This window comes from Carcharhinus amblyrhynchos, unplaced genomic scaffold (assembly GCF_965287045.1).
Source record: "Carcharhinus amblyrhynchos unplaced genomic scaffold, sCarAmb.v2.hapA scaffold_827, whole genome shotgun sequence".
Taxonomy (NCBI): domain Eukaryota; kingdom Metazoa; phylum Chordata; class Chondrichthyes; order Carcharhiniformes; family Carcharhinidae; genus Carcharhinus; species Carcharhinus amblyrhynchos.
The window spans coordinates 2160-63796 of NW_027650567.1; the positions used below are offsets into that span (position 1 = coordinate 2160).

Here is a 61637-nt window from a genome sequence, read left to right on the forward strand (position 1 = left end):
CAGTTTTGTATCCATCTTACCAGCTTAACTTGGATCCCTATGACTTCACTTTCTGTATCAGCCTGCCATGTGGAACCTTACCAAAGGCTTTACTAAAATCCATGTGAACAACATCCACTGCCCTGCCCTGAGCAATTTTTCTTGTCACTTCCTCAAAGAATTCAATCAGATTTGTGAGACACAACTGCCCCTTCACAAAACCATGCTGCCTATCACTAATCAGCCTATTCTCTTCCAGATATGAACACATCTTGTCCCCAAGAATCTTCTCCAATAATTTCCCCACAACTGATGCAAACTCACAGGCCTGTAATTTCCCAGATTATCTCTTCTGCCCTTCTTAAACAGAGGAACAATGTTAGCTTCTCTCAATCCTCTGGTGCCTCGCCTGAGACTAAAGAGGATACAAAGATTTTGGTCAAGGCCTCAGCAATTTCTTCTCTCGCCTCTCTCAATATTCTGGGATAGACCCTCTCTGGCCCTGGGGACTTGTCCACCTTAATGTTTTTCAAAACCTCTAACACCTCCTCCCTTTTTATCTCAACATCTCCTAGAATGTCAACATCTCCTGTCTACACTCCTCATCCACCACATCCTTCTTCTTTGTGAATACTGATGCAAAGTATTCGTCAAGGACCTCACCCACCTCATCTGACTCCACACACAAATTCCCTCCACCACCCCTGAACTTCCCTCCTCTTCCTTATATACCCATAAAAAATCTTGGGATTCTCCTTAATCCTGCCTGCCAAGGACATTTCATGGCCTTTTTGTCCTCCTAAAACCCTGTTTAAGCTCTTTCCTGCTGTCTTTGTAATCCTCAACAGCCTTATCCGTTTTCAATTTCCTGACATTTGTCTGCCCTCTCCTTTTTCACTCAGCTCACAATCTCTTCTGTCATCCATGGTTCTTGAATCTTGCCATCTTTATCCTTCATTTTTACAGGGACATAGATGTCCTAAATTGTTAACAACTGACTTTTAAAAGACTCCCACATATTGGATGTGGATTTATCCACAAACAGCCACCCCCAGTCTACATTCCCTAGCTCCTGCCTAATACTGTTGTAGTTTGCCTTCCCCCAGTTTCACTTTGGGACTACTTCTATTCTTTTCTACAAGTATTTTGAAACTTATAGGATTATGAAACTTACAGAATTGTGATCACTGTTCCCAAAACGGTCGCGCACTGAGACATCAATCACCTGTCAAGGCTCGTTTCCCAGAATCAGATCTAACATAGCTCATCCTGAGTTGGACAGTCTATATATAGCCTCAAGAATCAATTTTGGCCACACTGAACAAACTCTGCCCCATCAAAACCCCTAGCACTACAGAAATCCCAGTCTACATTGGGGAAGTTAAAATTGCCCATTACAACAACCCTGCTTTTACATCTGCCCACAATCTGCAGACACATCAGCTCCTCACCACACTGAGGGAGAATTTAACACGGTCAACACACCCTGACCAGCACAGCTTTCGTACTGTGGGAGAAAACCGGAGCACCCGGAGGAAACCCACGCAGACATGGGGAGAATGTGCAGTCTCCACACAGTGACCCGAGCTGGGAATTGAACCCGGGACCCTGGCGCTGTGAAGCAGCAGCGCTAACCCACTGTGCCACCCTTGTCCTTCTAGATGGTAGAGATGGCGGGTTTGCAAGCTGCTGTCAAAGAAGCCATAGCGCGTCGCTGAAGTGTAGAGACAGTCCACATGCCTGCCGCTGTATGTTGGTGTTAGAGGGAGTGAATGGTGGTCAGTATGTGGATGGAGCGGGGCTGCTTTATCCTGGACAGTGCTGTCAGTGACTCAGTGGGATGTGGGGCCAGAGAAACAATTCCCGATGGGCCGGGAGCTGGGACCATTAGGGGAGCTGTATCACCTCTGATGAACAGTGGAGGCTGCCGTTAACACAAGACCTTCGCTGTCACTGGGCCATGGGAAGCCCCCTCCCTAACGAAACAGTTACATTGGAGGGCAGAGGGAGCACCGTGCTGTGGGAGGGTCAGCGACGAGGGGATCGCTCCCTCTCCCTCTCTCGCTTGGGTGGGGGGGCTCTCCCTACCTCCCTCTCCCTACGATGTGGGGGGCGGGGGCTGTCCCTCTTCTCTTCCCCCCAACTCCCTAGGTGGGGGTCCTTCATCTCTCTCTTTCCCACTCCCCACGGGGGTCTCTCTCTTTCCCACTCCCCACAGGGGTCTCTCTCTCTCTCTCCCCTCTACGGGGGTCTCTCTCTCTCTCCCCCCTCTACGGGGGTCTCTCTCCCCCCTCTACGGGGGTCTCTCTCTCTCTCCCCCCTCTACGGGGGTCTCTCTCTCTTTCCCACTCCCCACGGGGGTCTCTCTCTCTCCCCCCTCTACGGGGGTCTCTCTCTCTCTCCCCCCTCTACGGGGGTCTCTCTCTCTCTCCCCCCTCTACGGGGGTCTCTCTCTCTCTCCCCCCTCTACGGGGGTCTCTCTCTCTCTCCCCCCTCTACGGGGGTCTCTCTCTCTCCCCCCCCTCTACGGGGGTCTCTCTCTCTCTCTCCCCCCTCTACGGGGTCTCTCTCTCTCTCCCCCCTCTACGGGGGTCTCTCTCTCTCTCCCCCCTCTACGGGGGTCTCTCTCTCTCTCCCCCCTCTACGGGGGTCTCTCTCTCTCTCCCCCCTCTACGGGGGTCTCTCTCTCTCTCCCCCCTCTACGGGGGTCTCTCTCTCTCTCCCCCCTCTACGGGGGTCTCTCTCTCTCTCCCCCCTCTACGGGGGTCTCTCTCTCTCTCCCCCCTCTACGGGGGTCTCTCTCTCTCTCCCCCCTCTACGGGGGTCTCTCTCTCTCTCCCCCCTCTACGGGGGTCTCTCTCTCTCTCCCCCCTCTACGGGGTCTCTCTCTCTCTCCCCCCTCTACGGGGGTCTCTCTCTCTCTCCCCCCTCTACGGGGGTCTCTCTCTCTCTCCCCCCTCCACGGGGTCTCTCTCTCTCTCTCCCCCCTCTACGGGGGTCTCTCTCTCTCTCCCCCCTCTACGGGGGTCTCTCTCTCTCTCCCCCCTCTACGGGGGTCTCTCTCCCCCCTCTACGGGGGTCTCTCTCTCTCTCCCCCCTCTACGGGGGTCTCTCTCTCTCTCCCCCCTCTACGGGGGTCTCTCTCCCCCCTCTACGGGGGTCTCTCTCCCCCCTCTACGGGGGTCTCTCTCTCTCTCCCCCCTCTACGGGGGTCTCTCTCTCTCTCCCCCCTCTACGGGGGTCTCTCTCTCTCTCCCCCCTCTACGGGGGTCTCTCTCTCTCTCCCCCCTCTACGGGGGTCTCTCTCTCTCTCCCCCCTCTACGGGGGTCTCTCTCTCTCTCCCCCTCTACGGGGGTCTCTCTCTCTCTCCCCCCTCTACGGGGGTCTCTCTCTCTCTCCCCCCTCTACGGGGGTCTCTCTCTCTCTCCCCCCTCTACGGGGGTCTCTCTCTCTCTCTCCCCTCTACGGGGGTCTCTCTCTCTCTCCCCCCTCTACGGGGGTCTCTCTCTCTCTCCCCCCTCTACGGGGGTCTCTCTCTCTCTCCCCCCTCTACGGGGGTCTCTCTCTCTCTCCCCCCCTCTACGGGGGTCTCTCTCTCTCCCCCCCCCTCTACGGGGGTCTCTCTCTCTCCCCCCCCTCTACGGGGTCTCTCTCTCTCCCCCCCCCTCTACGGGGGTCTCTCTCTCTCCCCCCCCTCTACGGGGGTCTCTCTCTCTCTTCCCCCTCTACGGGGGTCTCTCTCTCTCTCCCCCCTCTACGGGGGTCTCTCTCTCTCTCTCCTTCACAGGGGTCTCTCTCTCTCTCCCCCCTCCACGGGGGTCTCTCTCTCTCTCTCTCTCTCCTCCACGGGGGTCTCTCTCTCTCTCCTCCAAGGGGGTCTCTCTCTCCCTCCTCCACGGGGGTCTTTCTCTCTCTCTCTCTCCTCTACGGTGGTGTGTCTCTCTCTCCCTTTCCGGGGGTGTGTGTGTCTCTCTCTCTCCTCCACGGGGGTCTCTCTTTCTCTCTCTCCTCTAAGGGGGTCCTCACTCTCTATGGGGGTCTCTCTCTCTCTCTATGGGGGTCTCTCTCTCTCTCTCTATGGGGGTCTCTCTCTCTCTCTCTATGGGGGTCTCTCTCTCTCTCTCTATGGGGGTCTCTCTCTCTCTCTATGGGGGTCTCTCTCTCTCTCTCTATGGGGGTCTCTCTCTATGGGGGTCTCTCTCTATGGGGGTCTCTCTCTATGGGGGTCTCTCTCTATGGGGGTCTCTCTCTATGGGGGTCTCTCTCTATGGGGGTCTCTCTCTATGGGGGTCTCTCTCTCTCTCTATGGGGGTCTCTCTCTCTCTCTCTATGGGGGTCTCTCTCTCTCTCTCTATGGGGGTCTCTCTCTCTCTCTATGGGGGTCTCTCTCTATGGGGGTCTCTCTCTATGGGGGTCTCTCTCTCTCTCTATGGGGGTCTCTCTCTCTCTCTATGGGGGTCTCTCTCTCTCTCTATGGGGGTCTCTCTCTCTCTCTATGGGGGTCTCTCTCTCTCTATGGGGGTCTCTCTCTCTCTCTATGGGGGTCTCTCTCTCTCTCTATGGGGGTCTCTCTCTCTCTCTCTATGGGGGTCTCTCTCTCTCTATGGGGGTCTCTCTCTCTCTATGGGGGTCTCTCTCTCTATGGGGGTCTCTCTCTCTCTCTATGGGGGTCTCTCTCTCTCTCTATGGGGTCTCTCTCTCTCTCTATGGGGTCTCTCTCTCTCTCTCTCTCTATGGGGGTCTCTCTCTCTCTATGGGGGTCTCTCTCTCTCTCTATGGGGTCTCTCTCTCTCTCTATGGGGGTCTCTCTCTCTCTCTCTCTATGGGGGTCTCTCTCTCTCTCTCTATGGGGTCTCTCTCTCTCTCTCTATGGGGTCTCTCTCTCTCTCTCTATGGGGGTCTCTCTCTCTCTCTCTATGGGGGTCTCTCTCTCTCTCTATGGGGGTCTCTCTCTCTCTCTCTATGGGGGTCTCTCTCTCTCTCTATGGGGGTCTCTCTCTCTCTCTCTATGGGGGTCCTCACTCTCTCTCTATGGGGGTCTCTCTCTCTCTCTCTATGGGGGTCCTCACTCTCTCTCTATGGGGGGTCTCTCTCTCTCTCTCCATTACCTGCACTTTCACTCTGACCACCTCCCACTCCTCCGGCGCCGCCATTCTCTCTCTCTGTGTACATCCAACCCAGGCCCCGCCCACGCCGGAGGTGACGTCACCGGGACGACACCAGCAGCGGAAGTGATCTCATTCTGACTCCGCCCACACAGGCTGGCCACGTCCAGGGGGCACAAACTGACCGGAAGTCTGTCCCCAAATGGCCGCACGTACAGGAAGTGAGCTCACAGTGTCCGAAAATCAGTGAAAGGACACCGCGCCCCCGGCCGGATGAGACTTCATTCCGGAGGGACACGGACCGGAAGTGATCACACAGAGGGCCTCCACCGACCGGAAGCTGCTGGAGGAGCGAAAATAAATTGCCGCAGATGCTGCAACCTGACACCAAAGGGCAAAAGCTGCAGGAGGAAGCCCCGCACAGACCGGAAATGATCGTCCCTCGCCCACAGGCTGACTTCCGGCGGGTTTGGGTGCCATGGTGACCGTATTCACGGGGGTTGGGGCGGGGTTTGTGAGGGGCGGGGCTTGATGGGTGCGCAGTTTCCGAGGGGCGGGGGCTTGAGGGGCGTGGTTTCTGAGGGGCGGGGCTTGAGAGGGCGTGGTTTCTGAGGGGCGTGGTTGCCGTGGTCCATTCAAAAGTCTGACAGCAGCAGGGAAGAAGCTGTTCTTGAGTCGGTCGGTATGGGACCTCAGAGTTTTGTATCTTTTTCCTGATGGAAGAAGGTGGAAGAGAGAATGTCCGGGGTGTGTGGGGTCCTTAATTATACCGGCTGCTTTTCCCCGAGGCAGCGGGAAGTGTAGACAGAGTCAATGGATGGGAGGCTGGTTTGTGTGATGGATTGGGGGCTACATTCACCACCCTTTTGTAGTTCCTTGCGGTCTTGGGCAGAGCAGGAGCCCAGACCGAGCTGTGATACAACCAGAAAGAATGCTTTCTATGGGGCATCTGTAAAAGTTGGTGAGAGTCGTGGCGGACATGCCAAATTTCCTAAGTCTCCTGAGAAAGTAGAGGTGTTGGGGTTTTCTGAACTATAGCATCAGCATAGGGGGGACCAGGACAGGTGGAGAAGGTAGTGAAGAAAGCATATTGTATGCTTGCCTTTATAGGACAGGGTATAGAGTATAAAAACTGGAGTCTGATGTTGCAGCTGTATAGAACATTGGTTAGGTCACATCGGGAGTACTGCGTCCAGTTCTGGTCACCACACTACCAGAAGGACGTGGAGGCTTTGGAGAGAGTGCAGAGAAGGTTTACCAGGATGTTGCCTGGTATGGAGGGTCTTAGCTATGGAAGAGAGATTGGGTAAACTGGGGTTGTTCTCCCTGGAAAGACGGAGAATGAGGGGAGACCTAATAGAGGTGTATAAAATTGAGGGGTATGGATAAGGTGAACAGTGGGAAGCTTTTTACATAAGAACATAAGAAATAGGAGCAGGAGTAGGCCATCCAGCCCTTCGAGCCTGCCCCGCCATTCAATAAGATCATGGCTGATCTGTTGTGGCTCAGTTCCACATTTCCGCCCTCTCTCCATAACCCTTAATCCCCTCTCTTATCAAAAACCCATCAACCCGCATCTTAAAAATATTTAGCGAGGCAGCCTCCACCGCTTCAACGGGCAGAGAATTCCAGAGATTCACCACCCTTTGAGTGAAGAAGTTCCTCCTCAACTCCGTTCTAAACCACCCCCCCTTTATCTTGAGGCTGTGCCCCCTAGTCCTACTATCCTTTCTGAGCGGGAAGAGTCTCTCCACCTCTATCCTATCCATCCCATTCATCATTTTATACGTCTCAATGAGATCTCCCCTCATTCTTCTAAACTCTAACGAGTACAAGCCTAGTTTATTCAGCCTCTCCTCATAGCTCAACCCCCTCAACTCCGGTATCAGCCTAGTAAACGTCCTCTGCACTCCCTCCAAGGCCAAAATATCCTTGCGTAAGTGCGGCGACCAAAACTGCACACAGTACTCCAGCTGCGGCACGAGGAGTCACAGGTTCAAGGCGAAGGGGGCGAAGTTTAACTCAAATATCAGAGGGACGTATTTTATACAGAGGGTGGTGGGGGCCTGGAATGCACTGCCAAGCAGGGTGGTGGAGGCGGACACTCTGGGATCGTTTAAGACTTATCTGGATAGTCACATGAGCAGACTGGGAATGGAGGGAAACAAAAGAATGGTCTAGTTGGACCAATGAACGGCGCAGACCTGGAGGGCCGAAGGGCCTGTTTCCTGTGCAGTAGTATTCTTTGTACACTGTCCCCATCAAACACTCCCAGGACAGGTACAGCACGGGGTTAGATACAGAGTAAAGCTCCCTCTACACTGTCCCCCCATCAAACACTCCCAGGTCAGGTACAGCACGGGGTTAAATACAGAGTAAAGCTCCCTCTACACTGTCCCCCATCAAACACTCCCAGGACAGGGACAGCACAGGGTTAGATACAAAGTAAAGCTCCCTCTACATTGTCCCCATCAAACACTCCCAGGTCAGGTACAGCACGGGGTTAAATACAGAGTAAAGCTCCCTGTACACTGTCCCCATCAAACACTCCCAGGACAGGTACAGCACGGGGTTAGATACAGAGTAAAGCTCCCTCTACATTGTCCCCATCAAACACTCCCAGGACAGGTACAGCACGGGGTTAGATACAGAGTAAAGCTCCCTCTACATTGTCCCCATCAAACACTCCCAGGACAGGTACAGCACGGGGTTAGATACAGAGTAAAGCTCCCTCTACACTGTCCCCCCATCAAACACTCCCAGGACAGGTACAGCACGGGGTTAGATACAGAGTGAAGTTCCCTCTACACTGTCCCCCATCAAACACTCCCAGGTCAGGTGCAGCATGAGGTTAGATACAGAGTAAAGCTCCCTCTACACTGTCCCCCATCAAACACTCCCAGGACAGGTACAGCACGGGGTTAGATACAGAGTAAAGCTCCCTCTACACTGTCCCCCCATCAAACACTCCCAGGACAGGTACAGCACGGGGTTAGATACAGAGTACAGCTCCCTCTACACTGTCCCCCATCAAACACTCCCAGGACAGGTACAGCACGGGGTTAGATACAGAGTAAAGCTCCCTCTACACTGTCCCCCCATCAAACGCTCCCAGGACAGGTACAGCACGGGGTTAGATACAGAGTAAAGCTCCCTCTACACTGTCCCCATCAAACACTCCCAGGACAGGTACAGCACGGGGTTAGATACAGAGTAAAGCTCCCTCTACACTGTCCCCCCCATCAAACACTCCCAGGACAGGTACAGCACGGGGTTAGATACAGAGTAAAGCTCCCTCTACACTGTCCCCATCAAACACTCCCAGGACAGGTACAGCACGGGGTTAGATACAGAGTAAAGCTCCCTCTACACTGTCCCCCCATCAAACACTCCCAGGACAGGTACAGCACGGGGTTAGATACAGAGTAAAGCTCCCTCTACACTGTCCCCCATCAAACATTCCCAGGACAGGTACAGCACGGGGTTAGATACAGAGTAAAGCTCCCTCTACACTGTCCCCCATCAAACACTCCCAGGACAGGTACAGCACGGGGTTAGATACAGAGTAAAGCTCCCTCTACACTGTCCCCCATCAAACACTCCCAGGACAGGTACAGCACGGGGTTAGATACAGAGTAAAGCTCCCTCTACACTGTCCCCCATCAAACACTCCCAGGACAGGTACAGCACGGGGTTAGATACAGAGTAAAGCTCTCTCTACACTGTCCCCATCAAACACTCCCAGGACAGGTACAGCACGGGGTTAGATACAGAGTAAAGCTCCCTCTACACTGTACCCTATCAAACACTCCCAGGTCAGGTGCAGCATCGGGTTAGATACAGAGTGAAGCTCCCTGTATGCTGTCCGAGGTAGGTGATGGCCGAGTGGTATTACCTCGAGACTGTTAATACAGAAACTTAGCTAACGTTCTGGGGACCCGGGTTCAAATCCCACCATGGCAGACGGTGGAATTTGACTGAATAATAAATATCTGGAATTAGGAATCCACGATGTATAAGAGTTGGGTCATTATTGTCCAAGTCCTTGGTCAGGCCAAGCTTGGGGTACTGTGTACAGTTTTGGTCCCACTGTTATTGGAAAGACACTGATAAACAGGACAGAGTGCGGAGAAGATTTCCGAGGATGTGGCCAGGACCACTGGGGCCTGAGTTATAGCGAGAGGTTGGCCAGGCTGGGGCTTTATTCCTTGCAGTGTAGGAGAATGAGGGGTGACATTACTGAGGTGGATTAACTCACGAGGGACAGAGATAGGATGAACGCACAGAGTCTTTTTCCCAGGGAAGGGGAATGGAAAACTAGAGGGCAGTGGTTAAAGGTGAGAGGGGAAAGATTTCAAAGGGACACGAGGGGTGACCTCTTCACACAGAGGGTGGTGCGGATATGGAATGGGCTGCCAGAGAAAGTGGTTGAAGCAGGTTCAATAACAACATTTAAAAAGCATTTGGATAAGTACATGGATGGGAAAGGGTTAGAGGGGTACAGACCAAACACGGGGAATTGGGACTAGCTGGAGGGACAGCATGGAGCAGTGGGGCTGAAGGGCCTGTTTCCCTGCTGTATTGCTCTGGGATTCGATAACAATGAAACCATTGTGGGAAAAACCCATCTGGTTCCTTTAGGGAAGGAAATCTGCCGTCCTTACCCCGGTCTGGCCTACATGTGACTCTAGAGCCACTTCAATGTGGGTGACTCTCAACTGCCCTCCAAGGGGTAACTAGGGATGGGCAATAAATACCGGCCCAGCCAGCGACACCCAGGTCCCAGGGATGGATAAAATCTGAATGTGAAAATCTGACTGCTTGTTCTCAGTCTTCAAAGATGAACGTTGAATTTAGTGATTGTGAGGTTCCAATACAGCCACCCCGACCCCTGAACCCAATCTCCGTTCATACCAGAGTGGACAGAGGACAGAGTCTGTGAACTGGACCGCACAAGGAGAGGCCATACCCCCCATCGCGACTGTGCCACCCCTTTGAAAGATGTGATTTGATTTGATCCCACTTCTCTACACCCCCTCCCTGCCAACACGCGTTCCCCTGTTCCAGTACTTATCTAGGAGGAGGGGAAACTTACACTGTGGTTGGCACAGTGAGTTAGCGCTGCTGTCTCTCAGCACCAGGGACCCCAGTTCCATTCCTGGGGGCACAGTGAGTTAGCGCTGCTGTCTCTCAGCACCAGGGACCCCAGTTCCATTCCTGGGGGCACAGTGAGTTAGTGCTGCTGTCTCTCAGCGCCAGGGACCCCAGTTCCATTCCCGGGAGCACAGTGAGTTAGTGCTGCTGTCTCTCAGCGCCAGGGACCCCAGTTCCATTCCTGGGGGCACAGTGAGTTAGTGCTGCTGTCTCTCAGCGCCAGGGACCCCAGTTCCATTCCTGGGGGCACAGTGAGTTAGTGCTGCTGTCTCTCAGCGCCAGGGACCCCAGTTCCATTCCTGGGGGCACAGTGGCTCAGTGATTAACATGGCTGTCTCTCAGCAGCACAGACCCCGGTTCTATTCCCGGGGGCACGGTGGCAGAGTGGTTAGCACTGCTGTCTCTCAGCACCAGGGACATGGGTTCGATTCCCAGCTTGGGTCACTGTCTGTGTAGAGTCTGCACATTCTCCCCGTGTCTGCGTGGGTTTCCTCCCACAGTCTGAAAGACATGCTGGTTAGGGTGCATTGGGCTGTGTTAAATTCTCCCTCAGTGTAACCCGAACAGGCACCAGAGTGTGGGCAACTGGGGGATTTTCACAGTGACTTCATTGCAGTGTTAATGTAAGCCTATTTGTGACACCAATAGATAAATTTTGGAGGGTGAAATTCCTCCCATTGTCCTTTCAGGAATCACCTTCCAGACCACAATGCATGTTTGGAACACCAAACCACTGAGTTTTGTTTCAGGGCTCTGGTATCTCCAGAAGGGAGAGGGTGGGACGGCTCCGAACGAGAGGCTGCAGCCTGTGGGGAGACACAGCAGTGACAGAGAGAGAGAGACAAAGCGTGAGACTGCAGTCGAGAGTCAGAAACCATTCCAATGATATATTGATATGTACATCATACACAGCAGAGCGCTGGCCACCCCCTACCCCCACGGGGAGATGGAGGAGGGGGGAACGCTCCCACACAGAACCGGGTTATAAATAATGGGAGCGGGTTCCGGAGCGTGGCAGCCAATGTCCATCCGGAGAGGGCACGGGAGGTGAGGCAGAGGTCACCGAGGTGGCTGGAGTGCAGCTGGAAGGAGGAGGAAGAGGAGGAGACGTTCCCAGGTCACAGGTCAAAGGCATCCTGGCCTTAACTACTCGTTGCGTACAGCTTGGTCCAAGCACGAGCTGAAACGGAAGGCGACACAGGTTAACTAATCACTCCGTCACACGCAGACTGATATCCCCCGCTTCCCCTGCCAACTGCTTACCCCCTCACCCTGTCCCGAGGGGCTGCTTCACAACAGCACAGAGTTCCTGCAACCAGTCACTCAAACAGAGGGCAGAATCATCTCATGGGATAGAGTAAGCTCCCTCTACACTGTCCCCCCCATCAAACACTCCCAGGACAGGTACAGCACGGGGTTAGATACAGAGTAAAGCTCCCTCTACACTGTCCCCATCAAACACTCCCAGGACAGCTACAGCACGGGGTTAGATACAGAGTAAAGGTCCCTCTACACTGTCCCCCCATCAAACACTCCCAGGACAGGTACAGCACGGGGTTAGATACAGAGTAAAGCTCCCTCTACACTGTCCCCCCATCAAACACTCCCAGGACAGGTACAGCACGGGGTTAGATACAGAGTAAAGCTCCCTCTACACTGTCCCCATCAAACACTCCCAGGACAGGTACAGCACGGGGTTAGATACAGAGTAAAGCTCCCTCTACACTGTCCCCATCAAACACTCCCAGGACAGGTACAGTACGGGGTTAGATACAGAGTAAAGCTCCCTCTACACTGTCCCCCCATCAAACACTCCCAGGACAGGTACAGCACGGGGTTAGATACAGAGTAAAGCTCCCTCTACACTGTCCCCTTCAAACACTCCCAGGACAGGTACAGCACGGGGTTAGATACAGAGTAAAGCTCCCTCTACTCTGTCCCCCATCAAACACTCCCAGGACAGGTACAGCACGGGGTTAGATACAGAGTAAAGCTCCCTCTACTCTGTCCCCCATCAAACACTCCCAGGACAGGTACAGCACGGGGTTAGATACAGAGTAAAGCTCCCTCTACTCTGTCCCCCATCAAACACTCCCAGGACAGGTACAGTACGGGGTTAGATACAGAGTAAAGCTCCCTCTACTCTGTCCCCCATCAAACACTCCCAGGACAGGTACAGCACGGGGTTAGATACAGAGTAAAGCTCCCTCTACACTGTCCCCCCATCAAACACTCCCAGGACAGGTACAGCACGGGGTTAGATACAGAGTAAAGCTCCCTCTACACTGTCCCCATCAAACACTCCCAGGACAGGTACAGTACGGGGTTAGATACAGAGTAAAGCTCCCTCTACACTGTCCCCATCAAACACTCCCAGGACAGGTACAGTACGGGGTTAGATACAGAGTAAAGCTCCCTCTACACTGTCCCCATCAAACACTCCCAGGACAGGTACAGCACGGGGTTAGATACAGAGTAAAGCTCCCTCTACTCTGTCCCCCATCAAACACTCCCAGGACAGGTACAGCACGGGGTTAGATACAGAGTAAAGCTCCCTCTACTCTGTCCCCCATCAAACACTCCCAGGACAGGTACAGCACGGGGTTAGATACAGAGTAAAGCTCCCTCTACTCTGTCCCCCATCAAACACTCCCAGGACAGGTACAGTACGGGGTTAGATACAGAGTAAAGCTCCCTCTACTCTGTCCCCCATCAAACACTCCCAGGACAGGTACAGTACGGGGTTAGATACAGAGTAAAGCTCCCTCTACACTGTCCCCCCATCAAACACTCCCAGGACAGGTACAGCACGGGGTTAGATACAGAGTAAAGCTCCCTCTACACTGTCCCCATCAAACACTCCCTGGACAGGTACAGTACGGGGTTAGATACAGAGTAAAGCTCTCTCTACACTGTCCCCCCCATCAAACACTCCCAGGACAGGTACAGCACGGGGTTAGATACAGAGTAAAGCTCCCTCTACACTGTCCCCATCAAACACTCCCAGGACAGGTACAGTACGGGGTTAGATACAGAGTAAAGCTCTCTCTACACTGTCCCCCCCATCAAACACTCCCAGGACAGGTACAGCACGGGGTTAGATACAGAGTAAAGCTCCCTCTACACTGTCCCCATCAAACACTCCCAGGACAGGTACAGTACGGGGTTAGATACAGAGTAAAGCTCTCTCTACACTGTCCCCCCCATGAAACACTCCCAGGACAGGTACAGCACGGGGTTAGATACAGAGTAAAGCTCCCTCTACACTGTCCCCCATCAAACACTCCCAGGACAGGTACAGTACGGGGTTAGATACAGAGTAAAGCTCTCTCTACACTGTCCCCCCCATCAAACACTCCCAGGACAGGTACAGCACGGGGTTAGATACAGAGTAAAGCTCCCTCTACACTGTCCCCCATCAAACACTCCCAGGACAGGTACAGTACGGGGTTAGATACAGAGTAAAGCTCTCTCTACACTGTCCCCCCCATCAAACACTCCCAGGACAGGTACAGCACGGGGTTAGATACAGAGTAAAGCTCCCTCTACACTGTCCCCCATCAAACACTCCCAGGACAGGTACAGTACGGGGTTAGATACAGAGTAAAGCTCCCTCTACACTGTCCCCCATCAAACACTCCCAGGACAGGGACAGCACGGGGTTAGATACAGAGTAAAGCTCCCTCTACACTGTCCCCATCAAAAACTCCCAGGACAGGTACAGTATGGGGTTAGATACAGAGTAAAGCTCTCTCTACACTGTCCCCCCCATCAAACACTCCCAGGACAGGTACAGTACGGGGTTAGATACAGAGTAAAGCTCTCTCTACAATGTCCCCCCCATCAAACACTCCCAGGACAGGTACAGCACGGGGTTAGATACAGAGTAAAGCTCCCTCTACACTGTCCCCCATCAAACACTCCCAGGACAGGTACAGCACGGGGTTAGATACAGAGTAAAGCTCCCTCTACACTGTCCCCCATCAAAAACTCCCAGGACAGGTACAGCACGGGGTTAGATACAGAGTAAAGCTCCCTCTACACTGTCCCCCCATCAAACACTCCCAGGACAGGTACAGCACGGGGTTAGATACAGAGTAAAGCTCCCTCTACACTGTCCCCCCATCAAACACTCCCAGGACAGGTACAGCACGGGGTTAGATACAGAGTAAAGCTCCCTCTACACTGTCCCCCCATCAAACACTCCCAGGACAGGGACAGCACGGGGTTAGATACAGAGTAAAGCTCCCTCTACACTGTCCCCCCATCAAACACTCCCAGGACAGGTACAGCACGGGGTTAGATACAGAGTAAAGCTCCCTCTACACTGTCCCCCCATCAAACACTCCCAGGACAGGGACAGCACGGGGTTAGATACAGAGTAAAGCTCCCTCTACACTGTCCCCCCATCAAACACTCCCAGGACAGGTACAGCACGGGGTTAGATACAGAGTAAAGCTCCCTCTACACTGTCCCCATCAAACACTCCCAGGACAGGTACAGTACGGGGTTAGATACAGAGTAAAGCTCCCTCTACACTGTCCCCTTCAAACACTCCCAGGACAGGTACAGCACGGGGTTAGATACAGAGTAAAGCTCCCTCTACTCTGTCCCCCATCAAACACTCCCAGGACAGGTACAGCACGGGGTTAGATACAGAGTAAAGCTCCCTCTACTCTGTCCCCCATCAAACACTCCCAGGACAGGTACAGTACGGGGTTAGATACAGAGTAAAGCTCCCTCTACACTGTCCCCCATCAAACACTCCCAGGACAGGGACAGCACGGGGTTAGATACAGAGTAAAGCTCCCTCTACACTGTCCCCATCAAACACTCCCAGGACAGGTACAGTACGGGGTTAGATACAGAGTAAAGCTCTCTCTACACTGTCCCCCCCATCAAACACTCCCAGGACAGGTACAGTACGGGGTTAGATACAGAGTAAAGCTCTCTCTACAATGTCCCCCCCATCAAACACTCCCAGGACAGGTACAGCACGGGGTTAGATACAGAGTAAAGCTCCCTCTACACTGTCCCCCATCAAACACTCCCAGGACAGGTACAGCACGGGGTTAGATACAGAGTAAAGCTCCCTCTACACTGTCCCCCATCAAAAACTCCCAGGACAGGGACAGCACGGGGTTAGATACAGAGTAAAGCTCCCTCTACACTGTCCCCCCATCAAACACTCCCAGGACAGGTACAGCACGGGGTTAGATACAGAGTAAAGCTCCCTCCACACTGTCCCCCCATCAAACACTCCCAGGACAGGTACAGCACGAGGTTAGATACAGAGTAAAGCTCCCTCTACACTGTCCTCCATCAAACACTCCCAGGACAGGTACAGCACGAGGTTAGATACAGAGTAAAGCTCCCTCTACACTGTCCTCCATCAAACACTCCCAGGACAGGTACAGCACGGGGTTAGATACAGAGTAAAGCACCCTCTACACTGTCCCCCCATCAAACACTCCCAGGACAGGTACAGCACGGGGTTAGATACAGAGTAAAGCTCCCTCTACACTGTCCCCATCAAACACTCCCAGGACAGGTACAGCACGGGGTTAGATACAGAGTAAAGCTCCCTCTACACTGTCCCCCCCATGAAACACTCCCAGGACAGGTACAGCACGGGGTTAGATACAGAGTAAAGCTCCCTCTACACTGTCCCCCATCAAACACTCCCAGGACAGGTACAGTACGGGGTTAGATACAGAGTAAAGCTCTCTCTACACTGTCCCCCCCATCAAACACTCCCAGGACAGGTACAGCACGGGGTTAGATACAGAGTAAAGCTCCCTCTACACTGTCCCCCATCAAACACTCCCAGGACAGGTACAGTACGGGGTTAGATACAGAGTAAAGCTCTCTCTACACTGTCCCCCCCATCAAACACTCCCAGGACAGGTACAGCACGGGGTTAGATACAGAGTAAAGCTCCCTCTACACTGTCCCCCATCAAACACTCCCAGGACAGGTACAGTACGGGGTTAGATACAGAGTAAAGCTCCCTCTACACTGTCCCCCATCAAACACTCCCAGGACAGGGACAGCACGGGGTTAGATACAGAGTAAAGCTCCCTCTACACTGTCCCCATCAAAAACTCCCAGGACAGGTACAGTATGGGGTTAGATACAGAGTAAAGCTCTCTCTACACTGTCCCCCCCATCAAACACTCCCAGGACAGGTACAGTACGGGGTTAGATACAGAGTAAAGCTCTCTCTACAATGTCCCCCCCATCAAACACTCCCAGGACAGGTACAGCACGGGGTTAGATACAGAGTAAAGCTCCCTCTACACTGTCCCCCATCAAACACTCCCAGGACAGGTACAGCACGGGGTTAGATACAGAGTAAAGCTCCCTCTACACTGTCCCCCATCAAAAACTCCCAGGACAGGTACAGCACGGGGTTAGATACAGAGTAAAGCTCCCTCTACACTGTCCCCCCATCAAACACTCCCAGGACAGGTACAGCACGGGGTTAGATACAGAGTAAAGCTCCCTCTACACTGTCCCCCCATCAAACACTCCCAGGACAGGTACAGCACGGGGTTAGATACAGAGTAAAGCTCCCTCTACACTGTCCCCCCATCAAACACTCCCAGGACAGGGACAGCACGGGGTTAGATACAGAGTAAAGCTCCCTCTACACTGTCCCCCCATCAAACACTCCCAGGACAGGTACAGCACGGGGTTAGATACAGAGTAAAGCTCCCTCTACACTGTCCCCCCATCAAACACTCCCAGGACAGGGACAGCACGGGGTTAGATACAGAGTAAAGCTCCCTCTACACTGTCCCCCCATCAAACACTCCCAGGACAGGTACAGCACGGGGTTAGATACAGAGTAAAGCTCCCTCTACACTGTCCCCATCAAACACTCCCAGGACAGGTACAGTACGGGGTTAGATACAGAGTAAAGCTCCCTCTACACTGTCCCCTTCAAACACTCCCAGGACAGGTACAGCACGGGGTTAGATACAGAGTAAAGCTCCCTCTACTCTGTCCCCCATCAAACACTCCCAGGACAGGTACAGCACGGGGTTAGATACAGAGTAAAGCTCCCTCTACTCTGTCCCCCATCAAACACTCCCAGGACAGGTACAGTACGGGGTTAGATACAGAGTAAAGCTCCCTCTACACTGTCCCCCATCAAACACTCCCAGGACAGGGACAGCACGGGGTTAGATACAGAGTAAAGCTCCCTCTACACTGTCCCCATCAAACACTCCCAGGACAGGTACAGTACGGGGTTAGATACAGAGTAAAGCTCTCTCTACACTGTCCCCCCCATCAAACACTCCCAGGACAGGTACAGTACGGGGTTAGATACAGAGTAAAGCTCTCTCTACAATGTCCCCCCCATCAAACACTCCCAGGACAGGTACAGCACGGGGTTAGATACAGAGTAAAGCTCCCTCTACACTGTCCCCCATCAAACACTCCCAGGACAGGTACAGCACGGGGTTAGATACAGAGTAAAGCTCCCTCTACACTGTCCCCCATCAAAAACTCCCAGGACAGGGACAGCACGGGGTTAGATACAGAGTAAAGCTCCCTCTACACTGTCCCCCCATCAAACACTCCCAGGACAGGTACAGCACGGGGTTAGATACAGAGTAAAGCTCCCTCCACACTGTCCCCCCATCAAACACTCCCAGGACAGGTACAGCACGAGGTTAGATACAGAGTAAAGCTCCCTCTACACTGTCCTCCATCAAACACTCCCAGGACAGGTACAGCACGAGGTTAGATACAGAGTAAAGCTCCCTCTACACTGTCCTCCATCAAACACTCCCAGGACAGGTACAGCACGGGGTTAGATACAGAGTAAAGCACCCTCTACACTGTCCCCCCATCAAACACTCCCAGGACAGGTACAGCACGGGGTTAGATACAGAGTAAAGCTCCCTCTACACTGTCCCCATCAAACACTCCCAGGACAGGTACAGCACGGGGTTAGATACAGAGTAAAGCTCCCTCTACACTGTCCCCCATCAAACACTCCCAGGACAGGTACAGCACGGGGTTAAATACAGAGTAAAGCTCCCTCTACACTGTCCCCATCAAACACTCCCAGGACAGGTACAGCACGGGGTTAGATACAGAGTAAAGCTCCCTCTACACTGTCCCCCCATCAAACACTCCCAGGAGAGGTACAGTACGGGGTTAGATACAGAGTGATGTGTCGGTTTCGGGAGGGGATTCTATAGCTCGGGTCCCCTCTTGGCCGCCATTGGTGGAACGATTGAAACGAGGCGCGGTTCAGCAGCCAATGGGAATACCCACCAATCTCAATTGCCTGTGATTCGCTGTTTTTCCACTGTTCTGCCACGTCATTGGCCAGGGGGTCATCGGGGTTCGGAGCACTTAGCAACGCCTGAATGGAGAGAAGGACCGTCCGGATCTGGAGAGCTGGAGACCACTTGTCTGTAATCAGAGAGAGCGAGAATGTGAGACTTAGAGACCCCAAGGCGGGCAGACAGGGGAGCGGGGGGAGGAGGCGGGGAGGGGAGCGCGGGGAGGGGAGCGCGGGGAGGGGAGCGGGGGGAGGGGAGCGGGGGCAGGGGAGCGGGGGCAGGGGAGCGGGGGAGGGGAGCGGGGGGAGGGGAGCGGGGGGAGGGGAGCGGGGGGAGGGGAGCGGGGGGAGGGGAGCGGGGGGAGGGGAGCGGGGGGAGGGGAGCGGGGGGAGGGGGAGCGGGGGGAGGGGAGCGGGGGGAGGGGAGCGGGGGAGGGGAGCGGGGGGAGGGAGCGGGGGGAGGGGAGCGGGGGGAGGGGAGCGGGGGAGGGGAGCGGGGGGAGGGGGAGCGGGGGGAGGGGAGCGGGGGGAGGGGAGCGGGGGAGGGGAGCGGGGGGAGGGGAGCGGGGGAGGGGAGCGGGGGAGGGAGCGGGGGGAGGGGGGAGCGGGGGAGGAGCGGGGAGGGGAGCGGGGGGAGGAGGCGGGGGAGGGGAGCGGGGGGAGGAGGCGGGGAGGGCGGGGGAGGAGGCGGGGGGAGGAGGCGGGGGGAGGAGGCGGGGGGAGGAGGCGGGGGGAGGAGGCGGGGGGAGGAGGCGGGGGAGGAGGCGGGGGGAGGAGGCGGGGGGAGGAGGCGGGGGAGAGGAGGAGGGGGGGAGGAGGAGGGGGGGAGGAGGAGGGGGGGAGGAGGAGGGGGGAGGAGGGGGGGGAGGAGGGGGGGGAGGAGGGGGGGGGGAGGGGGGGGGGGGAGGGGGGGGAGGGGGGGGGAGGGGGGAGGGAGGAAGGGAGGGGAGGAAGGGGGGGGGAGGGGATGAAGGGGGGGACAGGTTTGGGGGGGACGCAGACGGACGGGTTTGGGGGGACGCAGACGGAGGGGTTTGGGGGGGACGGGTTTGGGGGGGACGCAGACGGAGGGGTTTGGGGGGACGGGTTTGGGGGGACGCAGACGGAGGGGTTTGGGGGGACGCAGACGGAGGGGTTTGTGGGGGATGCAGACGGAGGGGTTTGGTGGGGGGCTTACGGAGGGTGAACAGCCTCCGGTACCTTTCAGAATGTCCAGGCAGATGCGTCCGAGCTTGTCCACGTTGGGGGTGGTAGATCTTGGTAACAAAGCGGACTTTGGGCGCTGCCATGGGGTATTCCTCGGGCAGGAAAGCTCCAGTTTGAAATTGCCGCCCTCAAAGGGTGAGTCCTGTGGCCCGGCAATCACCACGTGGAAATATCGAGCGTTCGCCTCGTCTGGCTCAGCACGGATCCCTGGCACTGGCTCAGCCATCAGTCGCTGTGTCTCCTGTACCGGGACGAGGGGGGGGATTAGAGAGCGGCCTATCAGACTCCTATTTACTGACTACAGCTCAGCCTTCAACACTACCATTCCCACAAAACCTTCTCCAAACTCCGTGTCCTGGGCCTCAGCACCTCCCTCTGTGACTGGATCCTGAACTTCCGAACCCACAGAGCACAATCAGTAAGGATCGGCAAGAATACCTCCTCCACGATCATCCTCAACACCGGTGCCCCACACGGCTGTGTTCTCAGCCCCCTCACTATACTCCTTATACACCTCTGACTGTGCGGCCAAATTCCCCTCCAACTCAATCTTCAAGTTTGTTGATGACACCACCGTAGTGGGTCGGATCTCAAACGATGACGAGACAGAGTACAGGAATGAGATCGAGAATCTGGTGAACCGGGGCAGCAACAATAATCTCTCCCTCAATGTCAACAAAACTGAGATTGTCATCGACTTCAGGAAGTGTAAAGAACATGCCCCTGTCTACATCAACGGGGACGGAGTGGAAAGGGTCGAGAGCTTCAGGTTTTTTAGGTTCCCAGGTCACCAATAACTTGTCCTGATCCCCCCCATGCTGACACTATAGTTAAGAAAGCCCCACCAATGTCTCTACTTTCTCAGAAGACTAAGGAAATTGACACGTCAGCTACGACTCTCACCAACTTTTACAGATGCCCCATAGAAAGCATTCTTTCTGGTTGTATCACAGCTTGGTCTGGGCTCCTGCTCTGCCCAAGACCACAAGGGCCATGAACGTAACCCAGTCCTTCATGCAAACCAGCCTCCCATCCATTGACTCTGTCTACACTTCCCGCTGCCTCGGGGAAAAGTAGCCAGTATAATTAAGGACCCCACACACCCCGGACATTCTCTCTTCCACCTTCTTCCGTCGGGAAAAAGATACAAAACTCTGAGGTCCCGTACCGACCGACTCAAGAACAGCTTCTTCCCTGCTGCTGTCAGACTTTTGAGTGGACCCACCTCACATTAAGTTGATTTTTCTCTACACCCTCGCTGTGACTGTAACACTGCATTCTGCACTCTCTCCTTTCCTTCTCTATGAACAGTATGCTTTGTCTGTATAGCACACAAGAAACAATACTTTTCACTGTATCCCAACACATGGGACAATAATAAATCAAATCAGTATGGCAAGGGCAGCAGTGACTCAAGGGAGGCAGCCCTCGCCCTGTACCCAGCTATACCCGGACAGACAGCGGCAATACCAGAACACCACAGAGACAAGTTCCCCACACTACACAAATTCACCCCCCCTTCCCCCAACACATATTCAACACCTCCCTCCAAACTAGTCCCACCTCTCTCACACAATCCACACAACTCCATAGCACCATCATCTATCAGAGCAGAACTGGACCATTTGGCCCATCTAGTCTCATCTGCCATTCAGTAAATTTATTTATTGTCACAAGTAAGGCTTACATTAACACCGCAATGAAAATACTGTGAAATTCCCCAAGTCGCCACACTCCGGCACCTGTTCGGGTCAATGCTCCCTCACCAGCAGGTCTTTCAGACTGTGGGAGGAAACCAGAGCCCCTGGAGGAAACCCACACAGACACGGGGAGTACATGCAGACTCCACACAGACAGTGATCCAAGGCGGGAATTGAACCCGGGTCCCTGACACTGTGAGGAAGCAGCGCTAACCACTGTGCCAATATGTTGGCTGATAAATTTCTCATCCCCATTCTCCTGCCTTTCCCCGCAATCTTTGATCCCCTCACCAATCAAGAACCTGTCTATCTCTGTCTTAAACACACTCAGTGACCCAGCCTCCTCTGTGGCAATGAATTCCACAGATTCACCCACTCTCTGGCTGAAGAATTCCCTCCTTATTTCGGTTCTAAAGGGTCGTTCCTTTATTCTGAGGCCGTGCCCTTGGATCCCAGTCTCTCCGACTATTGGAAACATCTTCCCCGCGTCCACTCTACGCAGGCCTTTCAGTATTCTGTAAGTTTCAATGAGATCCCACCCCCTCATCCTTCTAAACTCCAGTGAGTACAGACCGAGTCCTCAGACACTCCTCTTACATCAAACTTTTCATTCCAGGGATCATTCTCGTGAACCTCTTCCGGACCCTTTCCAAGCCCAGCACATCCTTCCTTAGATTCCCCTCCAACTCCAGTTTGAAGTTTGCTGACGACACCACCATAGTGGGTCAGATCTCAAACAATGACGAGACAGAGTACAGGAATGAGATAGAGAATCTGGTGAACTGGTGCAGCAACAATAATCTGTCCCTCAATGTCAACAAAACAAAGGAAATTGTTATCGACTTCAGGAAGTGTAAAGGAGAACATGCCCCTGTCTACATCAACGGGGATGATGTGGAAAGGGTCAAGAGCTTCAGGTTTTAGGTGTCCAGATCACCAATAACCTGTCCTGGTCCCCCCATGCCGACACTATAGTTAAGAAAGCCCCACCAACACCTCTACTTTCTCAGAAGACTAAGAAAATTTGGCATGTCAGCTACGACTCTCACCAATTTTTACAGATGCCCCATAGAAAGCATTCTTTCTGGTTGTATCACAGCTTGGTCTGGGCTCCTGCTCTGCTCAAGACTGCAAGAAACTACAAAGGGTCGTGAATGTAGCCCAGTCCACCACACAAACCAGCCTCCCATCCATTGACTCTGTCTACACTTCCCGCTGCCTCAGGAAAAGCAGCCGGGATAATTAAGGATCCCACACACCCCGGACATTCTCTCTTCCACCTTCTTCTGTCAGGAAAAAGATACAAAAGTCTGAGGTCACAGACCAACTGACTCAAGAACAGCTTCCCTGCTGCTGTCAGACTTTTGAATGGACCTACCTCGCATTAAGTTGATCTTTCTCTACACCCTCGCTGTGACTGTAACACTACATTCTGCACTCTCTCATTTCCTTCTCGTATGCTTTGTCTGCAGCACGCAAGAAACAATACTTTTCACTGTTTGTTAATCAATATGACAATATTAAATCAGATCACTCTCCTCCCTATGTCTGCAACCCCCTCCGAGATCTCTCTGCCCCTCCAATCCCAGCCTCTTGAGCATCCCGATTCCTATTGCTCCGCCGTTGGCAGCCATGCCTTCAGCAGTCTGGGGAGGGGGTCCTAAATCTCTCTGGGTGATGAGATGGCTGGAAGGAGGAGGCTATATTGCATTGTAGTGTGTTGCAATGTGGATGGGTATTGCAGTGAAGAGCGGATTGTAATGGGAGTGTTGCAATTGGGACATTGAAATGGAGGTTGGAATTACAATAGGGGTATTATAATGGAGATGTTGTAATGGGGGAATAATGCAATGGGGTAATACAATAGGGGTTGGTATTGTAAGAGTGCTGCAATGGAGAAAGTGCAATGTAAGAGGGGTTTGTAATGGGGTGCTCTTACGATGGGTTATTATAATGGACTGGTTGTAAATAGAGGGGTTTGTAATGGGGGGTTGTAATAGGGGTTTATAATGGGGGTTGCAATAGGGGTTTATAATGGGGGTTGCAATAGGGGTTTATAATGGGGGTTGTAATGGGGTGTTTGTAATGGGGGCTTGCAATAGGGGGTTTGTAATGGGAAGGGGGAGGTCAGGCAGCTTCTGATCCTCCGGGCTGGGGAAGCCATTCCCCGGATTAGATCCCACTCTGCGCCCCAGGCTTTCCCCAGCGCTAGGCCTCTCTCAATCTCTGCAATGGGGCCGGAGGTCTGGGGCCTCACCCTCCCTGGACCCCACGGGGGGGTGGGGGGATTGTATCCCAGTTATTGTCCCTCCCTCTATCCCCTCTCCCCGCATTACCTTCACGATGCGCCGCGGAAGTCCAGCCATGTCCACCCGCCTGGAGCAGAGAGACTCACTGCCTGGGAGGACCCGGCTGAGGAGCGCCGCCACCGCCGGGAGGACTGCATTGCATCTGGGAGGACCCGGCTGAGGAGCGCCGCCACCGCCGGGAGGACTGCATTGCATCTGGGAGGACCCAGTTGAGCAGCGCCGCTAGTACCGGGAGGACTGCACTGCAGCTGGGAGGACCCTGCTCAGCAGCGCCCCCAATACCGGGAGGACTGAACTGCCGGGCTCAGCAACGCCGCCGCTGCCAGGCGAACCGAACTGCACCTGGGAAGACCTGGCTCAGCACCGCTGGGGAAACTGCACTGCAGTTGGGAGGACACGGCTCGCTGCCGGGAGGACTGAACTGCAGCAGGGAAGACCTGGGTCAGCAGCGCCGCCACCACCGGGAGGACAGCCCTGCAGCTAGGAGGATCCGGCTCAGCAGCGTCACTGCTGCCGGGAGGACTGCAGAGCAGCTGGGAGGACCCGGCTGAACAGCGCCTCTACTGTCAGGGAGATTGCACTGCAATTGGGAGGACCCGGCTCAACAGCGCCGCCACTGTCGGGAGAACTGAACTGCAGCTGGGAGGACCCGGCTTAGCAGCGCCGCCACTGTCGGGAGGTCTGAATTGTAGCTCGGTGGTCCCAGCCGCCACCACCAGGAGGACTGCACTGCAGCTGGGAGGATCCGCCTCAACAGCGCCGCCACTAACAGGAGGACTGGACTGTAGCTGGGCGGACCAGACTCAGCAGCGCCGCTACTGCCAGGAGGACTGAACTGCAGCTGGGAGGACCTGGCTCACGCTGTGGAGATGCCGGCATTGTCCAGTACTTCCCCGGAGTGGAGAGGCTACAACATCTTCTCCGGAGTCTTCAACTTATCATTGATGAAGACGAACATCTCGCCAAGGCCATCCCCACACCCCCACTTCTTGCCCTCAAACAACCGCACAACCTCAAATAGACCATTGTCCACAGCAAACTACCCAGTCTTCAGGAGAACAGTGACCTCAACACCACACAACCCTGCCTCAGCAACCTCTGCAAGACATGCCGGATCATCGTCACGGATACCATCATCACACGTGAGAACACCATCCACCAGGTACACAGTACATACTCTTGCAACTCGGCCAACGTTGTCTACCTGATACACTGCAGGAAACATAAGAAATAGGAGCAGGAGTAGGCCATCTAGCCCTTCGAGCCTGCCCCGCCATTCAATAAGATCATGGCTGATCTGTCGCTGCTCAGTTCCACATTCCCGCCCTCTCCCCATAACCCTTAATCCCCTCTCTTATCAAAAACCCATCAACCCGCGTCTTAAAAATATTTAGTGAGGCAGCCTCCACCACTTCAACGGGCAGAGAATTCCAGAGATTCACCACCCTTTGAGTGAAGAAGTTCCTCCTCAACTCCGTTCTAAACCGCCCCCCCTTTATCTTGAGGCTGTGCCCCCCTAGTCCTACTATCCTTTCTGAGCGGGAAGAGTCTCTCCACCTCTATCCTATCCATCCCATTCATCATCTTATACGTCTCAATGAGATCTCCCCTCATTCTTCTAAACTCTAACGAGTACAAGCCTAGTTTATTCAGCCTCTCCTCATAGCTCAACCCCCTCAACTCCGGTATCAGCCTAGTAAACCTCCTCTGCACTCCCTCCAAGGCCAAAATATCCTTGCGTAAGTACGGCGCCCAAAACTGCTCACAGTACTCCAGCTGCGGCCTCACCAATGCCCTATACAGCCGCAGCAAGACCTCCCTACTTTTATATTCAATCCCCCTCGCGATGAGGCCAGCATCCCATTCGCCTTCCTGACCACCTGCTGCACCTGCAGGCTGGGTTTTTGCGACTCATGCACAAGGACCCCGAGGTCCCTCTGCACCATCGCCTGCTGCAGTTTTTCGCCCCGTAAGTAATGGACCTTCCTACCATTATTCCTACCAAAGTGGACCACCTCGCACTTGCCAACATTAAATTCCATTTGCCATTTCCTGGCCCATTCGCCCAGCCTATCTAGATCCTTCTGTAGACTCTCCACACCCTCCGCGCAATTTGCCATTCCACCAATCTTGGTGTCATCAGCAAATTTTGACACCATACACTCGGTTCCCTCCTCCAGATCATCTATATAAATGGTAAATAGCTGAGGCCCCAGCACCGACCCCTGGGGCACTCCACTAGTCACCAATAGGATGTCCCAAGGCATGGTACATTGGGGAGACCATGCAGACACGACAACGGATGAATGAACATCGCTCGATAATCACCAGGCAAGACTGTCCCCTTCCTGTTGGCAAACACTTCAGTGGTCACAGGCATTCGGCCTCTGACCTTCAGTAAACATTCTCCAAGGCAGCCTTCACGACACACGACAGCACGGAGTCGCTGAGCAGAGACTGATAGCCAAGTTCCGCACACGAGGACGGCCTCAACCGGGATCTTGGGTTCATGTCGCACTATATGTAACCCCCATGACTTGCCTGGGTTTGCAAAATCTCACTTACTGTACTGTCTGGAGACAATACACATCTCTTTAACCTGTGCTTAACCCTCTCTCCACTCACATTGTCTGTACCTTTAAGATTTGATTACCTTAAGACTCACATTCCAACCATTATTTTGTAATTTGAGTTTGTGTCTTTATACTGCTGTTTGGTGAACAGAACTCCCGCTTATCTGATGAAGGAGCAGTTCTCCAAAAGCTAGTAGCTTTTGCTACCAAATAAACCTGTTGGACTTTAACCTGATGTTGTGAGATGCAGCTCAGCAGCGCTGCTGCTGTCGGGAGGACTGAACTGCAGTTGGGAGGACCTGGCTCAGCAGTGCCACTGGTGCTGGAAAGACCAGACTGCAGCTGGGTGGAGCCAGATCAACAGCGCCACTGGTGGCAGGAGGACTGAACTGGTGGGAGGACCCAACTCTGGCTGGGAATGCTGAACAGCCCTGCATTGGGGAGGGGGGGAGAGGTGGCGACCCTTCCAGTTCCTTCAGCAAGTGGGCTAGTACCAACACAATGGCACAAATAGCCTCCCCTTTGCTGAAACCATTCAGGAGATAGGGCTGCTCATTAAGAGACACAAAACAAGGGGGTGTGGAATGTATCATTTATTCATCTTTCAACATATTTGGTACAAAGACAATCGTAAAAATTACAGCAGCTTCCAGCCAGCAAGATAAGGAAATGAAACTTACAGCTCCCACCCTGCATGGAGACACTCTGAGGCATCTTCTCCCTTCACACTCATTCATCGAACTTCACAACATGGAGACTCTTCAGCCCATCACATCCACCTGTCTATATCCCATTTCAGCACTCCTCAAGGTTATGATGCTGTGGCATCAGGCAAGGAGGTGGAAAGAAAGTGGGGGGGGGGGGGGGGGGGCGGGCGGGTGGTATGGTTTATTCTTGCAAAGTCACCAGGACTAAATTATCCAGGGGCATTTAGCTGAAAATGCAGTCAGGTGGGGGAAACACAGACAAGGTTGGTGTTTGGCCATGAGGAATGATCTTGGCTCAGGAGACAGATTCCATTCAGTCACAGAGCAAGTCTTCTGGGTTTTTCCTTCAAATGTATTGTCCATCCTTAAAATCCATGGCAGCTTTGAAGAAAGTTACCTCAATAAGCGTGGGTGATTTTAATCTTTAGCTAGACTGCATGAAGACAGCCTGAGGGACAAACACACAGGAGTGCCTTTGTGGCAGTTTCAGGGAGATTGGAATAGCAGCAGGCCAGCCAGTTGAGCTGGCTTGATTATACAACCAGATCACAGCTGATCATTCATCTGCTCATGGGAAAATGGTGCTATCCCCTTGTCATATAATCATTAAGCACAGAAGAGGCCCTTTGGCCCATCGAGTCCTCACTGACACAAGAAACACCTGACCTCCCACCTAACCCCACCTTCCAGCCCTGGGCCCATTGCCCTGAATGTGATGATGTGCCAAGTGCTCCTCCAGATACTTTTTAAAGGATGCGAGGCACCCCGTCTCCACCGCCCCCCCCCCCCCCCCCCCCCCAAGGCAGCACATTCCAGACCGTCACCACCCCCTGGGTAAAAAGCTTTTCCTCACATCCCCTTAAACCTCCTTCCCCTCACCTTGAACCTGTGTCCCCCTCGTGACTGACCCTTCAACTAAGGGGAACAGCTGCTCCTTATCCACTCTGTCCGTGTCCCTAATAATCTTGTACACCTCAATCAGGTAGCCCCTCAATCTTCTCTGCTCCAATGAAAACAACCCAAGCTTATCCAACCTCTCTTCATAAGTTAAATGTTCCACCTTGGGGACAGCACAGTGGTTAGCGTTGCTGCCTCAGTGCCAGGGACCTGGGTTCAATTCTGGCCTTGGGTGACAGTCTTTGGAGTTTGCACATTTTCCGTGTCTGCTCTGGTTTCCTCCTGCGCTCCAAAGATGTGCAGGTTAGTGCATTGGCCACGCTAAATTGCCCCTTGTGTCAGGAGGACTAGCAAGGGTAAATACATGGGGTTATGGAGATAGGGTCTGGTTAAGCTTGTGGTCAGTGCAGACTCAATGGGCCGAACGGCCTCCTTCTGCCCTGTAGGAATGCTATGGTTCACCTCAGGCATTATCCTGGTGAATCTCCTCTGTGTCCCCTTCAGTGCAATCACCTCCTTCAATGTTCTTAGTCTTCTAATATTTATGGATTACTGTCCTGAGCGTGTTTGATGATGGAACATTCACAGCATCTCTGCAGCAGGGACAATGTTCACCACATTCCCAAGGACAGAATTCCTCCTAATTTTGGTCTGAAAGGCCTAAGCTTTAGGGTGTGCATTCTCCCCCACCTCCAGTTTGAGACTTGCCAGCCCAAGAGAAACATTCAATCCACATTTATTCTCGTCAGATTTTGACACAGTTCAAGGAGATCACCTCCCACTCTGGAGAATATCAGTCTCCTTGATCATCCTCAGAAGACAAGCCAGCCAGCCCAGGAACCAGTCTGGTCCAAGCCCCGATGAGCTCCCTCTCTCTGTGGCCAGTACACTCGAAGGAACATACAACCATTAGCATGGCAATGAGTTTAGGAGTGGGGAGATAATGTTACAGCTTTAAGACCCTTGTCAGACCCCACTTGGAGTACTGTGCTCAGTTCTGGTCGCCTCACTACAGGAAGGATGTGGAAGCCATAGAAAGGGTGCAGAGGAGATTTACAAGGATGTTGCCTGGATTGGGTGGCATGCCTTATGAGGATAGGTTGAGAGAGTTCGGGAAGGATGAGAGGTGACCTGACAGAGGTGTATAAGATGTTGAGAGGTATTGATCAGGTGGATTCTCAGGCTTTTTCCCAGGGCTGAAATGGCTGCCACAAGAGGACACAGGTTTAAGGTGCTGGGGAGTAGGTACAGAGGAGATGTCAGGGGTAAGTTTTTCACTGAGGGTGGTGGGTGTGTGGAATCGGCTGCTGCTGGTGGTGGTGGAGGCAGATTCCATAGGGTCTTTTAAGAGACTTCTGGATGAGTACATGGAACTTAGTAGGATTGAGGGTTATAGGTCAGCTTAGTAATCTCTAAGGTAGGGACATGTTCAGCACAACTTTGTGAGCTGAAGGGCCTTACTGTGCTGTAGTTTTTCTACATTTCTGTTTTTACCATCAGTGAGGAAATGCCCCGGATTAAGGAACTTCCTCCTTCTGGATTTCCTGAGCTAAGATCATTTCTTGTGTGAGGGGAAATTGGAGTTGCTGCTCGATAACATTCTGTCACCTTTAGGGTTGGTTAATAAGTGTTTCAGAATAAAGCAAACAGCATTGGGGGGGGGGGGGGGGGGGCTTATACCCATTCCTGCTGAGGTAGACTGGGGACACCTTCTCATCCTGTCCCCCACCCCTCACCCTTCAGGAGGGAAAGGAAACAGCAAAATTATCACCAACAAAAACAAAGCTCAAATTCTCCCTGTGGGTTTCCTCCCACAGTTTAAAGACGTACGAGTTAGGGTGCATTGGCCGTGCTAAATTGCTCTTTAGTGTCGGGAGATTAGTGGGGTATAGTTGTGGGGTTATGGGGATAGGGCTCGAGTGGGATTGTTGGTAGAGGCTAGATGGGCCAAATGGCCTCCTTCTGCCCTGCAGTGATTCTATGGAATAGTTCAGGATGAAGCATCTTCCTTGGACAGAGAGAATGGATCACTCACAGCTGTGCGTTCCAGGGAGATTTTGCTCGGTCGATGGTTTCTGATTTACACTCTGAGAAGCTTTCAAATGAATGTTATCCTCAGGATCCATTCACCAGACAGGCAGGGAATCCCACCCCCACAATGTGACATGGGACCAAAGTGCCCCTGTAACATCCCAGGAACGGACACCAGGAAAGATTGGGAAGGGAAGGGGGGAGAAAAGGGGAAGGAAGGAGGGAGATAGAACCAGCCCCTCCCCAATCACGTATCCTTGGACTTGGTACTGGGGTGACAGGAGTTGCCATCGGCCGTCCGCTGAGCCTGGCTGAGATTGCACCAAGCATCAAGGATGAGGACGGTGGGGATGATAATCCATAACGCGTTCAGGAACACAAAGTAGAACCAGAAGTGGAGCGGGTGCCCCACCTCGCTGTGGCTGAAACCATCACGGTACTCCGTGTAGAAATAGAGAACATCACCGTACAGCTGGCCTGTGCAGAGAGAACAACATTAAAACACACTCCCTCTACACTGTCCCCCATCAAACACTCCCAGGACAGGTACAGCACGGGGTTAGATACAGAGTAAAGCTCCCTCTACACTGTCCCCATCAAACACTCCCAGGACAGGTACAGCACGGGGTTAGATACAGAGTAAAGCTCCCTCTACACTGTCCCCCCCATCAAACACTCCCAGGACAGGTACAGCACAGGGTTAGATACAGAGTGAAGCTCTCTCTACACCGTTCAGTCCCAGATCCTAGCAGCATCAGAAGCAGTCAGTCACAAAACATTAGGATACTGTTAAAATGAACTTTTTTTGTAGTGGGAAACAAAATTGCTATGAATTTTATAAGCAATTCCTTGGCACCACCCAAGAGAAAAGAAAGCATAGGGAACAGGGTGTTCTTTGCAATTGGTACAATTAGTCGTCCCAACTGCTGTGAGCCAGGAAGCAGTTTGAGCTCAGATGAGGCGCTGAAGAGGCAGCAGCAAGAAAGAGAGAGAGAGTCAGCCATTCCAGGACTGGAGCTGAGAAGTTAAAGGAATGCCAGCTTGTGCAAATGTTGCATTTGTCCCAGTCCTGGTGACTTAATCTGTACAGTGCAGTAATCACAGGCATGATTTGATTTATCATTGTCACATGTACCTGGATACAGTGAAAAGCATTGCTTTGCATGCTATCCATACAAATATTGATTATAAGAGTTGGGAAATCATGTTGCAGCTATATAAAACCTTGGTTAGGCTGCATTTGGAGTATTGCATGCAGTTCTGGTCACCACACTACCAGAAGGATGGGGTAGTTTTGGAGAGAAGGTAAAGAAGGTTCACCAGGATGTTGTCTGGTCTCGAGGGTATTGGGTATGAGGAGAGGCTGAATAAACTAGGATTGTTTTCACTGGAAAGACGGAGGCTGAGGGGGGACCTGGTCTACAAAATGATGAGAGGCACAGACAGGGTGAATAGTCACAGGCTTTTCCCCCAGGGTGGAAGTGTCAGTTACACGGGGGGGGGGGGGGGGGGCACAGGTTCAAGGTGAGAGGGGGAGAGTTTAAGGGAGATGTGCGGGGGGAAGTTTCTCACACAGAGAGTGGTGGGTGCCTGGAACGCGCTGCCAGAGGAGGGGTGGAAGCAGGAACATTAACAACATTTAAGAGGCATCTGGATGGGGACTCGGATAGGGAGGGAATAGAGGGATATGGACTGAGATTTCTGTTTAAGTTAGGGCATCATGATGAGTGTGGGCTTGGAGGGCGGAAGGTCCTGTTCTTTAACTTAAATCATATTGTACACAGCTCGCAAAGAGTCTCCACATTCTGCTGCCCCATCTTGAAACCTGGATCTGGTCAACCCACAGAGAGAGGAATAACATTCCCACTCTCCCACCACCCTGTGTTCCCTTCCCCTCAACACTGAGGTCGTTTGGGGAACCGGTGTGGCGGGGGGGGTAGACAACAGAGCCCCAAATGTTTTCTGTTCAGAAACCCTGCTGCTGTTATGAGGGACTGTATTCCAACCTGAAACACTGGTTTCAGGTGGTGTATTTACCACAGACAATTATGGTCTGCCTTAAACCAGAAAGGGGGCAAAAAAGATTTCCAAGGATGTTACCGGGACTGGAAGGTTTGAAGTAAGGAGAGGCCGGATACACTGGGACATTCTTCCCTGGAGTGTAGGGAGATGGCCATTCAGCCACTTTCCTCCTCAAGCCTGTTTCAAGGCCATTCAGCCCCAAGTCTGTTACACAGGAGGAGGTCATTCACCTTCGAGGTTTATAAAATCATGAGGGACATAGCTAAGGATTTTTTTATGACCCTGCATTGTGATGGGGAAGATTGGTTGACAAGTCGGTGTCAGGTTGTACCCACCCCCGGAAAAGAATTCATGGACTTGCAATTTTAGTTTAGAAGGGGGTGGACATCAAGCTGGAAAGCAGCGTTTCTCTCTTCTGTTTTTTTGGAAAATCTGCTGTTAGCTGGAAGCAAGTTTCCTGGCCTTCCTACAGTGGAAGATCTGCTGTTGATGGTTGGCTTAACAAGAGTCTGTCTCACCCCAGGGTTTTGGGAAGCTGTTCTGTCTCCAAGCATATCTGCATGTGCAGCATTCAACTAAAGGACTAAATTCCAGTATCACGTGGATATTAGTCTTTGCTGAGTTAAACCTGAGGAAAGGGTTTTGTTTATGGGACTGGTTTGATTGGGAGATTTCCTATATTAAGGTTCATGCAATATCATGATTGTTTGTAGCTGGTAAAAATCATTGCTAATTTTCTTCATCTACATGTTAACTGTGTTCTTAGATAAAATTTGATAAAAGCTCCCTAATGGGTCACTGGAATCATATCTGAAGTGAAACATCTCAAGCTTGTTCTAGACAAACTCAAAATGCAAAAACTTAATCCAGGCGGTCTTCATAAAACATTGGAGTTTCTGACCTGGATTATAACACGAGACAGAGTACAGAAATGAGATAGAGAATCTGGTGAACTGGTGTAGCAACAATAATCTCTCCCTCAACGTCAACAAAACAAAGGAGCTAGTCATCGACTTCAGGAAGTTTGGAGGAGAACAAGTCCCTGTCTACATCAATGGGGATGAAGTGGAAATGGTTTCTAAGTGTCTAGATCACCAACAATCTATCCTGATTCCACCCCCCTCCCCGCTTCCCCACCCCCCCAATGCTGACACTATAGTTAAGAAAGCCCCACCAACGCCTCTACTTTCTCAGAGGACTAAGGAAATTTGGCATGTCCGCTACGACTCTGACCAATTTTTACAGATGCCTTCTTCAGAGCATTCTTTCTGGTTGTATCACAGCTCGGTCTGGGCTCCTGCTCTGCCCAAGACTGCAAGGAACTACAAAGGGTTGTGAATGTAGCCCAATCCCATCACACAAACCAGCCTCCCATCCATTGACTCTGTCTACACTTCCCGCTGCCTCAGGAAAAGCAGCCAGTATAATTAAGGATCCCACACACCCCGGACATTCTCTCTTCCAGCTTCTTCCATCAGGAAAAAGGTACAAAAGTCTGAGGTCCCGTACCGACCGACTCAAGAACAGCTTCTTCCCTGCTGCTGTCAGACTTTTGAATGGACCTACCTCGCATTAAGCTGATCTTTCTCTACACCCTAACTGTGACTGTAACACTACATTCTGCACTCTCTCCTTTCCTTCGCTAAGAACAGTATGCTTTGTCTGTATAAGCGCACAATAAACAATACTTTTCACTGTATCCTGGTACACATGACAATAAATCAAAATGATTGAATCTAGCCAGTGGTTATCATACCACACAGCTGAAATGACCAGGATTTAGGAATGGTCTTATGTTGACTGAAGAGAACAATCTTTATCACAAAGTGGCTTGTTTTTAAACACCTCACCTATAGGCTGAGTTGCTTGTTGAAGATGGCTGCCTTCCTCCTTCTTACTGCTTCTTTTCAGCACCTCATCCATGTCCAAGATGCTTCTGTGATGACTAAGTGTATTAAATGCAAAGAACACCCAGCTCCCTATTCTTTCCTTTCTTAGGTGGTGCTCAGGCATGGTTTATAAAATACATGGCAATTTAGTTTCACAAAAAAAAATCATTTTAATAACATTCGTGACAACATTGGAAGATGTCACATTCCTTCCCAGCATGGAGCACACGACCCCAATTTCTAGTCTTGGGAGGGAGGAGTCCTTACCCAATGAGACAATGAGCTGCAGGACAAAACGATACGGTTTATCCTTCAGGAAGGCCACGACAGTCCAAAGACTCAGAGGACCCCAGGTCCAGGCAGTGATGGTCTCCATACACACTGTGAAATTGTCAGCACTGCAGCGAGACAGAGAGAGAGGAGATTGAAAACATCATGTCTACAGAGAGATCTCACCCCTATCTGGAGCTGCAATTGATAAATTTCCACCCAAATCCAATTTTTAAACATGTTATGATTGCTGTTGCCCAGATGCTCCCCTTCCTTGTCCTCGATTCTCGGAACTGGTCTGGATTGCAGGTGAGATTCCTCTCCCGGCAGACTTTGTACAGGCTGAACACTTGCTCAATCTTACATTAGGGACGATTCCACTCCTCAAAAGCACTGGACAGTTGTTGGAACACTCACGTGACATATCTGCTGTCTCCCTTGGCGTACTCCTTCCCTAGGGAACAAACCAGGGTGAGTGACTATACAGAAAAGCAGTAAATGTAACAGAGATCTATCTGGTCATGCTGTTCCCAGTGTTCCCCACTGCCCCCCCCACCACACACACCAACTGTCCCGTGGTCACCAAATCCTCTCCCCTCAGTGTTGGAACTGAGTGGACCAAACCACAGAAATGATTACAGTCACACCCTCCCACTGCCTCCAAGTCCCCATGAGGATTCATAACCACAGCCCGCCTCCTTCAGCATCCCACACCCCCCCCCTCCAGGCGAGTGACCTGACGTCACACCGACCCCTCCCCTGCCCCGGGGCGAGTGACCTGACGTCACACCGACCCCTCGCACCCCCCCTCCCCCGGTCGAGTGACCTGCCGTCACACCGACCCCGCCCCTCCCCCGGGGCGAGTGACCTGCCGTCACACCGACCCCGCCCCTCCCCCGGGGCGAGTGACCTGCCGTCACACCGACCCCGCCCCTCCCCCGGGGCGAGTGACCTGCCGTCACACCGACCCCGCCCCTCCCCCGGGGCGAGTGACCTGCCGTCACACCGACCCCGCCCCTCCCCCCCCGGGGCGAGTGACCTGACGTCACACCGACCCCGCCCCCCCCCCCCCCCCCGGGGCGAGTGACCTGACGTCACACCGACCCCGCCCCTCCCCAGGGGCGAGTGACCTGACGTCACACCGACCCCGCCCCTCCCCCGGGGCGAGTGACCTGACGTCACACCGACCCCGCCCCTCCCCCGGGGCGAGTGACCTGACGTCACACCGACCCCGCCCCTCCCCCGGGGCGAGTGACCTGACGTCACACCGACCCCTCACACCCCCCCCTCCAGGCGAGTGACCTGACGTCACACCGACCCCTCCCCCGGGCGAGTAACCTGACGTCACACCAACCCCTCCCCTCCCCGGGGCAAGTGAACTGAAGTCACACCAGCCCCCCATCCCCCAGCAACTGACCTGACGTCACGCCGACCCCCCAGCACGTGAACTGATGTCACACCCCCGCCCCCAGCCAGTGACGTCACGCCATCACCCCTCCCCGGACAGTGACGTCACGCCGCCCCTCTCCCCCGTACTCACAGAGCTGGGACAGGAAGGCCTGGTCCCCGGGGATCTGCTGGTAGTTGAGGCTGAACCAGCCCTCGATCACCCCGTGGATAAAAGCGCAGACGGCAAACCAGCAGATCGCCAGCCTGCGGCCCACCCCCAGCCCCGGCCCCGGGCGGCCCCACCGGCCGCTCAGCAGCCAGGTGGTGGTCAGCAGGGCGCCGGAGATGGCGAAGAGGAAGGCCAGGATGCTGCCGACTGAGCGGTCATTGCTGCGGTAGCCAGGCAGCCACAGTTCCCGCGGCCAGTAAGGGTGTAACACCCTTTCCTCTGCGGCGCCTCCCATCCCGGGCGGCGAATTGAGAGGTAGTGGTGCTGGCAGGAGCTTTCATACCGCCTGTGCCCCTCTCACCCGTGGGTCCGCCCACTCTACCAATCCCGGCCTCTCGCTTCCGCCGATCGGCCAATGGCAGGGCCAAGAAGGAAGGGCGCACGTCACCGCCCGCCCCACGTGGGGTCGTGACCTCAGCTAGTGGGCAGTCCCTCCCGCGCGCCACTCTGGGTGGGTCGCACCGATTGGTCCTTGCGCCTCGGCCCATGGGTGCGATTGGACCGGCCTTGGTGAGTGACAGGCGCGCCGCGGACCAATCACAGCCGGAGCCACCTCAGGTCTAGTCCCGCCCCCCAGCTCCATGGCCATGACTGGAGATAGCCCAAGATGTGGGTATGCCGGGGTTGGACTGGCGTAAACACAGTAAAAAGTCTGACAACACCAGGTTTTAGTCCAACCGATTTATTTGATAATAGACTCACAAGCTTTCGGAGTTAGTCCCTTCGTCAGGTGAATGGAGAGTTCTGGCCTCAGACAGAGCATATAAAGCACAGACAGTTTAGAGATTACTGATTAGAATGCGAATCTTTACACCTAACCTGCTGTTCAAGACCTGAAGTGACTGATAATGTGAGTGGAAGGAGCACTGATCACAGTTTAAAGAGATGTGTATTGTCTCCAGACAGTACAGTAAGTGAGGTTTTGCAAACCCAGGCAAGTCACGGAGGTTACAGATAGTGCGACATGAACCCAAGATCCCTGTTGAGACCGTCCTCGTGTGCGGAACTTGGCTATCAGTCTCTGTTCAGCGACTCTGCGCTGTCGTGTGTCGTGAAGGCCGCCTTGGAGAATGCTTACCCGAAGGTCAGAGGCTGAATGCCCGTGACCACTGAAGTGATCGCCAACAGGAAGGGAACAGTCTTGCCTGGTGACTGTCGAGCGATGTTCATTCATCCGTTGTCGTAGCGTCTGCATGGGCTCCCCAGTGTACCATGCTTCGGGACATCCTTTCTTGCAACGTATGGTAGACAATGTTGGCTGAGTTGCAAGAGTATTTACCATGTACCTGGTGGATGGTATTCTCACGTGTGATGATGGTATCCATGTCGATGATCCGGCATGTCTTGCAGAGGTTGCTGTGGCAGGGTTGTGTGGTATTGTGGTCACTGTTCTCCTGAAGGCTGGGTAGTTTGCTGCGAACAATGGTCTGTTTGAGGTTGTGCGGTTGTCTGAAAGCAAGAAGTGGGGGTGTGGGGATGGCCCTGGCGAGATGTTCGTCTTCATCAATGATATGTTGAAGACTCCGGAGAAGATGCCGTAGCTTCTCCGCTCCGGGGAAGTACTGGACGACGAAGGGTACTCTGTCCACTGTGTCCCGTGTTTGCCTTCTGAGGAGATTGGTGCGGGTTTTTCGCTGTGGTGTATCGGAACTGTCGATCTATGAGTCGAGCACCATATCCTGTTCTTATGAGGGCATCTTTCAGGGTCTGGAGGTGTCTGTCACGATCCTCCTCATCTGAGCAAATCCTGTGTATACGGAGGGCTTGTCCATAGGGAATGGCTTCTTTAACATGTTTAGGGTGGAAACTGGAGAAGTGGAGCATTGTGAGATTGTCTGTGGGCTTGCGGTACAGTGAGGTGCTGAGGTGACCGTCCTTAATGGAGATGCGTGTGTCCAAGAATGCAACTGATTCTGGAGAATAGTCCATGGTGAGTTTGATGGTGGGGTGGAATTTGTTGATATTATCACAGTTGTTTCAGTGATTGTTCACCATGAGGCGATGTATCTAGTGTATAGCATTGGTTGAAGATTCTTCAACCAATTGGTCATGGGCATTCAGCCTCTGACCTTCGGGTAAGCATTCTCCAAGGCGGCCTTCACGACACACGACAGCGCAGAGTCGCTGAACAGAGACCGATAGCCAAGTTCCGCACACATGAGGACGGTCTCAACAGGGATCTTGGGTTCATGTCGCACTATCTGTAACCCCCGTGACTTGCCTGGGTTTGCAAAACCTCACTTACTGTACTGTCTGGAGACAATACACATCTCTTTAACCTGTGATCAGTGCTCCTTCTACTCACATTGTCAACCACTTCAGGTCTTGAACAGCAGGTTAGGTGTAAAGATTCACATTCTAATCAGTAATCTCTAAACAGTCTGTGCTTTATATGCTCTGTCTGAGGCCAGAACTCTCCATTCACCTGACGAAGGGACTAACCCCGAAAGCTTGTGCATTTACTATCAAATAAATCGGTTGGATTAAAACCTGGTGTTGTCAGACTTTTTACTGTGATAGCCCAAGGGACAGGGCAATGGAGAACATCCAGCCCTCTGGAAGGATGTTCCTCAGGAGGGAATTCAGACCTTTATGGATTGCATCTGTGGAGACATAAACAGCGCTAATATTTCTAGTCCAACATGACTCTTTAGCACAGAAAGAGGCCCTTCAGCCCATCATGTCCATACTGGCCATCAAGTACCAATCTATTCTAACTCCATTTTCCAGTATTTGGTCTGTAACCGTGAATGCTTTGGCATTTCAAATTTCGAAGGGATGACGATGGATAGGCAATGGCAAACATTCAAGGAGCACAAGGGGAACTGCAACAATTGTTCATTTCTGTCTGGCACAGAAGTGAAATGAGAAAGGTGTCCAAATCAAGAGAAATTGGATATAGTATTACAGCCAAGGCCCTTCGGCCCTTGATGTTGTGCCGAGCAACGTCGAACCCAAGATCAAGCTATCCCACTCCCCATCGTTCTGGTGTGCTCCATGTGTCTATCCAATAACTGCTCGAAAGTTCCTAAAGTGACTCCACTATCACAGCAGGCAGTGCATTCCACATCCTACTCTCTGAGTAAAGAATCTACCTCGGACATCCCTCCTATATCTCCCAACCTGAGGATTGGGAGCCGTTTAAAATTCAGCAAAGGAGGGCAAAGGGACTGATTAAGAAGAGGAAAATAAGAGTATCAGTAGACTTGTGGGGAACATAAGACCTGACTGTAAATGTTTCTACAGGTATGTTAAGAGAAACAGATTGGTGAAGACAAATGTAGGTCCCTTTGTCAAAAACAGGGGAATTTAAAATAGGGACCAAGAAATGGTTGATCAATGAAATATATACTTTGGATCTGTCTTCACAAAGAGGACACAAATAAGATATCAGAAATGTTGAGGAACAGAGGGCTTCATGAGAGGGAGGTCAGTGTTAATAGAGAAATTGTGTTGGAGAAATTGATGGGACTGAAGGCAGATAAATCCCCAGGGCCCGATAATCAACACCCCAGAATACTTACAGAAGTGGCCCAAGAAATACTGGATGCATTGGTGCTCATTGTCCAAGATTCCATAGACTCTGGAACAGTTCCTACTGATTGGAAGGTAGCTAATTATTTAAAAAGGGAGGTAGAAAGAAAGCAGGGAATTATAGACCAGTCAGCCTGATCTCAGCAGTGGACAAAATTGGAGTCCATTGTCAAAGATTTTATAGTAGAGCACTTGGAAAACAGTGGCATTTTCAAGTTTGCTAATGACACCACCATAGTGAATCGGATCTCAAACAATGACGAGACAGAGTACAGGAATGAGACAGAGAATCTGGTGAACTGGTGCGCCGGCAATAACCTCTCCCTCAATCTCAACAAAAGAGATTGTCATCGACTTCAGGAAGCATTGTGGAGAACATGCCCCTGTTTACATCAACAGGGATGAAGTGGAAATAGTCGATAGTTTCAAGTTTATAGGTGTGCAGATCACCAATCTGTCCTGGTCCTCCCATGCTGACACTACAATTAAAAAAGCCCACCAACGCCTCAACTTTCTCAGAAGACTAAGGAAATTTGGCATGTCAGCAACGACTCATCAACTTTTACAGATACACCATAGAAATCATTCTTTCTGGATGTATCCGAGATTGGTCTGGGCTCCTGCTCTGACCAAGACCACAAATAACTACAAAGGGTCATAAACAGTCTATTACATAAACCAGCCTCCCATCCATTGACTCTGTCTACACTTCCCGCTGCCTCGGGAAAAGGGGGCAGTATAATTAAGGACCCGCCACACCTCGGACATTCTCTCTTCCACCTTCTTCTGTCAGGAAAAAGATATAAAACTCTGAGGTCACGTACCGACTGACTCAAGAACAGCTTCTTCCCTGCTGCTGTCAGACTTTTGAATGAACCTACCTTGCACTGAGTTGATCTTTCTCTACACCCTCGCTGTGACTGTAACACTACATTCTGCACCTTGTCCCTTTCTTCTCTATGCATGGTATGCTTTGTCTGTATAGCGCACAGGAAACAATACTTTTCACTGTATGTTAATACATGTGAGAATAATAAATCAAATCCAATTTGGATTGTACAGAGTCAGCAGGGAATGAATGAAAGGGAAAGCATGCTATCTTTAGCGCATGCGCAGCTCTGGGAGCCGGCTCTGATTTGACGCATGCTCAGACCCTGGAGGCGGGCCTGATCAGACGCATGCGCAGTACCGTCAGACGGTGGGCAGAGACTGAGCTCTGGTTGGAGCAGCTCAGAAAGGCGCGCTGATGAGACGCGCATGCGCGGCTCAGAGAAGCCCTGTAGGTGGCGGGTCTGATGTGTGCGCATGCGTGTCCATCATGGAGGCGGGCCTGATGTGTGCGCATGCGGAGTAACCTGAATGGGCCGGCTGATCATCAGCCGCATGCGCAGTAGCGCCTCCCTCTCTTGCTGGCTGTGATTTTTGTTGTTGTTGTTGTGAATGGTGGCGCCGCCGCGGACCATGCCGGCGGTGGGGAAAAAGAGGAAGGAGAGGAGAGCGGGCTGCATCTGATTCCCCCAGCCAGGAGGAAGGAGGAGAGGAGAGGAGTAAGCGTACAGTACAAGTCTCGGAGTGAGGGTTGAAGCCTGCGGCCTTTAGGACCCGGAGCCCCCCCCCCCCCGCCCTGGAGCCCACTCCCCGGGCGGACAAGCCTAAAGGTCGTCCGGGTCCCCACCAAAAGCCTCCATAGATTTCACCCCAACCCGGCCTCCTGCACCCAGACCCTTGCAAATCAGCAAATGCATGAAAAAAACCGGGGGTCGCCGGCTTAAATGGAAGCAGGGGACGATCTGGCTTGTGCTGGAGAGTGAAAAATCATCACAGTTGGCAAGATGCATCCTAGGATTTCCCCCTCCCCAAAATCTGCTTCCCCTCCATCCATGCCCTGTTGCTGACTCTGCACCAATTTGTAAGCTGCTCAACTGCTTTGCAGATCCTGGAGGTGCTTGGATACTTGGTGCATTTGGTCCATTTGCACTGTGTAGTTTGGGATTTCCCCATCTCCAGTTTAGCTCCATCCCCTTGTTGCTGGTCCAGTTTCCCTCAGTGTCCCCAAATCAACTATGATTCCTGCCCCTGATCACTGTCCAGTGATCCCTGGGTTAGAGAGAGAGAGGAATCAGCCAGGGTTCCTGCTCCTGATCACTGTCCAGTGATCCCTGGGTTAGAGAGAGAGAGGGGAAATCAGCCAGGGTTCCTGCTCCTGATCACTGTCCAGTGATCCCTGGGTTAGAGAGAGAGAGGAATCAGCCAGGGTTCCTGCTCCTGATCACTGTCCAGTGATCCCTGGGTTAGAGAGAGAGAGGGGAAATCAGCCAGGGTTCCTGCTCCTGATCACTGTCCAGTGATCCCTGGGTTAGAGAGAGAGAGAGGAAACCAGCCTGTGTTTGTGCTCCTGATCACTGTCCAGTGATCCCTGGGTTAGAGAGAGAGAGAGGAAATCAGCCTGTGTTCGTGCTCCTGATCATTAATACTCCCAAAACTATTTGTGTCACAAGTGTGCTTACATTGATATTGCAATGAAGTTGTTGTGAAAATTCCCTAGTCACTGCCCCAGTGCTGATCCTCCAATATGTGGCACTCCTTCACTAGTGGGCCCAGTCAAGGTGGATGTTCAGCACTGGGACAGCTCTACTGAGCAAACTTACCTTTCTCTCCTGCAGGTCCCATGAAGGAAGCCTGGCATGGCGACACTCAGCCAACAGGAGTTTTTCCACCAATTGTTCAGGGACTGTGTGTTTCCCACTGCTCAACAGGGATTCGAACAGGTCTGGCAGCTGCTGTTGATCTGCCTGGGATGTCGGGTGCTGTGGAGGCTGGGTGAGTCAGGGGCTAGTTTCCGTCCGGTGTGTTTTTAGTTCAGGTTATTTATTAGTGTCACAAGTAGGCTTACATTAACACTGCAATGAAGTTACCATGAGAATCCCCTAGTTGCTGCACTTCACCGCCTGTTTGAGTACACTGAGGGAGAACTTAGCACGGTCAGTGCACCCTAACCAGCACATCATTCCAACTGTGGGAGGAAACCGGAGCACCCAGAGGAAACCCACGCAGACACAGGGAGAACAGACAATGGCCCAACTCGGGAATTGAACCTGGGTCCGTGGCGCTGTGAGGCAGCAGTGCTAACCATTGTGCTGCTCAGATGTTGCTGGAGTAAAGTTTTGGCCTTGCTGTGGGAAGCTTCCTTGCTTGGTAGCTCCTTCCTTCCCACAACCCAGCCAGGAAAATGCTCGACAAGCCACCTTGTGTTGGCTGAACAAGCGCCTGGCAACTCGGCGAAACCACACCAACTTAACAAAAGATGGAGTGCAATGAAAATCCACCAGACTGAATCTGGGAATATGGAATACAATTCAGGAAAATGGGAAGTTATGCACGGGACATGTGCATGTAACTGGAGCAGTGTGTGCAGTTCTGGTCACCATATTACAGGAAGGATGTAACTGCTCTAGAGAGAGCACCAAGGAGGCTCCCAAGAGTATTGCCAGAACTAGAAAAGTGTAGCTTTGAGGAGAGATCGGATAAGTTGCGGTTATTTTCTAAAATCCCCTAGTCACCACATCTGCACCTGTTCAGGTACACGGAGGGAGAATTTAGCACAGCCAATGCACCCCATCCAGCAGGTCTTTCAGACTGTGGGAGGAAACCAGAGCCCCCAGAGGAAACCCATGCAGACACAGGGAGAACGTGCAAACTCTGCACAGACAGTGACCCGAGCCGGGAATCCAACCCAGGTCCCTAGCGCTGTGAGGCAGCAGTGCTAACCCACTGTGCCACCCTCGCTTCCTGGAGTTGATGATATTTCATCCTGATGTATGTGCCAGGGTTGGCACGCACACCCCACCTGATCAAATGGTGCCAGCCAATCAGTGCTTATGATGAAGTGATGCCTTTAAGGGAAACCATCCCTTTAATGGAAATTTTGTGGGAAGGATGAGGAGGATAATTAACTGAGTGTCAGAGTGACGTTGGTGTAATTGGAGTCAGTGTTTGTGTGTTGCCCTGACTGCTGTTCAGATACAAAAGTGTGATTGTGAAATCTGCTTCAGTCTGGGTGAACCCATGGATCAGTCAGTCCCAGTCTCCCCCTCCGGCCGGATTCAGCAATCCACCCTCTCCACATGCCAGCTCACTACAGATTGTCCTTATGGCTATCCCTGTATCGGTTTCCTCCCACAGTCTGAAAGACGTGCTGGTTAGGGTGTATTGGCCGTGCTAAATTCTCCCTCAGTGTAACCCGAACAGGTGCCAGAGTGTGGCGACACAGGGATTTTCACAGTAACTTCATTGCAGTGTTATTGTAAACCTACTTGTGACACTAATAAGTAATAATAATGTAAAAGCTTAACAAAAGAACATTTACACATGAAAAGCTTGGCTATAATTGATGATACTCTATTCTGAAACTCAGTGGCAGATGCCACTCAATTGATCTCCTGTGGATTTCTCCTTGAGTTCCCAACCCACCCCGAGTGTTTCCAAATTCTACTTTCAAAAAGATACACTTTAAAATTCTCTTTCAGACTGCTTTCCCTCAACTGTTTTCATCAAGGATCCATCTCCAAGTTTTCCAACCATCCTTTCAAACAAGGTTTTCTCTCCACTCTTAGGGTATTAGATCAGAAATCCCAAGGTATGTTATGAAGCCAGACTAGATGCCAACAATCTGCTGTTTTGGCATTAATGTGAGGATGATGCTTCACTCCAGGCACGATTCTACTGAAACACTGGGAAGCGTTTATCAAAACCCATTTGATTTAACATAACAATTTAACTATAACAAATGAATTAGCTTAACTTTTAACAATTGAGCAATACCTTACCAAAACAAGAAACAATTGTTAATAGCTAACCTCTCAGTTCAAATTCAAGCATTATTCCTCTTATAGGCTTAAACTCCCTCTTTAAAATCAGTCAGCAAAATACAGGCTTACTTGCATCTCTCAGGTTAATAGTCCTAGAGTTCTGAGAGGTCGTTTGAAGGAGGGAGATATTGCTTCCTTCTGGCAGTCCTGACAGCAACTGCTTGTATTTTAAAAATGAAACTGAAACAATATTTCATCCCTTCATGCTTAGCTCCTCCCATTAAACACATGACTGCCCCTGTCAATCAACCTAATCAAAACTCTATTCTGAAACTCCAGGGGAACCTAAGTAAACAGAAGTGCATTACTCAGCTTGGGAAATCACCCCAGGTTCTTATCCTGTTCTCCCAGGTACCAATTCAAAGGATTTCTTAGACAAATCAGCACCTTGTAAACCAGTTCTGAATTCTAAACATACCCCTGATAAGAAACATGATATATTCCTTGAAAGCACTGTAGCATCATAAGGATCCTCCTCCAGGTTTTCCAACTCACCTTTTAGAATTTCCTTTCTCTTGAGTTGCAGCACACATCCAAACTTCTAGATAAAACTGCTGTACTGTGTCCCTGACCATATACTATTGTTTCCAAAGGCTGGGAAAAAGGACAGCAGACTTCCAATTGCTTCTGATCTCTGGCCTTTAACTGCAGTGACCAGTGTTAAGGACCAGTTCAGGAACTCCGAGGTATTTTGTGAAGTTAGTCTAGACCCTGACATTTGATTGTGGCATTAGGGTGAGCAGAAGGCGTTTAACTCCAGGTATGATTCAAGTGAGCCACTAGGCAGCTTTTATCAAACAAAGATTATTTAAGAACACAGTTAGAATATAATAAAAAGAATTAGCATAACTTTTACCAATTAAAATACTTAAACATGACAAAGTACAAATTTTAACAGCTAGGTATCTCTGTTGTTCCAATTTAGCAATATTCCCATGGACATGAATCCCTTCTTTAGAACCAGTTAACACAGAAACCAAACTCACTTACGTAGGTACTAGACTTGTCTCCTAATTCTAAGGCAGCATCCTCCAGAGAAAGCTCCACTCCCAAACAACAGAACTCAGAGAAAGAGATTTGTTTCCTAGCAGATTCTAGTCTCCACTTTAGACAAAAAAAAGCAGCCTCCCTCAGAAGATTCCAGAAAACAGACTGCCTTGAGTTCTCTGTGAAAGTCTAGCTCCACCCAGTCATATGACCTTAACTGCCAATCAGCCTAATCAAGCCCCACTCTGAAACCCTGGGGGAAAACACAAACTGCTGGGCGGCACGGTAGCACAATGGGTTAGCACTGCTGCTTCACAGCTCCAGGGACCTGGGTTCAATTCCAGGCTCGGGTCTTGTCTGTGTGGAGTTTGCACATTCTCCTCGTGTCTGTGTGGGTTTCCTCTGGGTGCTCTGATTTCACCCAATGGTCCAAAGGTGTGCGGGATAGGTTGATCGACCATGCTAAAAATTGTCCCTAGTGTAATGAGATGCGTAGGTTAGAGCGATTAGTGGGTTAAATATGTAGGGATACGGGGGTAAGGCCTGGTGGGATTGTCATTGGTACAGACTCGATGGGCCAAATGGCCTTTTTCTGCACTGTAGGGGTTTCTATGATTTTTTGAAAATAACAGAAACTTGCATTAGTTCAGATTAAAACAAACATTGTGTCAATTAAAATCAATTATGCTGCTGCAGTATCAATACGTAGAAAAACTACAGCACAACCAGGCCCTTCGGCCCACAAGTTGCGCTGATCAGATCCCTACCTACTTGGCCTATTTATAACCCTCAATCCCAGTAAATCCCATGTAATCATCCAGAAGTCTCTAAAAAGACCCCAACGAGTTCGCCTCCACCACCACCGACGGCAGCCGATTCCACTCACCCACCACCCTCTGAGTGAAAAACGTACCCCGACATCTCCTCTGTACCTGCTCCCCAGCACCTTAAACCTGTGTCCTCTCTTAGCGACCATTTCAGTCCTGGGAACAAGCCTCTGAGAATCCACCCTATCTATTCCTCTCAACACCTTATAAACCTATAATACAGTGCTGCCAGATCCAGACAAAATGGCGCCTAATGCATAGAACAGATCCTGCACAAGAAACGTGACTAAATACATTTCTTAAAGGCACAGTACCATCACACTGGTTTGATTCCCGGTTTAGGTCATTGTTTGTGTGGAGACTGCATGTTCTCCCCATGTCTGCTTGGGTTTCCTGCGGGTGCTCTGGTTTCCTCCCACAGTCCAAAAGACGTGCTGGTTAGGGTGCATTGGCCGTGCTAAATTCTCCCTCAGTGTACCCGAACAGGCGCTGGAGTGTGGCGACTAGGGGATTTTTGTAGTAACTTCATTGCAGTGTTAATGTAAGCCTATTTGGGACACTAATAAATAAATTTTAAACTAGACCTTTAATTATGTTTTTCTGATGGTGTTTTTCCCCTCTTCCCACTCTGTCCTTGTTGCTCTCCCTCCCCAAATCCCTCCCACTCCAACCCCTTAACCCCCTAACCCCTATCCTCCCATTCCTGCTCTCCCCAATCCCATAACCCCCCTCCCCTACCCCCAAGCACCCCACTTCCTCCCTCCCACCTCTCCCCCCTTCACCCCCTCCTCCCTCGCTCACTGTCTCTCCCTTTGCTCACCCTCTCCCCCCTTGCTCCTCCCCTTCTCGCTCCCCCCTGTCCCTTCCCCTGCTCTCTTCCCACCCTTCTCCCTACCCCCCTGCTCTCTCTTCCTCCCCCCTCCGCTCTCTCTCCCTCCCTCTGCTCTCTCTCTCCCTCCCCGCCCTGCTCTCTCTCCCCCTCCCTCCGCTCTCTCTCTCCCTCACCCCCCCTGCTCTCTCTCCCTCCACCCCACCCCGCTCTCTCTCTCTCCCCCCCTGCTCTGTCTCCCCCTCTCCCTCCCCGTTGACCAGGCCTGCCCCCCTGGGTGAAGCACCTGAGCAGTGTTGCGGGGGGGTTTTACTGCCTCCACCATTTCTTCCAGCTGCAGATGGTGTGGGTGGTATTACTGAGCCTGATGTGTTACATCGTGTTGTTCCTGTGCCGGCATTCCCACCAGAAGGGTGCCTTCCTGTCCATCACCATCCTCATCTACCTGCTCATGGGGTAAGTCACCTTCCCTTTCCCTGGACTCTCTCCGCATGTCTGTCACTCTGGTGACTGAGATCCCTGTGGATAACTGATTCTTGGTAAGAAGTCTCCCAACACCAGGTTAAAGTCCAACCAGTTTATTTGATAGTAAACCACAAGCTTTCAGAACCGCTGTTCCTTGGTCAGGTGTGTGGAAGGTGGAGGGAGCACTGTTTCTGAAAGCTAGTGGGATTACTATCAAATAAACCTGTTGGACTTTAACCTGGCGTTGGGAGACTTCTTACTGTGTTTACCCCAGTCCAACACCAGCATCTCCACATCAGTGACTGATTCTGGACCAGACCTGATGCTCTCCCACACACACCTTCACTAACAGTCTGGGCAATATCCAGCATATTTTTAAATTCTTCCTGGGACCTGGGTGTCACTGCCTGGGTCAGTATTTATTACCCATCCCTAGTTACCCCTTGGAGGGCAGTTGACAGTCACCCACATTGCTGTGTCTCTGGAGTCACATGTAGGCCAGACCGGGGTAAGGACGGCAGATTTCCTTCCCTAAAGGAACCAGATGGGTTTTTCCCACAATGGGCCATCAGTAGATTCTTAATTCCAGATATTTTTTATTGAATTTAAATTCCACCATCTGCCGTGGTGGGATTGGAACCCGGGTCCCCAGAACATTCACTGAGTTTCTGGATTAATAATCTAGTGATAATCCCACTGGGCCATACCCACACATAAGTGCCATGCAACCAGAGAGAACCGAAACCCCTCAACACTTAATGACTTTCCCATGACTGAATCCCCCTCCCTCACTGACAGCATAGCGGGTTAGCACTGCTGCCTCACAGCACCAGGGACCTGGGTTCGATTCCCCGCTTGGGTCACTGTCTGTGCGGAGTCTGCATGTTCTCCCCATGTCTGCGTGGGTTTCCTCTGGGTGCTCCGGTTTCCTCCCACAGTCCAAAAAATGTGCTGGTTAGGCTGCATTGGCCATGCTAGATTCTCCCTCAGTGTAACCCGAACAGGCACCGGAGTGTGACGACTAGGGGATTTTCACAGTAACTTCATTGCAGTGTTAATGTAAGCCTTACTTGTGACACTGATAAATAAACTTTAAACGATCAACATCCCAGAGTTTATCATTCATCAGAAACTGAACTGGGACCCATCAATATAAATACTGTGGCTCCCAGAGCAGGTCAGAGGCTGGGAATCCTGTGGAGAGTAACTCACCTCCTGACTCCCCCCCAAAGCCTGTCCACCATCTACAAGGACACAAGTCAGGAGTGTGATGGGATACTCTCCACTTGCCTGGATGGGTGCAGCTCCAAACAACACTCGAGAAGCTCGACACCATCCAGGACAAAGCAGCCCCGCTCGATCGACACACTAACCACAAACACTCACTCCCTCCACCCCCGACACACAGTGACAGCCGTGTGTACCATCTACAAGATGCACAGCAGCGACTCACCGAGGCTCCTTAGGCAGCACCTTCCAAACCCACCACCTCTACCATCTAGAAGGACAAGGGCAGCAGATACCTGGGAACACCCCCCACCTGGAGGTTCCCCTCCGAGTCCCTCACCATCCCGACTGGGAAATATATCGGCCGTTCCTTCACTGTGGCTGGGGTCAAAATCCTGGAACTCCCTCCCTAACAGCGCAGTGGGTGTACCTACACCACACAGGGACTGCAGTGGGTTTGAGAATGCGGCTCACCCACCACCCCCTCAGGGGGACAGTTAGGGATAGGGGGGTAAATGCTGTGCCTGGCCAGCAACACACGTATAGAAACTAGAGGCAGGAGGCCATTTGGCCCTTTGAATCTGCCCTAACATTCATCATCACAGCTGATCATTAAATTCAATATCCTGATTCCCCCCCCCCTTCCCCCTCCATGTGCCTTTAGCCCCAAGACTTTATCTATATAAACACCCAATAAATGAATTTAAAAGAAAATAAACTTTCTTTCCCGCTGTCAGGAGTTTTACAATTGGAATTGCAATGTGACGGCCTTGTGGCTTTGGACAGCTGCTGGTGAGGCCTCCTGAGGTTAATGGTGACATTGTGGAGCAGGCCTGATGGTGGGGGTGGTATTCCCTGGAATGGTTTCCCGCTGGCTCAGGGTGTTTGGTGAAGGGTGGCCTTGCAGCCTTTGCGATGATCTGGCCTTGCCTGAACTGGGGAAGGGGAAACAGGACACTGAGCGTGACGCTGATCTGAACCTCACTAACTTTGTCACTCTGCCTTTTCCAGGGAGATGCACATGGTCGATACAGTCAGCTGGCACAAGATGAGAGGTGGGTCAGTGTGGCGATGTCTCCTCACTGGGGTGTGGGCACATGTGTGTACAGGCACATGTACGTGACCATTTGTGTTGTGTGTGCGCGCATGTGTATTTGAGTAAATATTGCACCCCTGAGGTTTTTATCTATCCCTGGGACCTGGGTGTCACTGGCTGGGTCAGTATTTATTGCCCATCCCTAGTTACCCCTTAGAGGGCAGTTGAGAGTCACCCACATTGCTGTGTCTCTGGAGTCACGTGTAGGCCAGACCGGGGTAAGGACGGCAGATTTCCTTCCCTAAAGGAACCAGATGGGTTTTTCCGACAATGGGACATCAGTAGATTCTTAATTCCAGATATTTTTTATTGAATTCAAATTCCACCATCTGCCGTGGTGGGATTGGAACCCGGGTCCCCAGAACATTCACTGATCATCGAGTGAGAATATCATAAGAACATAAGAACATAAGAAATAGGAGCAGGAGTAGGCCATCCAGCCCTTCGAGCCTGCCCCGCCATTCAATAAGATCATGGCTGATCTGTCGCTGCTCAGTTCCACTTTCCCGCCCTCTCCCCATAACCCTTAATCCCCTCTCCTATCAAAAACCCATCAACCCGCGTCTTAAAAATATTTAGCGAGGCAGCCTCCACCACTTCAACGGGCAGAGAATTCCAGAGATTCACCACCCTTTGAGTGAAGAAGTTCCTCCTCAACTCCGTTCTAAACCGCCCCCCTTTTATCTTGAGGCTGTGCCCCCTAGTCCTATTGTCTTTTTTGAGCGGGAAGAGTCTTTCCACCTCTATCCTATCCATCCCATTCATCATCTTATACGTCTCAATGAGATCTCCCCTCATTCTTCTAAACTCTAACGAGTACAAGCCTAGTTTATTCAGCCTCTCCTCATAGCTCAACCCCCTCAACTCCAGTATCAGCCTAGTAAACCTCCTCTGCACTCCCTCCAAGGCCAAAATATCCTTGCGCAGGTGCGGCGCCCAAAACTGCACACAGTACTCCAGCTGCGGCCTCACCAATGCCCTATACAGCTGCAGCAAGACCTCCCTACTTTTATATTCAATCCCCCTCGCTATGAAGGCCAGCATCCCATTCGCCTTCCTGACCACCTGCTGCACCTGCAAGCTGGGTTTTTGCGACTCATGCACAAGGACCCCGAGGTCCCTCTGCACCGTCGCCTGCTGCAGTTTTTCGCCTCGTAAGTAATAGTCCTTCCTACCATTCTTCCTACCAAAGTGGACCACCTCACACTTGCCAACATTAAATTCCATTTGCCATTTCCTGGCCCATTCGCCCAGCCTATCTAGATCCTTCTGCAGACTCTCCACACCCTCCGCACAATTTGCCGTTCCCCCAATCTTGGTGTCATCAGCAAATTTCGACACCCTACACTCGGTTCCCTCCTCCAGATCATCTATATAAATGGTAAAAAGCTGAGGCCCCAGCACCGACCCCTGGGGCACTCCACTAGTCACCATCCGCCAATCCGAATAGCACCCGTTGACCCCCACTCTCAGCCTCCTATTTGACAACCAGTCCTCTATCCACGCTAACACCCTACCCCCAACTCCATGTCCCTCGACCTTCTGCAATAACCTCTTGTGAGGCACTTTGTCAAACGCTTTCTGAAAATCCAGAAAGACCACATCCACCGGCTCTCCTCTATCCACCGCCCTAGACACATCCTCATAGAACTCCAGTAAATTTGTCAGACACGACTTCCCTTTAATGAAAATGAAAATGAAATGAGGCCATCATCCTCCCCCTCGTGAATATTATGCTTGAGTGAAGGAGGGAGAGATGGATTGACAGAAATCACCCATTACAATCTAATATTACAACCCTAAATGCCACCCCCCGAACTGTTAACAGCGCTGGAGCGATGGGTGAGTGGGTCCACTCGCAATGTGCTGGGAAGCAGAGATCGGTACAAACTGATGTGTTTCTTGTTCCACCCTCTCTGCCTCCCTCCCTCGCCCCTCTCTGCCTCCATCCCTTGCCCCTCTCTCCCTCACCCCCCCACTCCTGCACCTCTCTCTCTTCCCCCTGGCAGGAGCTCAGATGATAGTTGCGATGAAGGCTATCTCGCTGGGCTTTGACCTGGACCAGGCCTCAGTGACTGCGATTCCTTCCCCGGTTGAATTTATGGGCTACATTTACTTTGTGGGCACAGTGATCTTTGGGCCCTGGATCAGCTTCGGGAGTTATCTGCAGGCAGTGGACAGCAAGAGGATGGTGAGTTTCTGTGGCTGAGCTGCGCTGACGGGAACGCTTCCAACCTGCTGCTGTGTCTGGGGAACGTTTGAGGAAACTCACAAGAGGGAGCACAGAGAGCCTGTGGGTATGAACCCTGCCCCCCCCAACCCCCCACCACACAGTGCGGCGCTCCCTCGGCACCGACCCTCCCGCAGTGCAGCGCTCCCTCGGCACCGACCCTCCCGCAGTGCGGTGCTCCCTCGGCACCGACCCCCCTCACAGTGCGGCGCTCCCTCGGCACCGACCCCCCCCCCCCCCCCCCCCCCCACAGTGCGGCGCTCCCTCGGCACCGACCCTCCCACAGTGCGGCGCTCCCTCGGCACCGACCCTCCCACAGTGCGGCGCTCCCTCGGCACCGACCCTCCCACAGTGCGGCGCTCCCTCGGCACCGACCCTCCCACAGTGCGGCGCTCCCTCGGCACCGACCCTCCCACAGTGCGGCGCTCCCTCGGCACCGACCCTCCCACAGTGCGGTGCTCCCTCAGCGCTGACCCCCCCACAGTGGCGATGATGTTTTATCTTCTTTTGACTCTCTCCTCAAGAGCTTCAGCTGGTTCTGGAAGGTGTCGCTCAGCATGGTGAAGAGTGTGCTCTGCCTCGTCCTGTCCACATGCGTCTCCCCCTATCTCTTTCCTTACTTCATTCCTATCAATGGGAACAAGCTGTTAAAGAGGTGAGTGATCGTCTGGAGTAACCGCACGGTTTTTTTGAGTCTCTGCGTTCAATTAAGAATGGAGATGCACTGGACAGTGGCACAGCAAGGGTTCCCTCCATCAGTCCCTGGGGTGAGTTGCATAGCAACATCGAAAACATGCTGCCACTAGTTCGTGCTGAGGAACACGGGTATTTTTACTATGTAAACTGTCACGGTGTAGTTGCAAGGATGGCCACTGGGAGGCTCTGGTGGGCTGTGTTAGTTTTACTATATGAACGATCATTGAAGTTAAACATGTAAACTAGCAGGAAGAGGCCATTCGGCCCTTCAAGCCTGCTCCGCCCTGTCCTGGCTGCCTCGTCCTGTCCTGCTGTCTCACTCTCTCGCTCTCTCTCCAAATAGAAACCATAGAAAATAGAAACGGGCCTTCTGCCCCTTCTTGTCTGTGCCAAACCATTTTTTGCCTAGTCCCACTGACCTGCACTTGGACCATATTCCTCCACACCCTCTCATCCATGAACCCGTCCATGTTTTTCATAAATGTTAAAAGTAAAGCCACATTTACCACTTCATCCGGCAGCTCATTCCACGCTCCCACCACTCTCTGTGTGAAGAAGCCCCCCCCCCCAATATTCCCTTTAAACTTTTCTCCTTTCACCCTTAACCCATGCCCTCTGGTTTTTTTTCCCCTAGCCTCAGTGGAAAAAGCCTTTTTGCATTCACTCTATCTATACCCATCAAAATCTTATACACCTCTATCAAATCTCCCCTCATTCTTCCCTCCCTCTGTCCCGCTGTCCCGCGCGCTCTCGCCCTCTGTCCCGCGCGCTCTCGCCCTCTGTCCCGCGCGCTCTCGCCCTCTGTCCCGCGCGCTCTCGCCCTCTGTCCCGCGCGCTCTCACCGGGGTTTGGTATGTGATGCCGGGTGGGGCAGGTTCATGAGGACAACATAGAATCACACAATGCAGAAGAGATCCTTCAGCCCATCGAGTCTGCACCGATACATGAGAAACATCCAGACTCCCACCGAACCTCACCTGCCAGCACTTGGCCCAAAACCCTGAATGTTATGCAAAAACCCTATGTTATTAGTCTGTGTCAAGCCAGCTTGTTCATGTTAAAATGCAGTCAGCCTGCCTCCTGAGCATGTGCCTAAGTGCTTCCCCCGACTGTAACGTAACCAGCAACACCACCAGGAGGTGGCAAGCGTCTTGGCACCATTGGCAGGTGAATGGTCAGTGCCCACTGATGTGTCTCCCTCTTTGCCAGGTGGTTGCAAGCTTACGAGAGTGCCAGCTCTTTCCACTTCAGCAACTACTTTGTGAGTTTTCTGTCTGAGACCTCAGCAACGCTGGCAGGAGCTGGCTTCACCGAACACAAGGACAATGTCAAATGGTAGGTGTGCCTCGTAACAGAGTGGGTGGGGGCTGGATCTGTACATACCCGCTGTCAGCCGCACCTCTGGCTTCACTCTGTCTCCCCCGAAGGTCAGAAGGTCATGGGAATGAGTGTCCAGTCCACAGATCCCAGACCCAGGCCCGACATTCCCCCAGTGTTGTGCTGAAGGAGCGCCGCACTGTGGGGGGGTCCGTGCTGAGGGAGCGCCGCACTGTGGGAGGGTCAGCGCCGCACTGTGGGAGGGTCGGTGCTGAGGGAGCGCCGCACTGTGGGAGGGTCGGTGCTGAGGGAGCGCCGCACTGTGGGAGGGTCAGTACCAAGGGAGCGCCGCACTGTGGGAGGGTCAGTGCTCAGGGAGCGCCACACTGTGGGAGGGTCGGTGCCGAGGGAGCGCCACACTGTGGGAGGGTCGGTGCCGAGGGAGCGCCACACTGTGGGAGGGTCGGTGCCGAGGGAGCGCCGCACTGTGGGAGGGTCAGTGCTCAGGGAGCGCCGCACTGTGGGAGGGTCAGTACCGAGGGAGCGCCGCACTGTGGGAGGGTCAGTGCTCAGGGAGCGCCGCACTGTGGGAGGGTCGGTGCCGAGGGAGCGCCGCACTGTGGGAGGGTCGGTGCCGAGGGAGCGCCGCACTGTGGGAGGGTCGGTGCCGAGGGAGCGCCGCACTGTGGGAGGGTCGGTGCCGAGGGAGCGCCGCACTGTGGGAGGGTCGGTGCCGAGGGAGCGCCGCACTGTGGGAGGGTCGGTGCCGAGGGAGCGCCGCACTGTGGGAGGGTCGGTGCCGAGGGAGCGCCGCACTGTGGGAGGGTCGGTGCCGAGGGAGCGCCGCACTGTGGGAGGGTCGGTGCCGAGGGAGCGCCGCACTGTGGGAGGGTCGGTGCCGAGGGAGCGCCGCACTGCGGGAGGGTCGGTGCCGAGGGAGCGCCGCACTGCGGGGAGGGTCGGTGCCGAGGGAGCGCCGCACTGCGGGAGGGTCGGTGCCGAGGGAGCGCCGCACTGCGGGAGGGTCGGTGCCGAGGGAGCGCCGCACTGCGGGAGGGTCGGTGCCGAGGGAGCGCCGCACTGCGGGAGGGTCGGTGCCGAGGGAGCGCCGCACTGCGGGAGGGTCGGTGCCGAGGGAGCGCCGCACTGCGGGAGGGTCGGTGCCGAGGGAGCGCCGCACTGTGGGAGGGTCGGTGCCGAGGGAGCGCCGCACTGTGGGAGGGTCGGTGCAGAGGGAGCGCCGCACTGTGGGAGGGTCGGTGCCGAGGGAGCGCCGCACTGTGGGAGGGTCGGTGCCGAGGGAGCGCCGCACTGTGGGAGGGTCGGTGCCGAGGGAGCGCCGCACTGTGGGAGGGTCGGTGCCGAGGGAGCGCCGCACTGTGGGGGGGTCGGTGCCGAGGGAGCGCCGCACTGTGGGGGGGTCGGTGCCGAGGGAGCGCCGCACTGTGGGAGGGTCGGTGCCGAGGGAGCGCCGCACTGTGGGGGGGTCGGTGCCGAGGGAGCGCCGCACTGTGGGAGGGTCGGTGCCGAGGGAGCGCTGCACTGTGGGATGGGGATACAGTATTGTTAATGGTGTGGTTATTTACAGACAGATTTTGTGTGTTTTATGTTGGGTTTGCAGGGATCTGGTCGTTTCGAAGCCGTTAAACGTGGAGCTGCCTCGGTCGATGGTGGAGGTGGTGAGCAGTTGGAATGTTCCAATGTCACGCTGGCTGAACACCTGTACGTACCCCCCCCCACCCCCATCCCCCTGAAATACCCACCTTCCCCACCCCCAGACCGCATTCCCTCGTCCCACACACCCCCCCCTACCTCTCTGGAGCTTCTCGAATTGCAGTGCCATTGGGCATCCGGCCCTCTGCCTCCTATTGGTATATCTGCCAAGGGCCTCCCTTCACCACCCCCTCCACTTCCTCTCCTGCACATCCTCCTATTCCTCCCCGCCATCCAGCTCCTCCCTCCCCTCGAAAACACATTGACACCATTCATCTCCCCCCCATGGGAGCGAGTCCCACATTCTCCCCTCCGTGGGAGCGAGTCCCACATTCTCTCCCCCACTCCCCCCGTGGGAGCGAGTCCCACATTCTCCCCCACCCCCCCCGTGGGAGCGAGTCCCACATTCTCCCCTCCGTGGGAGCGAGTCCCACATTCTCCCCTCCGTGGGAGCGAGTCCCACATTCTCCCCCCCCCGTGGGAGCGAGTCCCACATTCTCCCCTCCGTGGGAGCGAGTCCCACATTCTCCCCCCTCCGAGGGAGTGAGTCCCACATTCCCCCCCCCGTGGGAGCGAGTCCCACATTCTCCCCCCCCCCCCGTGGGAGCGAGTCCCACATTCTCCCCCCCCGTGGGAGCGAGTCCCACATTCTCCCCCCCCCCCTGTGGGAGCGAGTCCCACATTCTCCCCCACTCCCCCCGTGGGAGCGAGTCCCACATTCTCCCCTCCGTGGGAGCGAGTCCCACATTCTCCCCTCCGTGGGAGCGAGTCCCACATTCTCCCCCCCGTGGGAGCGAGTCCCACATTCTCCCCCCCCCGTGGGAGTGAGTCCCACATTCTCCCCCCCGTGGGAGCGAGTCCCACATTCTCCCCCCCGTGGGAGTGAGTCCCACATTCTCCCCCCCCGTGGGAGTGAGTCCCACATTCTCCCCCACTCCCCCCGTGGGAGCAAGTCCCACATTCTCCCCCCCCCCGTGGGAGTGAGTCCCACATTCTCCCCCCCCCCCCCCCGTGAGAGTGAGTCCCACATTCTCCCCCCACTCCCCCTGTGGGAGGGAGTCCCACATTCTCCCCTCCGTGGGAGCGAGTCCCACATTCTCCCCCCCCCGTGGGAGCAAGTCCCACATTCTCCCCTCCGTGGGAGTGAGTCCCACATTCTCCCCCCCCCATGGGAGCGAGTCCCACATTCTCCCCCACTCCCCCCGTGGGAGCGAGTCCCACATTCTCCCCCACTCCCCCCATGGGAGCGAGTCCCACATTCTCCCCCACTCTCTGGGTGAGGACGTTGCTCCTGAGTGATGGAGAAAGATGTATCCGAGAATAGCTAACAGTCTGAACGGGTGGGTTGTCTGATGAGGAGAGGTCCGAGAGGTCACACTGATATCCGCTGGAGTTTGGAAGAGTGAGAGGTGACCCGATCACGACCTTTCAGATCCCGAGGGAGTTTCTGGACAGGGTGGGCGCGGAGAGGATGTTTCCTCTTGTGGAAGAATCTAGAACTCGTGAGGGGGTCGGGGCGGGGGGATGTGGGGAGGGGGTCAGTGTTTAAGTGGTGGCCCATTTCAGAGGGAGACGAGGGGGGAATGCTTTCTCTCGGAGAGTGCTGAGTCCCTGGAACTCTCTCCCTCAGAAGGCAGTGGGATCAAAGTTTCGGAATATTTATCCTGATGGAAATGGATAGATTCCAGATTAACGGAGGGGGCGGGGAGGTTTGATCGGCTACTGAGGATCCAATGGGAATTTGTGGATGAGGTTACACACAGTCAGCTGTAATCATATCGAATGGGATATCAGACTCAAGGGGCTGAGTGGCCTTCGAATTCATATCGATTCATAGAAACTAGAAACAGGAGGAGGCCATTCGGTCCTTCGAGTTGCTCCCCCATTCGTTTTGATCATGGCTGATCATCAAATTCAATATCCTGATCCCCCCCCCCATATCCCTCGATCCCTTTAGCCCCAAGAACGATATCTAATTTCTTCCTGAAATCACACAACGTTTTGGCCTCAACTACTTTCTGTGGGAGTGAATTCCACACATTCCCCACCCTCTGGGTGAAGAAATTTCTCCTCACCTCAGTTCTAAAAGGTTTCCCCCTTATCCTCAAACTCTGACCCCTAGTTCTGGACTCCCCCCACCATCGGGAACATTCTTTCTGAATCTACCCTGTCTAACCCTGTTAGAATTTTATAAGTTTCTATCAGATCCCCTCTCACTCTTCTAAACTCCAGTGAATATAATCCTAACCCACTCAGTCTCTCCTCATATGACAGACCTGCCATCCCAGGAATCATCCTGGTAAACCTTCGCTGTGCTCCCTCTATAGCAAGGACATCCTTCCTCAGATAAGGAGACCAAAACTGTACACAATACTCCAGGTGTGGCCTCACCAAGGCCCTGTACAATTGCAGTAAAACATCCCTATCCCTGTACTCAAATCCTCAAATGGGTGGCACAGTGGTTAGCACTGCTGCCTCACCAAAGCAGCCTTCACACGACAGTGCAGAGTCGCTGAGCAGGGACTGATAGCCAAGTTCCGCACACATGAGGACGGCCTCAACTGGATCTTGGGTTCATGTCTCACTATCTGTAACCCCCATGACTTGCCTGGACTTGCAAAATCTCACTAACTGTCCAGTCTGGAGACAATACACATCTCTTTAACCTGTGCTTAACCCTCTCTCCACTCACATTGTCTGTATCTTTAAGATTTGATTACCTGTAAAGACTTGCATTCCCACCATTATTCTGTAAATTGAGTTTGTGTTTTTATATGCCCTGTTTGTGAACTGAAATCCCACTCACCTGACGAAGGGGCAGTGTTCCGAAAGCTTGTGGCTTTTGCTACCAAATAAACCTGTTGGACTTTAACCTGGTGTTGTCAGACTTCTTATTGTGCCTCAGAGCACCAGGGATCTGGGTTCAATTCCCGGCTTGGGTCACTGTCTGAGTGGAGTCTGCGCGTTCTCCCCGTGTCTGCGTGGGTTTCCTCTGGGTGCTCCAGTTTCCTCCCACAATCGGAAAGACGTGCTGGTTAGGGTGCACTGACCGTGCTAAATTCTCCCTCAGTGTAACCCAAACAAGCACTGGAGTGTGGTGACTAGGGGATTTTCACAGTAACTTCATTGCAGTGTTAATGTAAGCCTACCTGTGACACTGATAAATAAGTGAACACAGTTCATCTTCACCTTATCCAGAGTATTTGTTGTGTTGATTTAAACCTGCTAATTCTTTCTGTTAATGGTGTTCTCTACTTTCTCTGCCTCTTTCTCAGATGTATTTAAGAGTGCCCTGACCTTGGGGACCTTTCCAGCCATTCTGGTGACCTATGCTGCCAGCGCACTGTTACACGTGAGTATTCCTGCCCTAACCCAAGGCGTCCCCTTGCCAATTAGGGGTGGGCTTGCCCACATCTCCTGTGTGACGCACAGGAAGAGGCCATTTAGTCCATCCTTGTCTGCATTCCAGACCCCTCTGCTGATGTGGAGTCCGGAACTGCTCAGTGATATTCCGGTCAAGGGGACCAGGCTTCTTTATTGACCCTTGTATTGGCCCTGCTCTATGACAGAGTCACTGAAGGCAAAGAAGGCGCTTTCCTTGGAGATGTTCTCCTCTCTGCCAGTCGTCCTCTTCCTTCAGCTTCCAGGTGCTTCTTTCTCTTTGGCTGATGTTTGGCAGTGTGAGTTACTAACCCACCCAATCTCCCTCTTCCTCAGGGTCTCAGCTTCCACCTTGGGGCCGTTCTCCTCTCTCTTGCATTCATCACCTACGTGGAACATGGTAAGATGCTCTTCATTCCTGTGGCTCTGCCATTGCAGCCCGTCCCTTCAGCAGACTGAACCCTCCCCCACTCTCTCTCTCTACCTCCCTCTCTCTCTCCTTCCTGCCCCCCCCCCCCCCCCGTCTTTCTCTCTACCTCCCTCTCTCTCCCCACTTCCTGCATCTCTCTCTCTCTCTCTCTCTCACTCACTCACTCTCTCTGTCTCTCTCTCCTGCTCTTTCTCTCTCTCTCCCTCTCTCTCTCTCTCCCTTGCTCTCTCTCTCTCTCCTGTTCTCTCTCTCTCTCCTGTTCTCTCTCTCTCTCCTGTTCTCTCTCTCTCTCCTGTTCTCTCTCTCTCTCCTGCTCTCTCTCTCTCTCCTTCTCTCTCTCTCTCTTTTTCTCTCTCCCTCCTGCTCCCCCCTCTCTCTCTCTCTCTCTTTCTCTCTCCCTCCTGCTCCCCCCCACTCTCTCTCTCCCCCTCTCTCCTGCTCTCTCTCTTCTCTTCTCTCTCTCTCCTGCTCTCTCTCTCTCTCTCTCTCTCTCTCACTCTCTCCCTCCTGCTCCCCCCCCCTTCTCTCTCTCACTCTCTCCCTCCTGCTCCCCCCCTCTCTCTCTCTCTCCCCGCTCTCTCTCTCTCAGCTGAGGAGATCAGAACTGTGTACCTGACTCCCCGAGTCTGGTTCTGCTAAAGCTTTGTGGATTTGCAGAGCCCCTGAGGCTTGTTCTGTAATCCCTGTATCTGCAGATGCCCTGTACACTTCTGTCTGAATGCCTTTGTGAAGGATTTTGATGGCTTTCTTTGATTATATTTCTCCTGACAGTTCTGAGAAAGAAACTGGCCTCGATATTCAATGCCTGTGTGCTCTCTAAGAGATGCCCGATTAACTGTTCACATCAGAATAAATCGGTAAGGAGTTAAACCTCAGCTCAAAATCACCCGTCAGTGTGTGTGGGACCCATACCCCAGTGAGAGTCAGTGTGTGTGTGGGACCCATACCCCAGTGAGAGTCAGTGTGTGTGTGGGACCCCGTACCCCAGTGAGAGTCAGTGTGTGTGGGAGCCGTACCCCAGTGAGAGTCAGCGTGTGTGTGGGACCCGTACCCCAGTGAGAGTCAGTGTGTGTGTGGGACCCGTACCCCAGTGAGAGTCAGTGTGTGTGTGGGACCCGTACCCCAGTGAGAGTCAGTGTGTGTGGGAGCCGTACCCCAGTGAGAGTCAGCGTGTGTGTGGGACCCATACCCCAGTGAGAGTCAGTGTGTGTGTGGGACCCGTACCCCAGTGAGAGTCAGTGTGTGTGGGACCCATACCCCAGTGAGAGTCAGCGTGTGTGTGGGACCCGTACCCCAGTGAGAGTCAGTGTGTGTGGACGAAATAGTGAGACATCTGGATATAAATTGTCCCATTGATAAGCATGGGTTCATGAAGTGCAGGTCATGTTTGAATAATTTGGTGGAATTCTCTGAGAACATTACATGTGCAGTGGACAATGGGGAACCTGTGGATGTGGTGTATCTGGATTTCCAGAAGGCGCTGGACAAAGTGCCGCACCAAAGACTGCTACAGAAGATAAAGGTGCACAGTGTTACGGGTAATGTATTAGCATGGATAGAGGATTGGTTAACTAACAGAAAGCAAAGAGTAGAGGTAAATGGGTGTTTTTCTGGTTGGTGATCAGTGACTAGTGCCTCAGGGATCAGTGTTGGGACTGCAATTGTTTACGATTTACATAGATGATTTGGAGTTGGGGACAAGGTGTAGTGTGTCAAAATTCGCAGATGACACTAAGATGGGTGGAAGAGCAAAATGTGCAGAGGACACTGAAAGTCTGCAAAGGTATACAGACAATCTAAGTGAGTGGGCGAGGGTCTGGCAGATGGAATACAATGTTTGTAAATGTGAGGTCATCCATTTTGGTAGGAATAACAGCAAGATGGACTATTATTTAAGTGGTAAAAAATTGCAGCATGCTGCTGTGCAGAGGGATCTGGGTGTCCTTGTGCAGGAATCTCAAGGAGTTGGTTTGCAGGTACAGCAGGTAATTAAGGCGGCAATGGAATTTTATCCTTCATTGCTAGAGGGATGGAGTTTAAAAACAGTGAGATTATGTTGCAGCTGTATAAGGTGCTGGTGGGGCCACACCTGGAGTACTGTGTACAGTTTTGAACTCCTTACTTGAGAAAGGATAGACAAGGCTCCTGGGTGGAAGAGGGAACTCACAATGTTAAAATGGTGGCGTGGGCTCGTTGGGCCGAAGGGTCTGTTTCCTGTGCTGTGTTGTTCTTTGTTCTTTATACTGGCACTGGAGGGGGTGCAGTGGAGATTCA

The 61637-nt window shown here is 52.9% G+C and overlaps 2 protein-coding genes and 1 pseudogene across 3 annotated transcripts; 1 reads left to right on the forward strand and 2 right to left on the reverse strand.

Annotated features, from left to right (window-relative positions):
• Positions 1–11106: 11106 nt before the first annotated feature.
• Positions 11107–23876, reverse strand: LOC145340185 (ubiquitin-conjugating enzyme E2 N-like; annotated as a pseudogene). Its single transcript, XR_013886216.1, has 4 exons — positions 23784–23876; positions 19742–19988; positions 18532–18672; positions 11107–11419 (listed from the first exon to the last, which is right to left on the reverse strand). The product of XR_013886216.1 is annotated as a ubiquitin-conjugating enzyme E2 N-like (transcript).
• A 5717-nt stretch (positions 23877–29593) lies between these two features.
• On the reverse strand, positions 29594–35998 carry ebp (EBP cholestenol delta-isomerase). The gene is made up of 4 exons (XM_080184617.1): positions 35686–35998; positions 34563–34599; positions 34143–34273; positions 29594–30441 (listed from the first exon to the last, which is right to left on the reverse strand). The coding sequence occupies exons 1-4, from the start codon at positions 35996–35998 to the stop codon at positions 30212–30214; spliced, it is 711 nt and encodes a 236-aa protein (XP_080040743.1). The 3' UTR covers positions 29594–30211.
• Positions 35999–40711: 4713 nt separating this feature from the next.
• Positions 40712–60220, forward strand: LOC145340187 (protein-serine O-palmitoleoyltransferase porcupine-like; the record flags this gene model as incomplete). The annotated part of the gene is made up of 11 exons (XM_080184618.1): positions 40712–40844; positions 41961–42117; positions 47072–47264; positions 49512–49555; positions 51606–51787; positions 52351–52481; positions 53732–53857; positions 55461–55561; positions 58828–58904; positions 59270–59333; positions 60135–60220. Coding segments are annotated over exons 2-11 (1140 nt in total), but the record flags the coding sequence as incomplete, so codon positions are not given.
• Between the last annotated feature and the right edge of the window lie 1417 nt (positions 60221–61637).

Bases quoted from the DNA above. Each gene is read 5' to 3' on its own strand.
- ebp (XM_080184617.1), bottom strand. From the start codon at position 35,998: ATGGGAGGCGCCGCAGAGGAAAGGGTGTTACACCCTTACTGGCCGCGG. The intron at 34,600-35,685 runs GTGAGTACGGGG...TTTGTTCCCTAG, and splicing joins GGCCTTCCTGTCCCAGCTCT to GGAAGGAGTACGCCAAGGGA. The intron at 30,442-34,142 runs GTAAGGACTCCT...CTCTCTGCACAG, and splicing joins GCAGCTCATTGTCTCATTGG to GCCAGCTGTACGGTGATGTT.